This window comes from Bufo gargarizans, chromosome 2 (genome assembly GCF_014858855.1).
Source record: "Bufo gargarizans isolate SCDJY-AF-19 chromosome 2, ASM1485885v1, whole genome shotgun sequence".
Classification (NCBI taxonomy): Eukaryota; Metazoa; Chordata; class Amphibia; order Anura; family Bufonidae; genus Bufo; species Bufo gargarizans.
In genome coordinates this window covers 596538293-596607859 of record NC_058081.1, presented here as the reverse complement: position 1 = coordinate 596607859, position 69567 = coordinate 596538293, and the positions used below count along the sequence as shown (strand labels likewise).

The 69567-nt window shown below is 44.4% G+C and overlaps 1 protein-coding gene across 1 annotated transcript; it reads left to right on the top strand.

Annotated features, from left to right (window-relative positions):
* Positions 1–15642: 15642 nt before the first annotated feature.
* On the top strand, positions 15643–56974 carry MPP1 (MAGUK p55 scaffold protein 1). Its single transcript, XM_044281893.1, has 12 exons — positions 15643–16069; positions 18539–18667; positions 23743–23821; positions 26533–26618; positions 28242–28310; positions 28638–28828; positions 29225–29328; positions 29408–29488; positions 36059–36139; positions 40647–40849; positions 50305–50376; positions 55988–56974. Exons 1-12 carry the CDS (start codon positions 15959–15961, stop codon positions 56162–56164), a joined length of 1383 nt encoding a protein of 460 aa, XP_044137828.1. The 5' UTR covers positions 15643–15958; the 3' UTR covers positions 56165–56974.
* The last annotated feature ends 12593 nt before the right edge of the window (positions 56975–69567 follow it).

The window sequence follows — 69567 nt, the reverse complement described above, 5'->3', positions numbered from 1 at the left end:
GGTTAAGTGTCAGATGGGCAGGGATACAACAACTAGGGCCGTGTCGGTCCTTTGAATGGAGCACGGAGAGCATAGGTCCCTGTTTTCATGATCGGCGGAGCACCTGTGGATAGGAAATAAGTTGTCATAATGGGACAACCCCTTTAACCCCGTAAAGGGTTACTCCCATCTCAGACTTTCATGGTCGAGAGTGAAAAAAATCCTGTGAGCGGAGGCCAGGGGTGGCTGAAGTTATGGAAACGGCGTAGCACAGCCTGCTCAGCTGTTTATATAACTTTGCCCACTCCTGGCCTCTGCTTACAAGGTTTATTCCAATCTCGGCCATGAAAGGCTGAGATGAGAGGAGTAACCCTTTAAAGACCAAGCTTTTTTCTTTTTTCACGTAGCTGTATGAGGTTTTGCTCTTTTTGCAGGACATGTCGTACTTTTGCGCACATTACCCTTCAGTTTATACTTTTTTATTTTAGAAAAAATAATTCTGCCCCCCTCCCCCCGGAATAATCCTTAAATTCATAATACTGTATTTATATATTTATGTATTATATTTTTCAATGTTTTGGGACTTAGGTTTAATAATTTATTCTAAAAAAAAAAGTTTCTGTATTTTTTTTTTATCAGAAAGTATATTTTTAAACCTCAATAAGAACACTTTTTTACTATACCGTTGAAATTTTAATACAAAACACTGTCCTTCTGTCAGCGCAAATGATAAGATCTCCTTTGTAGATACATCATCTAGTGTCAGTTTACTGCTGCTGTGAGGGGAAATGTTATCTGCAAAGTAAGGCCCCTTTCACACGGGTGAGAATTCCATGCGGGTGCAATGCGTGAGGTGAACGCATTGCACCCGCACTGAATCCGGACCCATTCATTTCTATGGGGCTGTTCAGATGAGCGTTGATTTTCACACATCACTTGTGCGCTGTGTGAAAATCGCAGCATGTTCTATATTCTGCGTTTTTCACGCAAAGCAGGCCCCATAGAAATGAATGGGGATGCGTGAAAATCGCAAGCATCCACGAGCAAGTGCGGATGCGGTGCAATTTTCACGCATGGTTGCTAGGAGATGATCGGGATGAGCAACCCCATTAAAGTTAATTTACTGTATTATTTTCCCTTATAACATGGTTATAAGGGAAAATAATAGTATTCTTAATACAGAATGCATACTAAAATGTGGCATGAGGTGTTAAAAAAATAAAATAAAAATTAACTCGCCTCATACGCTTGTTTGCGCAACTGGCATGTCTTCTTTCTTCTTCTTTGAGGACCTGCCAAAGGACCTTTGATGACATAATTGCGCTCACCGCGCGGTGACGTCAGCGCAGGTCCTGCTGAATGACTATAGAAGATCTTTATTCAGCAGGACCTGCGCTGACGTCACCGCGCTCACCACGTGGTGAGCGCAATTATGTAATCGCAGGTCCTCAAAGAAGATAATGCCAGCTGCGCGAACAAGTGGATGAGGCGAGTTAATTTTTAATTTTTGTTTTTAACCCCTCATGCCAGATTTTAGTAAGCATTCTGTATTAAGAATGCTATTATTTTCCCTTATAACCATGTTATTAGAGAAAATAATAAAATCTACAGAACACCGAACCCAAACCCGAACTTCAGTGAAGAAGTCCGGGTTCGGGTCTGGGTACCACAATCAGTGTTACGCCCTTGCGTGGAAAAAACTGAGCAACACAATCAAAACTGACTAAAATTGTGTATGCACTCGCAAGATGTTCCCTGATCGCAGATGCAGCGCATCCGGACATGCTCGCAGAATATAAAATCAGTGATACAGTCCTAACCTCAGTATCTGAGGAAAGGGATTTAGGGGTCATTATTTCAGAAGACTTAAAGGTAGGCAGACAATGTCATAGAGCAGCAGGAAATGCTAGCAGAATGCTGGGGTGTATAGGGAGAGGAATTACCAGTAGAAAGAGGGAGGTGCTCATGCCGCTCTACAGAGCACTAGTGAGACCTCATTTGGAGTATTGTGCTCAGTACTGGAGACCATATCTCCAGAAGGATATTGATACTTTGGAGAGTGTTCAGAGAAGAGCTACTAAACTGGTACATGGATTGCAGGATAAAACTTACCAGGAAAGATTAAAGGACCTTAACATGTATAGCTTGGAAGAAAGACGAGACAGAGGGGATATGATGGAAACTTTTAAATACATAAAGGGAATCAACAAGGTAAAAGAGGAGAAAATAGAAACATAGAATGTGTCGGCAGATAAGAACCATTTGGCCCATCTAGTCAGCCCAATATATCTGAATCCTATGAATAGTCCCTGGCCCTATCTTATATGAAGGATAGCCTTATGCCTATCCCATGCATGCTTAAACTCCTTCACTGTATTTGCCACTACCACTTCTGCAGGAAGGATATTCCATGCATCCACTACTCTCTCAGTAAAGTAATACTTCCTGATATTACTTTTAAACCTTTGCCCCTCTAATTTAAAACTGTGTCCTCTTGTGGTAGTTTTTCTTCTTTTAAAGATGCTCTCCTCCTTTACCGAGTTGATTCCCTTTATGTATTTAAAAGTTTCTATCATATCCCCTCGGTCTCTTCTTTCTTCCAAGCTATACATATTAAGGTCTTTTAACCTTTCCTGGTAAGTTTTATCCTGCAATCCATGGACCAGTTTAGTAGCTCTTCTCTGAACTCTCTCTAGAGTATCTATATCCTTCTGGAGATATGGCCTCCAGTACTGCGCACAATACTCCAAATGAGGTCTCACCAGTGTTCTGTACAGCGGCATAAGCACTTCACTCTTTCTACTGCTTATACCTCTCCCTATACATCCAAGCATTCTGCTTGCATTTCGTGCTGCTTTAATACATTGTCTTCCCACCTTTAAGTCTTCTGAAATAATTACTCCTAAATCCCTTTCCTCAGATACTGAGGTCAGGACTGTGTCAAATATTCTATATTCTGCCCTTGGGTTTTTACGCCCCAGGTGCATTATCTTGCACTTATCCACATTAAATTTCAGTTGCCAGAGTTCTGACCATTCTTCTAGTTTTCCTAAATCCTTTTCCATTTGGCGTTTCCCTCCAGGAACATCAACCCTGTTACATACAGTCATGTGAAAAAATTAGGACACCCTTTGAAAGCATGTGGTTTTTTGTAACATTTTTAATACAAGGTTATTTCATCTCCGTTTCAACAATACAGAGAGATTAAAGTAATCCAACTAAACAAAGAAAACTGAAGAAAAGTCTTTTCAAGATCTTCTGTAAATGTCATTCTACAAAAATGCCTATTCTAACTGAGGAAAAAGATAGGACACCCTCACATGTATTCCCTCTTAAATTGGCTCAGATCTCACACAGGTATATCACACCAGGTGCACATAATTAGTAGATCGTTACTCTGCATGTTGAATGAGGCTTGCCCTATTTAAACCTCAGACATTTAGTTTGGTGTGCTCCTGACTGTTGAAGTGAGAGTGAGCACCATGGTGAGAGCAAAAGAGCTGTCAGAGGACTTCAGAAAAAAGATTGTAGCAGCCTATGAGTCTGGGAAGGGATTTAAAAAGATCTCAAAAGATTTTGAAATCAGCCATTCCACTGTCCGGAAGATAGTCTACAAGTGGAGGGCTTTCAAAACAACTGCCAACATGCCCAGGACTGGTCGCCCCAGCAAGTTCACCCCAAGAGCAGACCGCAAGATGCTAAAAGAGGTCTCCAAAAACCCTAAAGTGTCATCTCGAGAACTACAGCAGGCTCTGGCTACTGTTGATGTAGAAGTACATGCCTCTACAATCAGAAAGAGACTGTACAAGTTTAACTTGCATGGGAGGTGTGCAAGGAGGAAACCTTTGCTTTCCAAGAGAAACATCGAGGCCAGACTGACATTTGCCAGAGATAAAGTTGACAAAGACCAGGACTTCTGGAATAATGTTCTTTGGACAGATGAGTCCAAAATTGAATTATTTGGACACAACAGCAGAGGACATGTTTGGCGTAAACCAAACACAGCATTCCAAGAAAAGAACCTCATACCAACTGTGAAGCATGGAGGTGGAAGTGTCATGGTTTGGGGCTGCTTTGCTGCAGCAGGACCTGGTCAGCTCACCATCATAGAATCCACGATGAATTCTACTGTGTATCAGAAGGTGCTTGAAGAACATGTGAGACCATCAGTTAGAAAATTAAAGCTGAAGCGGAACTGGACCATGCAACATGACAATGACCCAAAACATACTAGTAAATCAACCAAAGATTGGCTGAAAAAGAAGAAATGGAGAGTCCTGGAATGGCCAAGTCAAAGTCCAGATTTGAATCCCATTGAGATGCTGTGGGGTGACTTGAAAAGGGCTGTACGTGCAAGAAACCCCTCAAACATCTCACAGCTGAAAAAGTTCTGCATTGAGGAGTGGGGTAAAATTTCCTCAGACCGATGTCGAAGACTGGTAGATGGCTACAAGAACCGTCTCACTGCAGTTATTTCAGCCAAAGGAGGTAACACTCGCTATTAGGGGCAAGGGTGTCCTATCTTTTTCCTCAGTTAGAATAGGCATTTTTGTAGAATGACATTTACAGAAGATCTTGAAAAGACTTTTCTTCAGTTTTCTTTGTTTAGTTGGATTACTTTAATCTCTCTGTATTGTTGAAACGGAGATGAAATAACCTTTTATTAAAAATATTACAAAAAACCACATGCTTTCAAAGGGTGTCCTAATTTTTTCACATGACGACTGTATCTTTGTGTCATCAGCAAAAAGACAAACCTTACCATCGAGGCCTTTTGCAATATCACTTATGAAGATATTAAACAAAATTGGTCCCAGTACAGATCCCTGTGGAATCCCACTGGTAACATGACCTTGTTTTGAATGTTCTCCATTGACTACAACCCTCTGTTGTCTGTCACTCAGCCACTGCCTAATCCACTCAACAATATGGGAGTCCATGCTCAATGACTGCAGTTTATTGATAAGTCTTCTATGTGGGACAGTGTCAAAAGCCTTACTAAAATCTAGATATGCGATGTCTACTGCACCTCCTCCATCTATTATTTTAGTCACCCAGTCAAAAAAATCTATAAGATTTGTTTGACATGATCTCCCTGAAGTAAACCCATGCTGTTTTTCATCTTGCAATCCATGGGATTTTAGATGTTCCACAATCCTATCCTTTAATAGGGTTTCCATTAATTTGCCTACTATTGATGTCAGACTCACTGGTCTATAGTTGCTCGATTCCTCCTTACTACCTTTCTTGTGAATGGGCACGACATTTGCCAATTTCCAATCTTCCGGGACGACTCCTGTTACTAATGATTGGTTAAATAAATCTGTTAACGGTTTTGCCAGCTCACCACTAAGCTCTTTTAATAATTTTGGGTGTATCTCATCAGGCCCCTGTGACTTATTTGTCTTCACTTTAGACAGCAAACTTAGAACATCTTCCTCTGTAAAGACACATGCATCAAACGATTTAATAGTCATCCATTCTAGTGGAGGTCCTTCTTCTTTTTCTTTTGTAAAAACTGAACAGAAGTATTCATTAAGGCAGTCGGCTAGCCCTTTATTCTCTTCTACATACCTTCCGTCCTTTATTTTTAATTTAGTTATTCCTTGTTTTAATTTCCTTTTTTCATTTATATATCTGAAGAATGTCTTATCCCCTTTTTTCATAGACTGAGCTAGTTTTTCTTCTGCCTGAGCTTTAGAAGTTCTTATAACTTGCTTGGCCTCTTTCTGCCTAATCTTGTAGATTTCCTTATCTTCATTGCTCTGGTTTTTTTTATAATTACAAAATGCTAGCTTTTTATTTTTAATGATTTGGGCCACTTCTGCTGAGTACCACAGTGGTCTCTTCCTTTTTTTGCTTTTACTGACAAGTCTAATGCAATTTTCTGTTGCCTTCAATAATGCACCTTTTAAGTAGTCCCATTTCTCCTGGACTCCATGTAATCCGTTCCAGTCTGATAAGGACTCATTTATGACTAATTTCATTTTTGAAAAGTCTGTTTTTCTAAAATCTAAAACTTTTGTTTTTGTGTGGTGGGACTCTTTCACAGTTCTTATATTAAACCACACTGACTGGTGATCACTAGATCCCAAGGTTTCGCCTACAATGACATCATATACCGAATCCCCATTTGTGAATATCAAATACAAAATGGCCTCCCTCCGGGTTGGCTCCTCAACCATTTGTTGTAGGGATAACCCCAGTAGGGAATTTAGAATATCTGTATTCCTGGTAGAACTTGCTATTTTGGTTTTCCAGTTTATATCTGGAAGATTGAAATCTCCCATAATGATAACTTCTCCTTTCATTGTCATTTTAGCTATTTCTTCAACTAGTAGATCATCTAGTTCTTTAACTTGACCAGGTGGTCTATATATCACACCTACACGAGTTACTGCATGATTAGCAAACTGCAACGTAACCCAAACTGACTCTATGTTGGCCTCACCAACTTGTATTAGGTTAGATTTAATGCTATCTTTCACATACAGGGCCACTCCTCCTCCTTTCTTGCCTTCTCTGTCTCTTCTGTATAAAGAGTACCCTGGTATGGTTATGTCCCAGTCATTTCTTTCATTAAACCATGTCTCCGTAACAGCCACTAAATCTACATTCTCAGATGCCATTATTGACCCAAGTTCATTGATTTTTTTACCTAAACTGCGAGCATTTGTAGAGAGGACTCGGAGCTTATTTCTTACCCTCTGTGCTTCTGACCTGTTCTGGCATTGTTTCGGGGGGCAATTGGACTCTTTTATTTTCACTCTTTTGCCCCCCCCTTCCTAGTTTAAATACTCTTTCGCAAATTCTTGGAGTTGTTCACTAAGTACATTTGTTCCTTTGAGAGAAAGATGCAAACCATCTTTTTTGTACAGTTCCTTTCTATTCCAAGTAGAGCTATTATGAGAAACAAAGCCAAATCCTTGCTCTTGACACCATTTACCAAGCCATGTGTTGAACTCCTTTATGCGCCTCTGCCTATCATTCTGAACATTATGCACAGGCAGAACTTCAGAAAATGAAATGGTGGATGCAAAATCCTGTACGTCATTACCAAGTGTGATAAAAAGATTTTTTCACCTCTGACACTTCATTGCAAGCCAGGTCATTTGTCCCTAGATGGACAAGAACATCCACGTCCCCTTCCTGCTTTGCTTGCTTAACAATATTAATAATACGTCTTCTATCTCTTCTAGCAGTAGCCCCAGGGAGACATCTCACAAAACCATTTTCTTTAAGCTCCACACTTCTTATGATTGAATCACCCAGCAACAGCTGCTTCCTTTGAGACTTCACTTTATCTTTTTTGTCCTTGGCTGCAGTATTGCATACATTAGACATAGGAGTCGATGGTTTCTCACCCTCTGTGCTTGAGTCCATATCCATGTTGTCCTTACATTCTGAGAGTGCTGCAAATGAATTTTGGAGAATCACCGACTGTGGGACATGTCTTCTATCCACCACTCTAAGTCTTCCAGAACCTACAGTAACCCATCTGCCATTTCTGGGGGTCTTCTGTGGCAGTGGCATTGCAGCAGTCCTAGCTGGAGTTTGTTTAACAGATAATTTAAATATCTCAGATTTCAAAAATGCAATTTCCTGCTGCAGTAAGGAGAACTGTCTACAGATCTGACAGCATATGAATCTCCAAAGAGTGGAACATGAAATAAATGCACCACAATTCCTGCACTGAACCAAGCCTGCCATTTTAAAGAGGAGAAAAAAAAAGAAAAAAAAATTTGTCAATTTAAATCAAACAAATCTTACCTTTTTTTTTTGTATTGTTTCCACCTTCCAGCCTACCTCCTGCAATATCTCTTCACTGTACTTAATGTAGTACTTGAAGGTAGAACTTGCAGCTAATGAATTAGGCCAGCTAATGAGTCTGTCTCTATATATACACACACTCCTTCACAAGCTCCTCCCCCAGCAACAAATGTAACACCTCAATGAGCTAGGCTCATTAGCAAACGCACAATAGCAAACACCAGAGCAAATTCCTTACCTCTTCTCAAGCAATGGTATATTTAAAAGAAGAAAAACGGCTACAAGAGGACATAGTTTAAAATTAGAGGGGCAAAGGTTTAAAAGTAGTATCAGGAAGTATTACTTTACTGAGAGAGTAGTGGATGCATGGAATAGCCTTCCTGCAGAAGTGGTAGCTGCAAATACAGTGAAGGAGTTTAAGCATGCATGGGATAGGCATAAGGCCATCCTTCATATAAGATAGGGCCAGGGGCTATCCATAGTATTCAGTATATTGGGCAGACTAGATGGGCCAAATGGTTCTTATCTGCCGACACATTCTATGTTTCTATGTCTGCAAGGGGCCTAATTCTCCTTTCATCTCTCCATCAAGATGCCCACATAGGAGCATTGATTAATATAATGTGAGATGCCGTAACCAGCGACATTTCTGGGATAAGGGAGCTGTTCTCGTAAGTTGCTGCCCCCACACCTCCCTGGTCTCACTGCTGGTCTGGCAGAGTGTTTAGACTACAAATTCAGACAAAGAGGGAGTTAGACTCAACTAGTGACTTTCAGATAAAAAGTGACCGAATATTCACGTATAAGTTATTCACACAGTATGTTATAAAATTGTGCAATTTTTTATTCCACAGTACATTCGATTTTGTTCTGATGGAGCATATTGAAGAATGATTGCATGTATACTAACCGAGAATATGGTCAGACAGCCCTGATGGTCTCCAGTGAACCCTGGCCCATGCTAGGTAGAAATTCTCTGTGATTTAATAGAAGTAGCTCTTCCTCAGTCTCTCCCTTTGAATCCTGGATCAGTGTTGATCATGGCATTCAAAGGGTTACACAGCAGAGATCAGAGGTTATTCAGATCCCTGTGACTTTGTATTACAGGTATTGCACCTGCTAGCAAAACTTACGTTAGTTTTTTTTAGGAACATTTTAATAAAATAAAAAAAGTCATGGTTTTGCCCACTTTACCTAACTATTATGTCTGGAACAAGTGGGCATTATAAACACAGTGCTGACAAATACATCTGTGTTTAGTCGGCAGCTTTCCACGAGGTACACCCATCTGGTCCTAAGGAGATGCTTCCATGGCCACCAGGTGTAGAGCTTCTTCCATTTGCTTGCACACAGGGACCTCTGGATCTGCTACGACTGTCTCCTGCAGAAGGATCGGTCCGGGGGAGCTGCCATCCTGTATAATCAAGTGCACACAATTTACACGGCAAATGCTGCCAAACATCTTGCTAGGTTCTTAAAGGGGTTGTATAGGATTTAAATATGGAGGACCTATCTTCAGGTATATATCAGACATGCCAGTCGTGGGTGCACTGATGGGTTGACAGAATGCATATTCCCTCTTACATGCTGTGGTCCCTATTGTATAGGTGCCAACAGTCCTGAATTGGCCACAGTTGTCTTGAATTTTCATAGACACTCCTTGTAAATTTGGCTTGTCCCAGACCAAAAATTGGTGGGGCTGCCCAGAAGACACTAAATGCTGTGGTGCATTTATAACCAGGGGAGCAAATCCTGCACATCCTATACAGGATAGCCAAATGTGCGGATGAGCACATGGGCCATTTCTTATAGGGGCATAAGGTCCGACACACAGACAGCAGCTCCCAGTTACCTCCAGTGTGAAATCGCACATACAATGGGAGGAGGCTGTGAGTCCCACCTATAACTGGCTCATGGGACGCAGGCTACCCAGGTGCACATTTGACACACGATACTTCATCCGCACATTTGGTTATCCTGTGTAGGATGTGCAGGATTTGCTCCCCCGGTAATAAATGCGCCACAGCATGTAGTACAGTATATTGTTAATGAAAACCTGGTCCAGTGCTTTGGATCTCAGACTTGGCCAAAGTGTCACCTTCCAACAAAACAAGGACCCTAAGCACACAGCACAGGAGTGGCTTGGGGTCAACTCTGTGAATGTTTTTGAGTGGCTCAGCCAGAGCCCTGACTTAAACCCAATCGAACATTCGGGCTGCATATACAATGAGACAAGATGAGTATCTTGACCCAGGCGGCGGCCAACCTGCCTCTATGGGGGTGGCAGTTTGCGACAGTGCATGGGAGCCTATGGCTCCTGTCCCTGCTGTTTAGCCTTGTGACCTGCGGCCTACTAAGCCTGAAGCCAATGTGGTAGTAGAACAGTGCAATAGATAGCGGTGACATAATCGCAACCTTCTCCACTGGGTTTTAGGCGGCACCATCACATACTGTCAGGTCCATAAATATTGGGACATCAAATAAATTCTAACATTTTTGGCTCTATACACCACCACAATGGATTAGACATGAAACAAACAAGATGTGCTTTAACTGCAGACTGTCAGCTTTAATTTGAGGGTATTTACATCCAAATCAGGTGAACGGTGTAGGAATTACAGCAGTTTGCATATGTGCCTCCCACTTGTTAAGGAACCAAAATGGGACAATTGGCTTCTCAGCTGCTCCATGGCCAGGTGTGTGTTATTCCCTCATTATCCCAATTACAATGATCAGATAAAAGGTCCAGAGTTCATTTCAAGTGTGCTATTTGCATTTGGAATCTGTTGCTGTCAACTCTCAAGATGAGATCCAAAGAGCTGTCACTATCAGTGAAGCAAGCCATCATTAGGCTGAAAAAAACAAAACAAACCCATCAGAGAGATAGCAAAAACATTAGGCGTGGCCAAAACAACAGTTTGGAACATTCTTAAAAAGAAGGAATGCACTGGTGAGCTCAGCAACACCAAAAGACCTGGAAGACCTGGAAGACCACGGAAAACCACTGACCGAAGAATTCTTTCCCTGGTGAAGAAAACACTCTTCACAACAGTTGGTCAGATCAAGAACACTCTCCAGGAGGTAGGTGTATGTGTGTCAAAGTCAACAATCAAGAGAAGACTTCACCAGAGTGAATACAGAGGGTTCACCGCAAGATGTAAACCATTGGTGAGCCTCAAAAACAGGAAGGCCAGATTGGAGTTTGCCAAACGACATCTAAAAAAGCCTTCACAGTTCTGGAACAACATCCTATGGACAGATGAGACCAAGATCGACTTGTACCAGAGTGATGGGAAGAGAAGAGTATGGAGAAGGAAAGGAACTGCTCATGATCCTAAGCATACCACCTCATCAGTGAAGCATGGTGGTGGTAGTGTCATGGCGTGGGCATGTATGGCTGCCAATGGAACTGGTTCTCTTGTATTTATTGATGATGAATTCTGAAGTGTTTCGGGCAATATTATCTGCTCATATTCAGCCAAATGCTTAAGAATTAATTGGACGGTGCTTCACAGTGCAGATGGACAATCACCCAAAGCATACTGCAAAAGCAACCAAAGAGTTTTTTTAAGGGAAAGAAGTGGAATGTTATTCAATGGCCAAGTCAATCCTCTGACCTGAATCCGATTGATCATGCATTTCACTTGCTGAAGACAAAACTGAAGGGAAAATGGCCCAAGAACAAGCAGGAACTGAAGACAGTTGCAGTAGAGGCCTGGCAGAGCATCACCAGGGATGAAACCCAGCGTCTGGTGATGTCTATGCGTTCCAGACTTCAGGCTGTAATTGACTGCAAAGGATTTGCAACCAAGTATTAAAAAGTGAAAGTTTGATTTATGATTATTATTCTGTCCGATTACTTTTGGTCCCTTAACAAGTGGGAGGCACATATGCAAACTGTTGTAATTCCTACACCGTTCACTGATTTGGATGTAAATACCCTCAAATTAAAGCTGACAGTCTGCAGGTAAAGCACATCTTGTTTGTTTCATTTCAAATACATTGTGGTGGTGTATAGAGCCAAAAATGTTAGAATTGTGTCAATTTCCTAATATTTATGGACCTGACTGTATATGGGCTCTACAAAGTGGAGAACTACAGGGGAGGCATAAGAGGTTGGTGCACTACAGGGACCATTAGATGTCGGGGGCATTATAATACAGGGGGCAGGGAAGGGTGATGGAAAAGTGAGAAACCTAAGGTGTCTGCCAAATTCTACAGAGACGAGATGTGGCTGAAAGAAGACGTCAAGTTGCCATTTCAATTTTCACATCAGGCAGCAGACAGGTGAATGGCAGAAAATCCCCAAATCCAGGTGTGCAAACCTTGTGCCATCATACCCAAGAAGACTGGAGGCAGTAATCGCTGCCAAAGGTGCTTCAACTAAGCCCTGAGTAAAGGGTCTGAATACTTATGTCAATACAATATTTTTGGTTTTCCTTTTAATAAATTAACAAAGATTTCTAACATTCTGTTTTCATTTTTCCATTTATGAGTGCAGAATAATGGGGAAAACTGTTCACATTTTGTTATGCTGTGGTCTTGTGCTGAAAAATAAATAAAAAATCCAAAGTGAAAGGGTCTGACTTTAAGAATGCATTTTCTGTATATTACTGTGTACTTTGGTTCTGCTTTACTACTGCAGTTCTGGCATTGGGCTACAGTGAACTGGCATTTAAACCAGCACCCAGATCTGAATATTTTTGTAATTGTATGTAATTAAAAATTTAGTATAAGCCGCTGAACTATTCAATAAAATGTCTGCATTGCGCCACTTGCTGTTTGTGCTTTTCCTTATTTCTCTATCCACCTTGCTGAGGTGGTTGCACATGCTCATTTCCATCCTTCAGCTGCCACCAGCCAAATCTACTGCCGTGACAGTTTCAGGGAGAGGGCTGCAGCAGAAAGGACTCACCCCTTGAGAAAGTACACACCCCTGAGCTGTGACAGGGGGAGAGCTGTCGTAGAAAGGACATGCCCTGTTCAGTGGATGGTAGATAAAGCTCAAATGCTCTTTTCATTATTGTTGGTGTGGGTTGTACAATGACACCTCATTAGGGGCTTGCAGGTTACCCTCCATTATTATTGCAGTCCTTTGGTTAAAAAAGATCTTTTTATGCCACTTGTTATTGTTTGTAGGCGATCCCTTTTGTTGTGGCTTTCATTGGCCCAATTTTGGGATACAGACAACATATTGATTAAATGGTCACTAACATTTCACAAATCAATAGTACAAGTGACCACAAGAAACTTTGTAATGTGTTTTTATCAGTGAGAAATGTCTAGTTCGCCTTCCTCCTCTTTCACTTTGTAAAATCCCCTTTTTACAATCCAGGACAGAGGACAGCTTACCTCTGCTTATTACACATGTCAATGCAAGTCTATGGTCACGGGAGGGAGAGGACTGTGCAGGAGCTGAGGAGACAAGGATATACAGGGCTCCAGACAAAAAAAAATATCATTCATTGGCTCCTAACCTGAAAAATGTAGGAGCCAAATTAAAATTTTTAGTCACCAAATTTAAAGGACAGCTTAATGTGCCCTGATCTGCCAGTTTGAAATACATATAGGAGAGTAAATGGAGCAATAAATGAGGAGATCTCTGGACCCATGCGAGTCATGGCATAACCCCTTTTAGAGGGATTTTTAGCCTTTGAATAGAAATAAACCCGTAGACTGCCTGGAATGGCTCCTAGGTGTCATCCCCTCACCTGGCTGCCGGATCCTTGTACTGAGCCGGGTCTAACTCTCCTGCCAAGCGACTGGTGAGCGGGTGGTCAACTCTGTCCTTAGTAACAATGAGATGAGACAACCAGTTTAAGAGTGTTTACAGGGTAGATTGACATGTCTGGGGCCCAAGCAAAGTCATGTGCTTGGGTCCCCATCCCACTGCTAAGCCCCACCCCATTGCTAAGCTCCACCCATCACACAGCTAAGCTCCACCCCTACCTTCCCCCTAGGCCCCACTCTCAGCTTAGCAGTGCACCCTGGCCACTTCTACTATGCTATAGCTGTGAAGACCCCCCATCCTATCCCGGTGGTGTCCACCCCCTATAGTCAGCCATGTGTGGGGGTAAAGTCTGCCCTCGGGTGTGTACCATCAAAACACAAACAGGGGACTCTATGTCCTCGTTGCTGAAATGCAACTAGCGTCACGACAAACATTTATTCCATCTTAAAGGGACCCCTGGCCACGTGTTGGGACGCTGCATTTGCAGCTCTGCTACATCTGTCTTCTCTTGTTCTCCACCAGCAATGTGACTGAACGGCTTCATATACTGCACTACTACATTGGTCTATTCTCCTCCCCCACCAGCAATGTGGCGGTCTAGCTATAGCGGCAAATACTGCCCTGCTGTATATAGTAGACAGAAACACAAAAAATACTCCAATAACTAAAGTAAGGTGCTACGTCGGCATACCCAGCTCTGCTGTATGGAAATGCGGCAGTACTGTGTATTGTGATGTAGCACCTTACTTTACTAGTAGGAGTTAGTTTCTGTCTATGACATACAGCAGGGCAGTAGTTGTAGCTATAGCTACAAAGCCATAGTGCTGGTGGGGGAGGGGAATAGACAGATGTAGCAGAGCTGTATATGAAACGGTTCAGCCACAGTGCTAGTGAGGGAGGGGAAGACAGATGTAGCAGAGCTGTGTATCTATAGCGGTTCAGGGAAGACAGGTGTAGCAGAGCTATGTATATATAGCGGTTCAGGGAAGACAGCTGTAGTAGAGCTGTATATGAAGTGATTTAAACACTGCTCGTAGTGGAGAGGAAGACAGATGTAGCAGTGCTGTGTATATATAGCGGTTCAGGGAAGACAGATGTAGCAGAGCTGTATATGAAGTGATTCAAACACTGTGCTGGTAGTGGAGAGGAAGAGAGGTGTAGCAGAGCTGTATATATAGCGGTTCAGGGAAGACAGGTGTAGCAGAGCTGTATATATAGAGGTTCAGGGAAGACAGGTGTAGCAGAGCTGTATATATAGCGGTTCAGGGAAGACAGGTGTAGCAGAGCTGTATATATAGCGGTTCAGGGAAGACAGGTGTAGCAGAGCTGTATATATAGCGGTTCAGGGAAGACAGGTGTAGCAGAGCTGTATATATAGCGGTTCAGGGAAGACAGGTGTAGCAGAGCTGTATATATAGCGGTTCAGGGAAGACAGGTGTAGCAGAGCTGTGTATATATAGTGGTTCAGGGAAGACAGGTGTAGCAGAGCTGTATATATAGCGGTTCAGGGAAGACAGGTGTAGCAGTGCTGTGTATATATAGTGGTTCAGGGAAGACAGGTGTAGCAGGGCTGTATATATAGCGGTTCAGGGAAGACAGGTGTAGCAGAGCTGTGTATATATAGTGGTACAGGGAAGACAGGTGTAGCAGAGCTGTGTATATATAGTGGTACAGGGAAGACAGGTGTAGCAGAGCTGTATATATAGCAGTTCAGGGAAGACAGGTGTAGCAGAGCTGTAAATGAAGTGATTCAAACCCTGCAGCTGACGCTCTGGCAGCACAGTGCTGCTTGCATGAGCTGTTATAGCCATCCCTGCGCCAGAGGACAAGGGGTCAGAAAACCGGACCTCTGACCGCCCTGCCATAAAGACGCACTCAGGATTCTTGCTGCAGATTTGGAAGCCATTTATCCTTGATAATGTTTCCCTTTGCTGAGCACAGACACAGGAAGCCGCACAGTCTGCACAGGCCGGACACTGCAAGTCCTCACCAACCACCTTGTTTATCTCCCCTGACTGACTCCCCCGCTGCAGTCACTGCCAACAACCCCCCGGTCACATGACCATGACGACGCTGATCTCTCAGTGCTCCTACCAAGGACTCTTATCACATGACCGTTTCTGAGAGCGATCACGTGACTTAGGCTATACCATCTCAGAAGCCGGTGGGAGCGTAGTTATTTTTCTATTTTGTGACTGCGACTTTTGTGAACATGAAGCGGCCCGGGCGGCAGGCCGGACCCGGCGGTGCGTCATGTGGGGTTCTACGGACCCTGGTACTGAAATAAGCCGCGCCGGGCTGTTTTCGCCGGTAATTCCGGCTTGGGACACCCTGAGGGAAACATTGTGCAGGTCTTGCAGATTTATTATCGCTATTGCCCCTTCTTTCCTGAGTCAGCCTGTTCTGTGGAGATAAATAGGCTAGAGAGGAAGAGGAGCAGGAGACCCGGGCAGAAGGAAGGCGCAGCACAACATCAAGATGTCCCTGAAGTTCGAGCGATCAGAGATCGGCCGTGACAGCCCGAGCATGAGGTCCACGCTGTCCGATCTCTACCTGGAGACCCTTCTCCAGAACCGGACCACCAGCCAGGTAACCAGAAAAGCGGAGAAGATGCTCTGCTGCTGCTGGGTGCAATGCTCTGCAGGGTGACCTTTGCCCAGCTTATCTCAGCATTCAAAAGAACCATCCGGAAGGTTTAAAGGGCACGGTTTCTGGGAGTGTGGACTTTTAATAATCAACAGCCCTGGGGATTAACCCTTACTTGTCCCTTTTTGTGCTTACTGAAGAGACAAAATGGCTGTTCACAGAGATCATAGAGGGGGTGAGATTAGGCATGGAAGACATATTCATGTAAACCAGCTGTAGTCGGGCATGACAGATGTCAGGATCCCTGGAGGAAGATGGCCGCCCACGCTGATGGTCCTTGTGTGTGGATGGTTTTATAGACCCCCCCACACTGATGTGGTGTCAGAAGTGACGCATCTCTGGATTATGGGATCATGAAGCAGAAAGGGTCTGATGGGGCAGATTTCCAGCAGTCAGGACCAGTCGTCTACTATACATATAACAATCACTACAGACAATCTGATCAATTTTGCAATCGTCGACGGCAAAATCCCGTGGCTTGTTATAGTGTATGGGCGCCGCAACGATGATGCCGTTTTTGAAGCCAAAAGTGGATTAAAAAAAAGAGAATTAGTCTATGTCCGTAATATTTCTCCTCCTTTTTAGGATCCATACCTGATTTTGGTTTCAAAAACGGAATGTGTGACGGCACCCTTCAGTTGCCTGTGCACGGTATAGTAACGGCATGCAGATTGCTGGGCTGCGCCTGTACAGTAGTATCCAGCATGTACAGGTGCACGCTGTGCACTTTTGTAATCTGCAGCGGTTAAGGTGCTGCATTTTTTTGGAGTGGCAAACTGAAAACATACTGCAAACTTAATTACATTAAAGGGGCTTTCCGAGACTTGTATACTGATGATCTATCCTCTGGATAGGTCATCAGTATCTGATCGGAGGGGATCCGACACCCGGGACCCTCGCCGATCAGCTGTTTGAGAAGGTACTGGTGCTCGCAGTAGCGCCACAGCCTTCTTCACCTTTTCCTAGGCCAGTGATGGCGCGTTGATCGGTCACGTGACCTAGGTGCAGGTCAGCCCTATTGACGTGAATGGAGATGAGCTGCGATACCAACCACAACCGTTATACAATATATGGCGCTGTGCTTGGTGTACACGGAGAAGCCTGCAGCACTCACAGGAGCGCCGCTGCCTACTCAAACAGCTGATCCCGGGGGCTTCGGGTGTCGGACCCCAACGATCAGATACTGAGGATAGGTATATATTAAAGGTGTATAAGGCTAGGTCTACACGACGACATTTGTTGTGCGACATTTTGTTGCACCAATGTTGCGCGTCAATTTTTATAATGGTAGTATATGGTGTTGCCTTGCGACATGCTGCTACATGACAGTCGCAAAAACCCATTCAAGATGGCTTTTTCAGCGACTGTCGCGTCGCAGCATGTCGCAGTGCGACACCATAGACTGCTATTATATTATAAAAATTGTCGCGCGACATGTGTTGCAGTGTAGCTGTGCCCCTATGTGTCACGTCACAAATGTCGTTGTGTAGACCTAGCCTTAGATGCCCCAATCAGGCAGACAATTGTCGGGAGGTAAGTGTTCCTTCCCGGCAATCTCCTGCTCTCTAGTGGGGGAGACTGCTGCTATGACCTGCAGCGATCTCCACAACATGGGGAGGAGCGATCGCTGTGCCATTGCTCATCCCCATGCTGTACAGTGGTTTGCCGGCGTCAGATCGTAATTAGACAGCGCGATCTGCTGCCGACCAATTCTGGTCTTTCAGCAGTCGGCGGCAGTATTACACTGCTCATAAGCGAAGATTGGGTGGAAAATCTGCCCATGTAATACACCCTTTAGTCTCGCAATACCCTTTTAATTAAAAAAGGGCTCATGCACACGGCCGTTCCGTGCCTTGGGGACCGCAATTTGCAGTCCCCGGGCAATCTGCACGGGCAGATTCTACAGACGGATGCAGACCCATGCAACTTGAATGGGTCCATGGTCCGTCCGAACCGCCAAAAAATAGTGCCTGCACTACTTTTTTTGCGGTACGGAGGCATGGACAGAAACCCTACGGAAGCACTCCAGACCTTCCGGATTTCGGACCCATTCAAGTGACTATGTCCGCATCCGTCATGTGGGGTGCACAAGCCCGGTACCAGCATATTGCGGACACGCTGTTTGCGGGCCGCAATACGGCACGGCCGTGTGCATGAGCCCTTACATCTAATGTCATTTAAGTCTGCTGTGTGTTTCACTTTGCTGGAAGAAAACGCACCATAAATGCAGGTATTTTTTATTTATTTTTCCCCCGCACCAAAACTGCAGCATACCCGCCACGTGTGGCAGCACCCGCACTTGTCAGAGAGCTGCACTGATAAGGACTTAGGAGGAAGTCGGCCAGATTAGAAATGGCTTTAAGTCACTTTCTTCCTTCACAACTATACATTTTCATTCATTTATTTTTTTAGGGATTTTCCTCCCCGTCTAATGTTTTAACGGAAGAGTTTTACACCAATGGATCTGCGGCTCCCGGATGTCCTGAGGAAAAGAAAAAAGTTCGACTAGTGCAATTTGAAAGGGAGACGGAGGAGCCCATGGTGAGTTGGGTGCACGTAGAAATGGGAACAAACCCTGTAAAAGCAGAAGTAAAATCTGCAAGCAGTGCATCTGGTCTGTACTGAATGAGGTTATAGGGCTCCGCAGAGACTTCACGGTCTACACATGGGGAAGACAGCTGTACCACAGGCTCAAGAATGGTTGTTTTTGGCTTCTTCCACTATAGGGAAATCCTGATAATGCACCACTATATGCCCATAACCATAGTCGTGACGCGGAAAAACTAGCAGTGGCAGGACATGATAAATATATTGTATTATGGCTGACGTCCCTGCCAACAACCCCCCCCCCCCCGGTCACATGACCACGACGACGCTGATCTCTCAGTGCTCCTACCAAGGACACTTATCACATGACCGTTTCTGAGAGCGAGGGATTGTCTCACAGATGCCTTCTCTTTTTAAATAGAATCTGACCCATCACCCAGCCATGCCCTTCCTCGCAGTGGTGGTGACTATGCCGTACGTCAGGGATCAGCAAGATCGGGCGCTCCAGCTGTTCTGAAACTCCCAGAAACTCTTCCTTTCACATCCATGGGAGTTAAAAAAAAACAGCCAAGCAACTGTGCATGCTGGGAGTTGTGGTTTCACAGCAGCTGGAGTACCGAAGGTTGCTGACCACTGCCATACATACAGGCGGACAACTGGTCGTACATAGGGGCCTTCTCTTCTTACTTAGGCTGCATTCACGTGACTTTCCGTGTGCTTCCGGGTCCGTGCCTCGGTGCTGCAAAAGACAGGTCATGTCCATCTCTTGCCTCATCTTGCGGATCACAGACCCATTGAAGTCAAGGTGCACACGGCCTGTGTCCGTGGCTTGTAGAGCTGTCAATCAGTCATGTGAATGCAGCCTTACAGAGGAGTTTCCTGAGGCATCAATAGACCCTAATAGGGCCTATAGACAAGGGGTGTTATAATACCTTTTAAAGGGAATGTGCCTCAGGTCACAGAGCAGGCCTCGAAAGCTCTCCCCTAGGAGTCGCTGAGGTCCCCTCCTGTCCATGGTGTCTACAGCCCATGTAGCTGCTCTCAAAATACAGGTAGTCTTAACATATTTTAGGCCTAGCAGTCAGTGTGAAAGATCAGGAGTGATGATATCACCTGAATGGTGGATCCTGTGTTACCTATACAGAGGTGTTACTTCTGCCTGTGGTGATAATAGCTACTGAAGTTACCTGTACAGAACATGTAACCGTGACCTAATATCAGACCTAGTGGCCAGTGTGAAAGTTACAGGATTATAACACGTACCCATTATATACCGTATTTTTCGCTTTATAAGATGCACTTTTTTCCCACAAAAGTGGGGGGAAATTGTCAGTGCATCTTATAAAGCAAAAACTAGTGAGTGATTCCATTATGGAAGCGCTCTCTAGTATGCAGTCGGTGTGCGGAACCTTGAGTGAAGCGCTGCGAGCACTCCCTGTGGCGCACTTAACTGTCCTGACTGCGTACAGCGTCAGGATGTGGTGCGCGTGTATGACCTGGCGCTGCTTACAATCAGGTGACAGAACAGGACGGCCGGAGAACACAAGGCAGGGAGACTGCTGCAGAGACCACCAGACCTGGAGAAGAGCCGCGGAGCAGGAGAGCTAACGGAGTTTATTTATTTTAGCTGAGGTCTGATTTGGGGGAATTCTGTCATGGGGGTCTGATGAAAAATACAATTTTCCTATTTTCTTCCTCTAAAACCTGGGATACCTCTTATCGGTCTAAAAAACATGTTTAACATAAAAATGAGAGTTAGGGTCAATTCACACGTTCGCAAATGGGTCCGGATCTGTTCCGCAATTATGCGGAACGGGTGCAGACCCATTCATTTTAAGTGGGGACAGAATGGATGTGGAGAGCACACTATGTGCTCTCCGCATTTCCAGGGTGCGCCCCCGAACTTCCGGTCCGCGGCTCTGGAAAGAAATAGAACATGTCCTATTCTTGTCCGCAGTTGCGGACAAGAATAGGCAGTTCTATGGGGGGTGCCGGCCGGGTGTATTACGGATCCGCAATACACTACGGATGTCTGAATGGAGCCTTAAAGGAGTTGTCTCACTTCAGTAAGGCTCAATTCACACGTCTGTGGTGTGTTGCGGATCCGCAACACACCGCCTGGCACCCCTATAGAAAAGCCTAGGGGTGCGGACAAGAATAGGACATGTTCTATCTTTTGCGGAGCTGCGGACCCGAAGATCGGGGCCGCGCTCCACAAATGCGGACAGCACACTGTATGCTGTCCGCATCCATTCCGCCCCTATAGAAAATTAATGGGTCCGCACCCATTCCGCAAAATTGCGGAGTGGGTGCGGACCCATTTGTGGACGTGTGAATGGAGCCTTAGTGGCATTTATGATGTAGAGAAAGTTAATACAAGCCACTTCCTAATATGTTATTATCCATATTGCTTCCTTCGCTGGCTGGATATATTTTTGTATCACATTTTACGCTGCTTGTTTCCATGGTTACAGACCACGCTGCAATCCATCAGTGGTGGCCGTGCTTGCACAATATAGGAAAAAGCACTAGTCTATGTGCTTCCATGGTCCAGCTACCAGAGAGGCTGGCACTTTTTCCTATAGTGTGCAAGCATGACCACCACTGCTGGATTGCAGGGTGGTCTGTAAACATGGAAACGAGCAGCATATAATGTGATAGAAAAATGAATCCAGCCAGCAAAGGAGGCAATATGGACAATCACAATACATTAGTAAGTGCCTTGTATTAACTTTCTCTACATGATAAATGCCACTTACTGAAATGAGACAACCACTTTAAACAATAGGTAATTCTCTGACACATTCTCTTTAAGCAGTAAATTTCATTTAGTATTTTCCAGCGTGTTACAGAGCCAGAGGAGCGGAGTGGAGCTTTGAGGGAAAAGAGTTAGTAAAACTTGTCACTTTTACATCTCTGCTGTTTTCCAAAGGCCCCTTTACACAGGCCGAGAATCTGCCAGATAATCTGTAACGAGCATTCATAGGAACACTCGTCAGTAATTATCTGGCAGTGTAAAGGTGCCGCCGATTACCTGATGAACGAGCATTTCTCTTGTTCGTAGGCTAATTAGATAATTTGTGTAGGCACCTAAATCGTCGTTTGACGGCAAATAACGCGTCGGTATGGGGACAGGCATTAAGCCTCATGCACACGTCCGTGGAACACTGACCGTGAGATCCCGGCCTGGATTCCTGCTGAGTGCAGAAGCTCACGGCGTCATTGGCGTGCGCTCCTGCACTCAGCAGGAATCCAGGCCGGTGTTCCACGGACGTGTGCATGAGGCTTCAGCATTAGCAATCACTCCTCACCATACTGAGGAGGAGATTGCAGCTTTGCCTAGGCCGTGTGATGTCACATTCATCAGTCACATGGCTAAGGCACAGCTCAGGCCCATAGAAGTGAATACCAAGCACATGCGCTGTACAATGTATGGCGCTGTGCTTGGTGAGCTGAGAGAAGGCCGCAGCGCTACTGCGAGCATCGATGCCTTCTCAAACAGCTGATTGGCGGAGGATAGGTCATCAGTTAAAAAAAAAAAATTCGGGGGGAAAAAGCAGAGATAAGAATTTAAACAGTCATAAGCTGTGTTTTTTTTTTTTTTTTAGATTTTTCCACAAAACTTATATATCAGTCTGCTGTTTTGCAACATGCCGTCTGCAGATTGCTTAATATGAAGTCAATCCACGGCACTCCAAAAGATTTTTGTGCAAAAATAAATTTCCACATTTAAGGGCTGTTTCACACGAGCGGATGCCGTGCGTGGCATCCGCTCCGTGAAAGAGTGCCAAGACCCGATGCGGACTAAGAGGCACGGAGCATTAACAGTCATGTTAATGCTCCGTGCCTCTGCAGTCCGCATCGGGTCTTGGCACTCTTTCACGGAGCGGATGCCACGCACGGCATCCGCTCGTGTGAAACAGCCCTAATTCTTTTTTGCAGATTATCATTTGTATACATCCAGAGTAGATAATTTATACATCATAAGTATATAGCCACATGAGACAAAATTCCCGGACGTTTCGGTCAATTACGACCTTCTTCAGCAGGGTAGAGAGGCAGGTGCTGGATGACTACCCTGCCACCGGACCCCGCTGAAGTAGGTCGTAATTGACCGAAACGTCCGGGAATTTTGTCTCCTGTGGCTACATACTTATAGAGGACCTTTCATCGGTCCAAACATTGTGAACTAAGTATCATGACATATACAGCGGCGCCCAGGGATCTCACTGCACTTACTATTATCCCTGGGCGCCGCTCTGTTCTCCCGTTATGCCCTCCGGTATGTTCGGGGACTTGGTTATAGTAGGCGAAGTCTGCCCTTGTTCTGCTGGGCGTCCCCTTCTCCCAGGCTGTAGCGCTGGCCAATCGCAGCGCACAGCTCACAGCCTGGGAGAAGGAGACGCCCAGCAGAACAAGGGCAGTCTCCTCCTACTATAACCAAGTCCCCGAACATACCGGAGGACATAGCGGCAGAACGGAGCGGCGCCCAGGGATAATAGTAAGTGCAGTGAGATCCCCGGGCGCCGCTGTATATGTCATGATACTTAGTTCACAATGTCAGGATCGGTGAAAGGTCCTCTTTATGATGTATAAATGATCTACTCTGGATGTATTCAAATGATAATCTGCAAAAAAGAATTCAATGTGGAAATTTCTTTTGCACAAAAATCTTTTGGAGTGCCGTGGATTAACTTCATATTGTTCAAACCACGCTCACAGGCGCCCACACTGGATCCAAGGTGTGCAGAGTACATATCTATTTATTAGCCTGCTGATTGCTTGACATTTTGTGGTGACAGGTCCTATATAAATAATCTTTGAGCACAAGGGCATGTTCAGATGCTGTATTTTTCAGTCTGAAAATCCATCTGATTTTCAGTTATATCCCCATTCAATGGTGGTAAATCTGCAAGCGGCAACAGTGAGCGTGGCATTTGTTTGTCTTGCTGCATATACATATGACACAGTACGAATTACAGTGCGGAATGGAAAGTACCTCACAGTGGTGCGGTTGGTTTTAAATCTTGTAGATGTATTCATGTATTTTTCATCTTTACCTGTTACAGGGTATCACCCTTAAGCTGAATTCAAAGCAGAAGTGTGTCGTTGCACGCATTTTACATGGCGGACTTATCCACCGGCAAGGTAATCCTTTTTTATTTTTATCATTGGCCATTTTTATCTATATGCTTCTTTTATCTTTCTCATATATTTGTTTAACTTTTAAAGGGGTTCTACAGTTTGTTTTAACTGATGATTTATCCTCTGGATAGATCATCGGCATATGATCGGCAGGGGTCCGACACCAGGGACCCCCGCCGATCAGCTGTTTGAGAAGGCAGCGGCGCTCCAGCAGCACAGCGGCCTTCTCACTGTTTACCGCAGGCCCAGTGACGTCATGACTAGTATCAACTGGCCTGGGCGGGGCTAAGCTCTGTTCACTTGAATGGAGCTTAGCCCCGCCCAGTTGATACAAGTCGTGACGTCACTGGGCCAGCAGTAAACAGTGAGAAGGCTGCTGATCGGCAGGGGTCCCTGGTGTCGGACCTCCGCCAATCAGAAGCTGATGATCTATCCAGAGGATAGATCATCAGTTTAAACAAAGTGCAGAACCCCTTTAATGTAACCCAGAGATACTATCTTAAAGGGGTCTTCTGGTCCTATAAAGATTTTATTTTATCTCTCCAGTGTACCACAAACACTGCATATTTTACCCCATATACCTGTTTTTCTTCTCAGCGCTTTCTTTTCCTTCTACTCTCTCCACCTGCCACACTGTTCCCTCTGCAGTAGTCACACCATTAGGGTCCATTCACACGTACGCAAATTGGGTCCGCATCCATTCCGCAATTTTGTGGAACAGGTGTAGACCCATTCATTTTCAATGGGGCCGGGATGTGCTGTCCACATCCGCACTTCCGTTCCGCAAAAAATACGGATGCCGTCCGTGTGCATTCCGTTTTTTTGCGGAAAGGAACAGCTTGTCCCTGATACAACATGTCCTATTATTGTCCGCATAACGGACAAGGATAGTACTGTTCTATCTTTGAATGGAACAACGGAATACATACGGAGCACGTTCCGCTTTTTGCGTCCCGTATACGGAACCATTCATTTCAATGGGTCTGGGGGAAAAAAAACGGAAGAGGCCTTAGGCTACAAGCACCACTGGCGGTTTTTCGTGGCCATTCTGCATTCATGTGTCCATCCATTTTCTGTCCGTTTGACGGCTTTGAAAAACAGAATTACATTTATTTTTTATTTGGCATACCAACCCCTGCAGTGCCCAGTTCACCCCACAGTGCCACCAGTACCTATAATGTCCCCTGTAATACTTCCAGGGTGTAGAATTGCCACAGTGGTCCCAGTATATATAAAGTCCCCCACAGTGCCACCCTGTATGTAAAATTCCCCCCAATAGTGCCACTTTATGGATGAACCCCCTCCCTTCCCCTAGCAATGCTCCCGCTGTATAATATATGCCCCAGTGTAAACTAGTCACTAATTTTATTGGGTGCAAAAAAAAATAGAAATGCTATCATCCACTTGAACTTGTTGACAAGCGCTCTGCACTGGAAGGACATGATTCTTCCAGCGTTGTGACATCATGACGCTGGGAGCATGAGGTCTTTCCAGTGCAACCCGTTTGTCAGTGTGTTTTAGGTGGATGAGGTGTGTGTGTGTGTATATATGTGGCCGTGAAAATTGCCAAAAATACGACATGTCCTAAATTTTGACGCCGGTATTCATTGGCTGTTAAAAAACAAACAGCCATGTGACTAGCCCCATAGACTGCAGTGGTTCTGAAAACATTTTTCACTGTCCTGTGCATGTAGCCGTCCACATAGAGCGAGCCCTGTGAAACCTTCCAGAGCATCTCATGCTGTTCTTGGTAAAGCCTGATAGAAGCTGATGACCACCAGATGTTCTTCATGTTAAGATCCTGCCATGAGAAACAAGTATATGAGCTCAACAATGCATCGTTGGTGCAGAATTTATTAGTCTGGAAAACGTCCAAATAAGTATTTATTCCCATCACATATGCAAAAAAACATGTTTTAGTATAGTGGGCAGAAATCCATCTACTAAGCTGTATAGATACTGCGGTCACACGCCATTGCGTACATCCTCTTCTTCCTATCATAAATGATGTAGATTAACCAGAGGGCAGACGGCACATGATTTGGGTTTAAGGCTACTCTCACACTCGCGTTTGGTGCGGATACGTCTTGTATCTGCACAGACGGATCCGCACCAATAATGCAAACGCTTGTATCCGTTAATAATGGGCCCATTTACATTATTCATTCAAAAAAAAGTCTGAGTCAAAACGTATCCGTCTTGACTTACATTGAAAGTCAATGGGGGACGGATCCATTTTCAATTGCACCATATTGTGTCAGTGAAAAACGGATTCGTCCCCATTGACTTACATTGTAAGTCTAGACTGATCCGTTAGGCTCTGCATAGTCAGACGGTCCCCAAAACGCTGCAAGCTGTGTTTTAGTGACTGTCTAAAAAATGTAACGGAGACCGAACGCAGCCAAATTGATGCATTCTGAACGGATTCAGAATGCAATGGGGCTGAACTGATCCGTTTTGGGCTGCTTGTGAGAGCCCTTAACGGATCTCAGAAGCGGACCCAGAAACGGCAGTGTGAAAGTAGCCTCACCAGGGAGATTGGCAGATCTACATGGCAGCTGTAGGCACAAAACAATAGCGAGTTTCTAAGGAAAATGACCTGCAAACCTTTTCATTCTGGATACGTTGGAGCAGGCAGTAAAATGATTGTGACATAGAAATCTACATGCTGTGTTGTAGCATTTGAAAGTATATATTTTTTTCTCTGACTTGAGGTTCTCTTCATGTTGGTGATGAAATTCTTGAAATCAATGGGAAAGGTGTCCAAAACCAAAGTGTGGATCATCTGCAGAGCATTTTGGTGAGAAACTGTGAAATACTTTTTTTATTTTATTTTTTATTTTTATTTTTTTGTATTTTTTACAAGCTGCTGCAGCCAGTCAGTGGCCTCAGCGGTTAACTGTCGTATTTGCTGGCATCATGGAACTGTGATGTCAGTTAATATTGCATTTGACTGTTGAGGCCTCTGAAAGACCTGCGCAGTCATGTGCAGGCAGCCTATAAACATAAAGCAGTGGTGACCACTGTACTGTAGCATCTGTGCTGGATCGGCAGAGGATTATGTGATCACATCTGTTGTTAGATGAAATGTTGAATTCTATGGTCAGAAAAATGAGGACGTAAGCAAACTAACAGACTTCTTGTTGTCTTAAAGGGGTTTTATATTGATGACCTATCCTCGGGTTTGGTAATCAATATCAGATTGGCAGGGGTCCACCACCCGGCACCCCTGCTGACCAGCTGTTTGAAGAGGAGGTGGCAAGTGCTGCTTCCTGTTCATTACACTGCCCGTCGTCTCGGAAGTACTTGCTCTATTCACATGAATGAAGCGAGTACTTGTAATTATACTGCGCCAGCACTGCAAGGGAGACAACGCATAGTGTAATGAATAGGAAGCAGCGCTCGCATGGAGCGCAGCATCCTCGTCAAACGGCTGATCGTCGGGGATGTTGGGTGTAGGACCGCCACTGACTAGATAACAATGACCGATTCACAACCCCTTTAATCGGGCTACACGTTAGATGTATGTCAGTAGAAGCTTTAGATTTCAATCCTTCTGGGATATAAACTGATGCTAAAATAGTTTTGGCCACGGCTTTCTCCTCATTGAGAAAACCTGCAAGCTTAAAGGGAACCTGTCACTGGGATTTTGTGTATAGAGCTGAGGACATGGGTTACTAGATGGCCGCTAGCACATCCGCAATACCCAGTCCCCATAGCTCTGTGTGCTTTTATTGTGTAAAAAAAAAACGATTTGATACATAGCAAATTAACATGAGAGGAGTCCAGCATGAAGGAGCCCAGCACTGCCCTGCATCCTCAGAATCTCCTCCTTGCTCTCCGACGTCACAAAGCTAGAGCTCCTGTAATCTTGCGATGCGCGAGCTAGCTCATGCTCAATTCCTTCCCTGAGGCTAATGCCAGCACAGGGAGGGAACACTATGCCGACACTGCGCATGCGCTAGCTCGCGCATCGCAAGATTACAGCGCTCTGACTTTCTGACATCGGGGAGCAAGGAGGAGATTCTGAGGATGCGGGGCGGTGCTGGACTCATCTCACGTACAAGACTCATCTCAGGGTAATTTGCATATGTATCAAATCTTTCTTTTTTTTTTTTTTTTACACAATAAAAGCACACAGAGCTATGGGGACTGGGTATTGCGGATGTGCTAGCGGCTATCTAGCAACCCATGTCCTCAGCTCTATACATCAAATCCCGGTGACAGGTTCCCTTTAACCAACCATGGGGTTTATGGGTGAGCTGGGGAGAGTCGGCTGTCAGCCATCTATGGTGTATGGCCAGCTTTAGACATTGGTGGCAGTAAAAGAACAATTAGTTTTATTGTGTTATTTGCCTTTCAAACAGGATGATCCTGATATCCCATGTCAAAGAAATATAAAATGTTCTGTTTCCTTCTCTAGAAAGAAAGCAAAGGAACTGTCACTCTAAAAGTGTCACCAACTCAAAGCAACCGCAAGCCCCCACTGCAGGTACATTTAGTTCATGGCATAATGGGTAAATGATCTGTGAGCATTAGATACTAGTGGATGTGTGAGGCTCTGCTAAGTGCTGCCACCCTGCAGATCTAGCACTCGCCGCTCTTCTTCCGGCCCGTGCTGCACTGTGGCCTGATGCCACACATCGTCAGGTCATAGTGCGCGCCTGCATGCACTCCATTCTGATGCTGTATGGTTGTAACTGGTGCAGAAAAAATACTGAAATATTTTCATAGTTTGTATACTCTAATGGTTTGTGTGTAATTATATCTATATATTTATATACACGCATGTGTCTTTTTTTTTTTTTTTTTCCCCTAGATGTTTATGCGAGCGCTGTTTGATTATGACCCGCTCTCCGACCCACTTATTCCATGCCGGGAAGCAGGATTGCGCTTCTACACTGGAGATATTCTGCAAATCATAAACAAGGATGACTCCAACTGGTGGCAGGGAAAGAAACAAGGGGAAGAAAAAGCTGGTCTTATACCTTCACCTGAACTACAAGAGTGGTAAGGCTTGTCCAGAAAGAATTTATTTTTTTTTTTTTTAAATCTACGCTACCGCCTAGTCTGACATTGGACATGGAGAAACGCAACTGTATAGTGTGAGGCAGCCATCCCATTCCAAGCAAATATTGCGCACGTGTTCTACTTTATTCGGATGCTTGCACAACGCTCGGTGATCGTCCTATGGTTGCTTTACGTTGTTGAAGGGTTATTCCCATTCATGGCTGAGATCTGAATACCCATTGTATGTGGCAGGCTTGAGCTACGGAAAAAGCTGAGCACAGGCTGTTGGAATTTATCTATTTATGTGTAGAGGATACATTTCCAGGAATGTACGTTCCCAAGTAATGGCGCAAAAACCCTAAATGAACAATTTTTTCGACCCTGTATTCCTTTTAGGCGTGTAGCAAGCACTAATACAAGCAATCATGTACCTCAAAGCTGTAGTCCCTTCGGCAAAAAGAAAAAATGCAAGGATAAATACTTGGCAAAACATAGCTCTAGTGAGTATACGTTGTAATAAATGGTGTCCTGTGTACTAGCATCCGCATTCGCGCGTACTGAACTGCCTTCTCTTTACAGTCTTTGATCAGCTGGATGTGGTGTCCTATGAAGAAGTGGTGTCTCTTCCTGCCTTTACAAGAAAAACCCTTGTGCTCATTGGTTAGTAATAAATAAAAGCGAGCTGCAGGATAGCTAAGGCTACTTTCACGCTGGCGTTTCTGGGCCCGCTTGGGAGATCCGTTTCAGGGCTCTCACAAGCGGCCCAAAATGGATCCGTTCAGCCCCAATGCATTCTGAATGGATAAGGATCCGTTCAGAATGCATCAATTTGTCTGCGTTTGGTCTCCATTGCGCTTTTTAGACGGTCACTAAAACGCAGCTTGTAGCGTCTTGGTGACCGTCTGACTATGCAGAGCCTAACGGATCTAGACTTACAATGTGAGTCAATGGGGACGGATCCGTTTTTCATTGACACAATATGGTGCAATTGAAAACTGATCCGCCTACCATTGACTTTCAATGTAAGTCAAGACAGATCCGTTTTGACTTAGACTTTTTTTGAATGAACAATGCAAACGGATCCGTTATTAACGGATACAAGCGTTTGCATTATTGGCGCGAATCCGTCTGTGCAGATACAAGACGGATCCGCACAAAACGCGAGTGTGAAATTAGCCTAAGCCACAGTTGGGCTCTATTCACACATGTAATATATATCCGTGTGTATACCTGGTGCCAACAAATGGCATAGAAAGCATTATTGAACGGTGATGTACCAGTACCCTCTTAGGTGCTAATTTTCCATCTTGTGCATACAGTATGCAGCCATAAAACATACGTGTGAATAAGAACTTATTTAGCATGCGCTGTATATTATTGTAATTAGTCCATGTGGAAATGCCCATACTTCATAGGTATATGACGTTTTGTTGCAGCAGAGGGATCTCATTTTAATACAATGGTTAGTTATAGGACCTGTTGGGGGAATGGATTGAAGTAACATGCAGGATTGTAGTTTGAGATGTATGTGCTATGACACACTCATGTAAGGGCATACGTTATTTCAGGATCTTGTGTTGATTGCTGAAATCCCAAAACCCATCTGTATTGTATGTATTTATCATATGCTGCTTGAATGCACCTTCTTTAAAGGGGTTGTCTCACTTCAGTAAATAGCATTTATTATGTAGAGGAAGTTAATACAAGGCAGTTACTAATGTATTGTGATTGTCCATATTGCCTCCTTCTCTGGTTGGATTCATTTTTCCATCACATTATACACTGCTCGTTTCCATGGTTACGATCACCCTGCAATCCATCAGTGATGGTTGTGCTTGCACGCTATAATAAAAAGCACCAACCTATGTGCGCTCCCACGGTCCCGAACACCTAAGAGGCACTTTTTCCTATAGTGTGCACGCAAGGCCACCGCTGCTGGATTGCAGGGTGGTCGTAACCATCGAAAGGAGCAGCGTAAAATGTGATGGAAAAATGAATCCAGCCAGCAAATGGGGCAATATGGGCAATCACAATACATTTGTAAGTGCCTTGTATTAACTTTCTCTACATGATGAATACTATTTGCTGAAGTGACACAACCCCTTTAACCCTTTCAGGACCAAGCCATTTTTTACCTTAAGGACCAGGCTATTTTTTGCAAATCTGACCAGTGTCAGTTTATGTGTGAATAACTTTAAAACACTTTTACTTATCCATTAGTAAATTTCAAAGTTTCAGTTTCTCTACTCCTGTAATACATAGTAATACCCCTAAAAATTGTGATGACTTTACATTCCCCATATGTCTACTTCATGTTTGGATCATTTTGGGAATTACATTTTATTTTTTGGGGACGTTACAAGGCTTAGAAGTTTAGAAGCATTTTTCGGAAAATTTCCAAAACCCAATTATTAGGGACCACTACAGCTCTGAAGTCACTTTGTGAGGCTTACATAATTGAAACCACCCAAAAATGAGCCCATTCTATAAACTACACCCCTCAAGGTATTCAAAACTGATTTTTACAAACTTGGTTAACCCTTTAGGTGTTGCACAAGAGTTATTGGCAAATGGGGATGAAATTTGAGAATTTCATTTTTTTGCTTAATTTTCCATTTTAACCCATTTTTTCCACTAACAAAGCAAGGGTTAACAGCCAAACAAGACTGTATCTTTATTGCCCTGACTCTGCCGTTTACAGAAACACCCCATATGTGGCCGTAAACTACTGTACGGCCACACAGCGGGGCGTAGAGTGATAGGTGCGCCGTATGGTTTTTGGAAGCCAGATTTTGCTGGACAGTTTTTTTGACACCATGTCCCATTTGAAGCCCCCCTGATGCACTCCTAGAGTAGAAACTCAATAAAAGTGACCCCATCTAAGAAACTACACCCCTCAAGGTATTCAAAACTGATTTTAAAAACGTTGTTAACCCTTTAGGTGTTCCACAAGAGTTATTGGCAAATAGAGATGAAATTTCAGAATTTCAATTTTTGGGCAAATTTTCCATTTTACTATTTTTTTTTTCCAGTTACAAAGCAAAGTTTAACAGCCAAACAAAACTCATTATTTATGGCCCTGATTCTGTAGTTTACAGAAACACCCCATATGTGGTCGCAAACCGCTGTACGGGCACACGGCAGGGCGCAGAAGGAAAGGGATGCCATATGGTTTTTGGAAGGCAGATTTTGCTAGACAGTTTTTTTGGGCACTATGTCCCATTTGAAGCCCCCCTGATGCGCCCCTAGGTTAGAAACTCCAAAAGAGTGACCCCATTTTGGAAACTATGGGATAAGGTGGCAGTTTTGTTGGTACTATTTTAGGGTATATATGATTTTTGGTTGCTCTATATTACACTTTTTGTGAGGCAAAGTAACAAAAAATAGAAATTCTGAAATTTCATCTCCATTTGCCACTAACTCTTGTGGAACACTTAAAGGGTTAACACAGTTTGTAAAATCAGTTTTGAATATCTTGAGGGGTGTAGTTTCCAAAATGGGGTCACTTTTTGGAGTTTCTACTCTAGGGGTGCATCAGGGGGCTTCAAATGGGACATGGTGTCAAAAATACCAGTCCAGCAAAAACTGCCTTCCAAAAACCATATGGCATTCCTTTCCTTCTGTGCCCTGCCGTGTGGCCATACAGCAGTTTACGACCACATATGGGGCATTTATATAAACTACAGAATCAGGCCAATAAATATTGAGTTTTATTTGGCTGTTAACCCTTGCTTTGTTACGGGAAAAAAATGGATTAAAATGGAAAATTTCCCAAAAAATAGGTGTTTTGGCACTGTTTTTTTTTTATTTTTTTTTTTATTTGCAACGTTTATCTGACAGGTACGATTATGTGCTATTGTTATAGAGCAAGTTCCTAATATGTCTACCTATTTTTTTAATTTATATAGGTTTTACACAATAAAATCATTTTTGAAACAAAAAAAATCATGTTTTAGTGTCTCTATAGTCTGAGAGCCATAGTTTTTTCAGTTTTTAGTCGATTGTCTCAGGTTGGGTATCATTTTTGCGGGATGAGATGACGGTTAGATTGGTACTATTTTGGGGTGCATATGACTTTTTGATCGCTTGCTATTACACTTTTTGTGATGTAAGGTAACAAAAAAATTGCTTTTTTGACACCGTTTTTTTTTTTTTTTTTACAGTGTTCACCTGAGGGGTTAGGTCATGTAGTATTTTTATAGAGCAGGTTCTTACGGACGTGGCAATACCTAATATGTCTACCTTTTTTTTTAATTTATCTAGGTTTTACACAATAATATCATTTTTGAAACAAAAAAAAATCATGTTTTAGTGTCTCCATAGTCTGAGAGCCATAGTTTTTTCAGTTTTTAGGCGATTGTCTCATGTAGGGGCTCATTTTTTGCGGGATGAGGTGACTGTTTTATTGGCACTATTTTGGCGTACATGCGACTTTTTTGATCACTTTTATTATCTTTTTTGGGAAGTAAGGTGGGCAAAATTTCTATTTCCTCATAGTTTTTATTTTTATGGCGTTCACCGTGCGGGGAAAGTAACATGATTGTTTTATAGATCAGGTCGTTACGGACGCGGCGATACCTAATATGTGTAGCGTTTTTTATTTATTTTATTTTTATTCAGTGATAAATGGTTTTTTTTTACTTTTTTTTGGACCCAGACCCACTTGGTTCTTGAAGATCCAGTGGGTCTGATGTCTGTATAATACAGTACAGTACAATATACTATACAGTACTGCACTGTATTTTACTTACAGTTTGCCTGAACAGACCTATGCTTTCAGCATAGATCTGTTCAGTACCATGGACAGCAGGATGCCTGAGAAGGCATCCTGTTGCCATGGGAACCTTCCCCGTCTGTCACAACTGCGCAGACGGGGAAGGGTGAGGACGGGGCTGGCTGGGGGCTCTCTCCCTCTCCCATCGGGGGCTGCAAAGGCACAGCAGCCCCCCGATCGGAGAGGGAGGGAGCTCCCTCTTACTGTTAACCTTTTCCATACAGCGGTCCGTACGGACCGCTGTATGGAAAGGGTTAAACGGCTGACATCGCATCAACGATGTCAGCCGTTTATACCAGGGTGCCAGCAATGTGCTGGCACCCTGGTATACCCACTAGAAACTAACGATTATTGAAGGGGAGGCGGGCGGGGGATCGCCTCCCGCACGGCCCGCAACCCTCCCCCTGCACCACCCGCCCACATAATACCATTCAGGGGTGCAGGGGGGGGGGGGGTAAAAAAACGTTATTTGGGGAATTTTAAAGTTTCTGATCCCTGCGGTCAGGGACCGCAGGGATCAGAAACGGCATAAAGCGCTAAAAAACAGCAGGTCTGAATTGACCTGCGGTTTGAAGCAATCGCCGATACGGGGGGGTCACAGGACCCCCCTCGGCATTGACACTGGGTGCCTAGCTGTGTGTAACAGCCGGCACTCAGCGCTGTCACCATGTCTGCAGACATGGTGACAGTTTAATGCCATGACGTTTATACTCGTCATGGAGCACTAACTAGCAGTGCTTTATGACTAGTATACACGTCATAGGTCGGGAAGGGGTTAAAGAAGGGGCATTATTAAGCAGCATGTGATATATATGTAACGGATCACCTGGCACCCCGACTGAGTACCTCCGTTGACGGATGCTCCTAGCGTTTTCCTGAGGTTTCCAAGCACTCTGGCAGACACCACAATCACCGAACTGAAGCAGCATATAAATACTCTTCAAGCATATGAATGCTGTAGACAGTTGAATAGGAAACCATACGAATAGGTTTACACTCCTAGCAGTCAAACTGGGACAGCATGCAATAAATCCTCCCCCAAGAATGAGACGACACTTCACCTTGAGGGTAAAAACAAGCATTGATTTATACACATCTTCCAACAAGGTACCACCCACAGGCTCTGCAAAAACAGCCAATCATATGTATCTACAGTATTTAAACCTTCCCAGCAATTGTACACAAAATCCCCTTCCCTCTATCTGTAACGCAATAAACAAAACACAATGAGCATTGTCTGAGATGTAATTAACCAACACAATAAGCATTGTCTCAGACGCAATCCACAAAATACAATTACCAAACGTAATGGACTAACTTGAACCCTGGCATGCACATATACAATTTAACCGAACACATAATAACATACATAGTATTTAAGACAGCCTGAATGCAATCTGCTACAGTCTTAAAGGGGCATTGTTCCTAAAAGTCATAACATGGCCATTAAAGGGCCAGTAGCAGCAATATAAAATACCACATGCCCAAATATTGCATTCAAACGTACCAAATCACCAGGGGCCATAGTCAGCAGGTAGGAGGCGGGCAGCCAGGCCTCTCCAATGCCCAGTGGCGAGGCGGGTTCCGCCACAATATACATCTAGTATTACAATACAGAGGGGGTTTTGGATTTTAGCAATTAGTTGCACCCAAAACAAAATACTGAAATAACTGTTCTGTTTAAAAACCTGTGTCCTGAGCCAAATCTTGCACAACTGTCATAGCACATGCATGTTACTTCAACCAATTCCTTAATTAAATCCTGTAGCTAACCGTTGTATTACAATGGGATCAAGTTACGGCATTGTAACTTATAATGCTTCAAAGGATTATCCAGGAATCGGACAGACCTCCCCGCTGCCGGGTTCGGTGTCTAATGCTCTCGGGCGGACTCTTCCTCTCCGGGCCGTGCTGAGACCAACATCCATCAATGGAGGGACACATGACCGCTGCAGCCAATCACAGGACCTTCATGATAACTGGCCACGTGACGCAAGGGACGAAGGTCACCGCTGCTGGATGTTGATCTCGGCGTAGTAGGGAGAGCAAGAGCCAGCCTGGCAGCATTGGGCACCGAGCACAGCAGTGAGGACCAATAATGATCTCCACCGCAGGTCAGCCACTCCATAGGAGGTCTGTCCGACTCATGGATAAACTCTTAGTACATCACCTATAGCAGGGATGCCCAACCTGCGGCCCTCCAGCTGTTGCAAAACTACAACTCCCAGCATGCCCAGACATCCTACAGCAGGGCATGGTGGGAATTGTAGTTTTACAACAGCTGGAGGGCCGCAGGTTGGGCATCCTTGATCTAAAGCCTTGCTGAACCTGTCAGCCCGTCCCCGCTGCAGTGCAGGAAGAGTTAAATGTTTCATCTTATAGCTCCAAGTCCAGTTCCAAATCTGAATTGTCTCTGTAGTGCTGGTCTATCTGTAACCATTGCCTATCTTTCACAGGTGTCAGCGGGGTTGGGCGCAGTCACATAAAAAACGTTTTGCTTACAAAATATCCGGAGAGGTTCAGCTACCCTTTACCACGTGAGTGCCGGATACCTTCACATACGTAGCGATTTCTAAGTTTATTCTGTCATAATACCCTTCCAACTTTGCAGGTAAAAGCAAGTGCAGTGGATAGGTTCACGGTAGGGCCACATGTGAAGCCAAAGGGTTACTGCACGTGCTGCAGATTTATGTGAATGAAATCCTCGCCAAAAGTGCACAGTAATCCGCACCATGGGGGAGATTTATCATGTGCCATGCTTTCTGCACTGGACTGGTCTTGATAACAAAGGGGGTCATTTATCAAACTGTATGTAAAAGGTAGACCAGGCACTCAAAATATGCAGTCAAAATAGAGCTTAATTAAATGTCATTTATTGAGCTTCCTAAATTATCATTAAAGGGGTTATCCCACTTTGCGTTTTTATACTTACCTGCTGCCACCGCGCGTTCACTTCCTGGATTCTGGCTGCGGACGGGCTTCATCTTGATTGAAGTCTTCTCCCGGCCGGGCCGCGCGCTGGACTGAACGTGCACGCCGCCGCGCATGTGCCATGGTGACTTATTTCTGGCCAGTATAGTACAGAGCCGGCGTGCACGTTCGCAGCTCTGTACTATTCGGCACCGTGCGCGTTCAGGACAGCGAGCGGCCCGGCCGGGAGAAAAGAAGGAGTCTTCTGGGCAAGCGCGACCATCGGGATTTTGGAGAAGAGCGGTGGTCGTAACCAGGGGAGACCGAGTCACAACAATAAGGTAAGTGGGGATGAATTTTATCCTAATCGGTGGGAATTTGTTAATAAAGTATATTTACAAAAATGATCACTGTCAAATCATTAACAGATTTAACAGTGATCATTATGATGGGAATACCCCTTTAATTCATATAGATAGCAGTGTTAAAAACATATACAACATAAATGTCAGCAATAATTCATAGATATAAACAATTCATAGATATAGCAGCATAAACATTTATCTGAGTAACAGCGATGGATACTAAAACAAAATCCAATAGTGCAATAGCAGCAATAGTTGTCAAAGTCCAAATTATTGGGCAATCGTTCCCAAAGTCTGGACAGCCAGAAACCATGCACTAAGCAGAGTGCGACAATGCGATTAATAACAGCAGATCATCAAAGTCCAACCTAGCTGTAGTGATCCACAGATACTTTGCTTGTTACATTTATCAAACTGGTGTAAAGTGGAACTGGCTTAGTTGCCCAGAGTAACCAATCAGATTCCACCTTTTATTTTTGACAGCTCCTTTGGAAAATGAAAGGTGGAATCTGATTGGTTGCTATGGGCAACTAAGCCAGCTCTACTTTACACCAGTTTGATAGATGACCCCTAAAGTGTACATGAGATTTGTCTAATCTCATACACGAAAGTCTGTATGGAAAAATCTGTGTGCAGGCTCCATTCACACATCCGCAATTCTGTTCCTCATTTTGCGGAACAGAATTGCGGACCCATTCATCTCTATGGGACCCGATCCAGAAATGCAGACCACTTCCGGGTCCACATTTTCATTCCCCAAAAAAATTGAACATTTTGCGGACAAAAATAAGCATATTCTATTAGTGCCCGCAACGCGCAGTCCGCAAAATGTGGAACGCACATTGCCAGTGTCCAAGTTTTGCGGATCCACAAAACGCACACGGATGTGTGAATGGACCCTAAAAGGTATTTGATAGTTCAGAGAAACTGGATTACATTGAGTATTTATAGAAATAGATTAACTGTTCACCATTGTCCATGTCCAATTGGAACCAGCCTGTAATCCAGGTTAAGGCCTCTTTCACACGAATGTGGCCGTATTGCGGACCGCATTTGCGGATCCGAAATACACGGGCACCGTTCCGTGTGCATTCTGCATCAACGGATGCTGACCCATTCACTTCAATGGGGCCGCAAAGAATGGTATGGAACGGAAGCACTACAGAGTGCTTCCGTGGGGTTTCGTCCCGTACTTCCGTTCCGCAAAAAGGATAGAACATGTCCTATCTTTTTTGGGAGCGGCCGGATCGCTGCAGCGGCCCCGCGGTGGGTGTTCGTGTATTGCGGCCCGCAGCACGGCCATGTGAAAGAGGCCTAACAGGGATACCTTGCAACTGATAGCAGAGGAAAATCCTCTCTGATCCACCTGCCAGCAGTGGTTTTTAGATGCTGTGTAGCCTCTGTTTCTCCTGAGAAGGAGATGAATAAATTGAAATCCTTAAGGAGGGCACTAGTTAAACTCCTGTAGATCCTCAGCATCTGCCAAGATCTAAATTGTAACGTAATCTCAGCCCCTGTAAAAGGGGAAAATATATACAAAGAGAAATCTCTTCCAGATACAGATTCTTGAAGGAAGGAATTTTAGGTCTAGGTCGCTATTATTACACACAGCTTACAGTTCTAGTTCTTTTGATTTATTTGCCACAAAAACCACAACTTAAAGGGGTTTTCTGGAAATAATGCCATTTTACCAAGTGCTAGCAGCCTGTGCCACTAAGCTAAGGATTCATACTTCCCTGCTCCCCGCTTCTCCAGTGCCTCCGGTGTTGTTTTCTTCTGGCGCTGAATAGGTTTGGTCAAATCATTAGCTTCAGTCGCAATGTGACCACAAGAAGTAGGTCAGCGCTGAAGCCAGTCATTGGCTACAGCAGAGCATGTGACCATGCTTTTGCAGCGCTGGGACAAGAAGATGAAGACATCGGAGGCAGCGCGGAGGACAGGAGTGGTGAGGAGCGGGTCAGTTTGAATCAACTACCAGAGTTTTCTTTCGTTTTTGAGTTTTCATTTTTCGTCCCTATTTTCCTTGAGCCATAATTTTTTATATTTCCGGTTACACAGCTGTATGAGAGCTTAATTTTTGTGGGACAAATTGTACTTTCTAATGCTACCATTAATTATGGCACAAAATGTAGTGGGAAGCGGTAGAAAAATTCCAAATGGGGTGGAATTCCTCCACCGTTTTACGGGTTTTGTTCCCACGGCCTTTCGTTTACGACAAAACTGACCCATGCCCTTCATTCTCTGGGTCAGTACGATTACGATACCCCATATGTATAGTTTTTCTATGTCTAAATAGTATAAAAATAAATTTAAACTTAGATTTTTTTTTGATTTTTTTTCATCATTATATTCTGACCCCCATAACTTTTTTATACTTGTGTCTACTGAGCTGTTTGGGGGCTAATTTTTTGCAGCACAATCTGTAGTTTTTATTGATACAATTTTGGGGTGTGCATATCTTTTTGATCAAATCTTATTTCTTTTTTTGTAAGAGAAGCAATGAAAAATGGCAAAATGGCCATTTTCAACCTTTTTTCCATTACGCCATTCGCCGTATTGGAATTGTATTTTTTCTATTTTAACAGTATGGGCATTTTCGGTCGGGGTGATACTCATGATGTTTATTTATTGTTATTTTATGTATTTTTTTATTTATACGGAAAGGGGGGTGATTTAAAACTTATCTTTTTTAACTTTTTTTGTGATTTATTTTGTGGCTCATATATGAGCCTATACATTATCTTTTAAAATGTTTCCATTTTGGTCTCTAAGGGACTTAAATGCCATTTAAAGTCGATTTTGCTCATTTCTTATCCTGCAAAGAAAAAATCTGGAAGATACAGCCCGCACAACACCTAGCAGGTGCAGATTGCTATGGCGAAATAAGATGCAAACGTAAAAACACAAAATGCAATCGCACACTGCAACCAGCACTCTGCCCTGCCTTTATGCTGGATGTTGAATAAGGCATTGGTGTACATTTTGGCCAAAGCGTAATAAGCCACTCACCACGTCAAGGTCGCCTTCATGAATGGTCTTTACGTTTGCATCTCATTTCTTATCCTGGCCTGCCATCTGGTGGCCAAAATAAGAATTACACATCGCTCCAGCGCCGTACATGTACGGTGCTGGTAGTGAAAGGGTTAATGGGGAAGGCTGTTGGCAGTAGATAAAATGGCATTCTTACTATTATGGGACAACTCGTTTAAAAGAGGTTATCCGAGATTATAAAAAAATCTCGGAAAATAAAAAACATGTTCTACTCGCTCCTTTCCACGGTGCCGCTCTGCAGCACTGGTCTGGTTCTCCCTGCACTGTTTGTTTATAAGCAGCAGAGGTGACAGCTTGTCACAGTTTTTTGGCACGTGAGCCAGTTGTGAACCACCACATGGGGACACATAATTGCTGAAACCTGCCATTGGCTCCAGCTACGCAAATGAACCCTTCTATGCAGAATTTGAGAGACGTGGACCAGAAGTCCAGTGAAGATAGCCCAGGACGAGCGGCCGGAACAGGTAAGTATAGATTTCTTCACAGGAAGTGCTGGGTGGGGGAGGGATAACAATAAATCCTGGACAACCCCTTTAATACATTGAGCTGTTGGTTTTACTGTAAATAAGTAAAAAAACTGTTGGGGTAAAATGAGCGCATTTAGTAGAACTTCACCTCATGTATATACAGACCATGTGTAACCTGCTTAGTCCAAATGATCAGCAATCGATGTCTTCTGTACATCACTAATATTTTATTATCTGTTTCTCTCTTTAAGACACATCTCGCCCCCCAAAACGTGGAGAAGAAAATGGAGCGTCATATCATTTTGTGTCTGTGGAAGAAATGAGCCAAGGAATCTCAGAAAATCAGTTTTTGGAGTTCGGAAGCTTTAGTGGATATATGTTTGGGACAAAGATCCAGACTATAAAGGATATCCATACTGAAGGAAAGGTGGCCGTACTTGATATAGAGCCACAGGTCAGAATTTAATCATAAAGTTTTTTAGAGAAGTTAGGCTACTTTCACACTAGCGTTCGATCGGATCCGTTCTGAACGGATCCGATCATAATAATGCAGACGGAGGCTCCGTTCAGAACGGATCCGTCTGCATTATTTTGGCATATAAAAGCTAAGTGTGAAAATAGCCTCGTACGGATCCGTCCAGACTTTCAATGTAAAGTCAATGGGGGACGGATCCGCCTGAAGATTGAGCCATATTGTGGCATCTTCAAACGGATCCGTCCCCATTGACTTACATTGTAAGTCTGGACGGATCCGCACGCCTCCGCACGGCCAGGCGGACACCCGAACGCTGCAAGCAGCGTTCAGCTGTCCGCCTGTCCGTGCGGAGGCGAGCGGAGCGGAGGCTGAACGCCGCCAGACTGATGCAGTCTGAGCGGATCCGCATCCATTCAGACTGCATCAGGGCTGGACGGAAGCGTTCGGGTCCGCTCGTGAGCCCCTTCAAACGGAGCTCACGAGCGGACCGACGAACGCTAGTGTGAAAGTAGCCTTACCGTTCTACATATTATGGGGACTGAATACTTAAAGAGGACCTTTCACTCGTATACAAACTAAGAACTAACTCTATCTGTGGGCAGAGTGGCGCCCAGGGGTCCCCCTGCACTTACTAGTATGCCTGGGCACCGCTCCGTTGTCTCAGCGCCGTCTGTTGTACTGGACTGATTTTTTTGTAGGAGGCGTGTCCCTTGCTGCAGCGCTGGCCAATCGCAGCGCACCGCTGAAAGCCAGTCTATGAGCTGTGTGCTGCGATTGGCCAGCACTGCAGCAAGGGACACGCCTCCTACAAAAAATCAGTCCAGTACAACAGACGGAGCTGAGACACCGGAGCCTATACCGGGCGAACGGAGCGGCGCCCAGGCATACTAGTAAGTGCAGGGGGACCCCTGGGCGCCACTCTGCCCACAGATAGAGTTAGTTCTTAGTTTGTATACGAGTGAAAGGTCCTCTTTAAGCAAATGTTATGTGTAATTGCACTTAAAGAGGTTGTCTCATCTCGCCGCGATATGAGACACCGTCCTGACCACTAGCCAGCCGGGAAACGGCAGATTGCTGTGGTGCTCGCTCTTTCAGTAGTAACATAGTTTATAAGGCTGAAAAAAGACATCTGCTCATCCAGTTCAGCCTGTTATCCTGCAAGTTGATCTAGAAGAAGGCAAAAAAAAACAAAAACTGTGAGGTAGAAGCCAAACAGGACGGAGGAAAGTTATTGATCGCTCATGCATGAAAATGCGCAAGCCCGTGAGTCAGGTCGGGCTGTGTAGAATAAAAAAAACAGGAGGATAGCACGCAAGTGCGGCCACCGCGCCAGTATCGCTGGTGTGGCCGTAACTAACTACCAGATGTAAATAAGGCTGCAAAAGAAGGTCATTTATAGAGGAAAGGAGGAGGAATCGCTAATAACATGTATTGGGTAAGTTGCTGGTGGTGGCATAAACAACAGAGTTAAACATACTTGAAAACATGGGATAACCCCTTTTAAGGGAAAAAAAATATATTCCTTTCCGACTCTAATCAGGCAATCAGAATAACTCCCTGGATCTCTAGTAGCTATAGCCTGTAATATTATTACGCTCCAGAAATACATCCAGGCCCCTCTTGAACTCCTTTATTGTACTCACCATCACCACCTCCTCAGGCAGAGAGCTCCATAGTCTCACTGCTCTTACTGTAAAGAATCCTTTTCTATGTTTGTGTACAAACCTTCTTTCCTCCAGACGCAGAGGATGTCCCCTCGTCACTGTCACAGTCCTGGGGATAAACAGATGATGGGATAGATCTCAATACTGACCCCTGATAAATTTATATATAGAAATTAGATCTCCCCTCAGTCGTCTTTTTTTTCTAAAGTGAATAACCCTAATTTTGATATTCTTTCACGGTACTGTAGTTGCCCCATTCCAGTTATTACTTTAGTTGCCCTCCTCTGGACCTTCTCCAGCTCTGCTATGTTTGCCTTGTTCACAGGAGCCCAGAACTGTACACAGTACTCCATGTGTGGTCTGACTAGCGATTTGTAAAGTGGTAGGACTATGTTCTCATCACGGGCATCTATTCCCCTTTTGATGCAACCCATTATCTTATTGGCCTTGGCAGCAGCTGCCTGACACAGATTTTTACTGCTTAGTTTGCTGTCCACAAAAATTCTTAGGTCCTTTTCAATGTCAGTGTTACCCAGTGTTTTACCATTTTAGTATGTACGAGTGACTTGCATTATTCCTTCCCATGTGCATAACCTTACATTTGTCAGTATTAAACCTTATCTGCCCAAGCCTCCAATCTATCCAGATCGCTCTGTAGTAGTATACTGTCCTCTTCAGTGTTAATTACTTTATACAGTTTAGTGTCTTTTATCTGAAACAATTTAATATTTTTCTGTGCAAGCCTTCTACAAGGCCGGATGGTTGCCTCTTTCGAGGCGCTCCCCTTTGCACAATTCCACTCCTGGCCTCTTCAGCTGGCGATCCTGTCCAGCTGGGACACGTCCCAGTCGGGCCTCGACCGCCTGGTTCGACTTTCCCCTCTTGTCCGCAAGGAGTGCTGGTGGCTCCGATTTCTTTCTTGATTTCTTTCTTGATTTCTTTCTTGATTTCTTTCTTGATTTCTTTCTTGATTTCTTTCTTGATTTCTTTCTTGATTTCTTTCTTGATTTCTTTCTTGATTTCTTTCTTGATTTCTTTCTTGATTTCTTTCTTGATTTCTTTCTTGATTTCTTTCTTGATTTCTTTCTTGATTTCTTTCTTGATTTCTTTCTTGATCTCTTTCTTGATCTCTCCCTCTCGATCTCTCTCTCCCTCTCCCTCTCCACATTGGCCAGAGACGCCAGCCTGACTGGTTGGGGAGCTGTCATCGGGTCCCTCACTGCTCAGGGCCTGTGGTCAGTGGTGGAATCTTCCCTGCACATCAACCTCCTGGGGCTCAGGGCAATTTATTTTTTTACTTTTTCTGGCTCTCTCTCCCACTGGACGCACCTTCTCATCGGTCTCCCGGTCTGGATCCAGACGGACAACTCCACTGTGGTGGCTTATCTGAACCACCAGGGGGGCACCAGAAGCGTGAGGCTCATGGAAGAGGCCTCACGCATACTACGGTGGGCGGAGGACTTTGTTCCGGTCCTCTCCGCAGTTCATATCCCCGGGGTCGACAATTGGGCAGCAGACTCCCTCAGTCGCCAACGCCCTGACCTGGGCGAGTGGTCCCTTCACCCAGAGGTGTTCCTATAACTGTCAGCATGGGGGCTCACCGGACGCGGACCTCTTCGCCTCCCGTCTGAACCAAATGCTCCCGCGTTACATCACAAGGTCCCGGGACCCTCTGGCGCTGGCCTCAGATGCTCTGATCCTTTCTTGGTCCCAGTTCAGCCTCTTTCCTCCCATTCCGCTCCTTCCCTGAAGGCGGCCCGGGTCCCGGCGATTCTGGTGACTCCGGACCTTCTGTTTCTGCTCGCTGATGCTCCATGGCGTCTTCTTCTACGCCCCGCTCTCCTTTCCCAAGGTCTGCTACTCCACCCACGTTTACCTCGGCTGAGTTTAACGGCGTGGTTGTTGAAGCCGCGGTCCTGAGCTTCCACGGTCTCTCTGAGACTGTTATCCAGACTATGCTCCACGCACACAAGCCCTAATCATCCAAAATTTATCACCGTACCTGGGGGGCTTATTTTTCCTGGTGTAAGGCTAGTCAGTCTCACCCTTTCTACCCCTCTATTCCCAGAATCTTATCTTTTCTGCAGGCTGGTTTTGACAAGGGTCTTCATCTGGCCCGTCTCCTCGCCGCCAAGTGAGAACCTTCCTCCAGGGGGTTGCTCACTGTGTTCCGCCTTTTTGTTCTACTGTGGAACCGTGGGACTTGAACCTTGTTCTTGATGCTCTTCAGGCCTCTCCCTTTGATCCCTTGCAGGATTATCTCCTCTTTCATGTGTTTCTTTTAAGGTCGCTTTTCTTGTGGCGATTACTTCCATCCGCAGAGTCTCTGAACTTGCTGCGCTCTCTTGCAGGTCCCCTTTCCTGGTGTTCCATCAGGACAAGATGGTTCTGTGTCCGGTCCCTTCCTTTTCTCCCTAAGGTGGTATCCTCATTCCACATTAATGAGGAGATTGTCCTTCGATCCTTCTGCCCTAACCCCTCTCATCCTAGAGAGCGTTCTCTTCACCGTTTGGATGTTGGGGCACTTCGCCTCTACCTTCGGTTGACTTGAGTCCTTCCGCTGGTCGGACTCCCTGTTCGTAGTCCCTGAGGGCTTGCAAGGCCACCATATCCCCTCGGATTCGGTCGGCTGTCAAGGAGGCCTATGTTGCAAAGGGTAGTGTTCCTCCCTTTAGGTTGACCACTCGCTCCACTAGGGCGGTCGGGGCTTTTTGGGCGGTTTGACATCAGGCCTCAGCTTCCCAGGTCTGCAAGGCTGCCACCTGGGCCTCTATCCATACGTTTTCCAAATTTTACCACGTCTTCTGGTGATGCCAGTTTGGGTCGCAGAGTTCTGAAAGTTAGTTGCGTTGCATGGCTGTTTTCTGCCTTCCCTCGTGGACTGCTTTAGGACTGTGCTGGTGCTGTGTCCCCCAATGCCATTTATGAGAAAATTGGATTTTTGTATTCACCGTAAAATCCTTTTCTCGTAGGATGCTTGGGGGGGGGGGGGGGGGGGGTAGGGTAGTAAACACAGATCCCACCCCCTTTGGATCGTTTTTTTTTTTTTTTTTTTTTTGTCCTCTTTGGTTTAGGATTTGTTGGCTTCTCATTGTTGTGCTCCTACTGCTTTTCAACATACTGGTTTGCTCCTGCATATGCAGTGGTTATAGCCCAGATAGGAGCCAACACTTATTACTTCTAGTGGTAGCTAGGTATATACCCATGGTGCTGTGTAACCCAATGCATCCTACGGTGAGTGTGACATATACCACACCTCGTGCCCGCTTGACGTCGAGCTCATGAGACACGGTATCGTCACGGGTTACCAAAAACGTGATGTTACGCCCTCCATAAGAGCAGGTACGGTCAGCTTGGTACAGTTTTACACATACACCTCCTGTCCACGCTGGCACAGAGAGGCAACAAGCTGAGAGAGCCTTTTCACGGCCGCAGTGAAAACGGCACAGTCTCAGCTTGGATAATCTGCCACAAGCTTCTTGTTCGATATAAGCCCGGTCCGTTAACAGGATTATATAGGGTGAGAAACCAACCTGTGGTAGCTTACTAGATATAACACAATACTAGATATAACACAATATACACAGAAAATATATACAGTGGTCTGAGGTTACAAATACAGGTTTTATGGGTACAACAGGGTTAAGCAGAGCAAAAGTCAGTTACCGGGTAGTTCAAAGTTCTATGATGGTGGAATAGTCCTTAGCTTCAGTCATGTGGGGGGGCGGTGACGTCAGTGGTTTCCAGGTCTCTCCAAACACATTTGCACGATGTGACCCCCTTTCAGAGAAAGACACCGCCCTCTGGCTTACATGGGCTTATGACCTGTAGCTGGCTGCTCCCCTCCCCGCCTATGGGTAGGGTCCACCCCTCCTTCTCTGGTGCTGGGAGCAAATGACCCATAGGGCTCATAGCCCCAGACCAGAATTCGCAGGAAGATGGTTCCGGGCCCAATTGATCCGCCTGGGTTACGGCTTCAACTAGAGTCCAAACATGGTACCGGTATTTGGTTTCTGTGGGGAGATATGGATATCTCCTTTTCCCTGGCATGCCCCCATCAAACAAAGCCCATGGGCACGTACATCATGGCCACCGGGACACAAATATGTATCCGGTTTGCGCCTGCGATGGCCGGGCGATTCATAATTCCTTATGAAATGTAGGTGCCAACATGTCTGGAAGGTATCCTTGATTCTGACAAGGGCTGATACCTCCTGCTGGGGGGTTTTCCTGCAGGATTTAGCTTGCCTACAAACTGGTTGATTAAGGTGTGACCTTCTCCACCTCCTTGAAGCCTGGACCCCTGGGGCTTTCTTCCTTGCCAGCTGACAATCGGATGGCTGGGGGGTGGGAACTTATTTTGCATGTACACTGATGAACATGCCAAAAGGTGAATCAAATGACAATCAGGGCACTCCTGTGGAGTTCACTACCTCTGCTATCTGTCAGCAAATGGGGGTGTGAGGACCTGCTGACCAATAAATATTATTCCATATTCCTCACAGTGAGTACAAAAACCTTTTATGCGGTACAGTGTCAAATGCTTTGGAGAAGTCCAGATATACGACATCCATTGATTCGCCGCTGTGAAGTCTAGAACTTACCTCCTCATAGAAACTGATTAAATTAGTTTGACATGACCTATCCCTCATGAAGCCATGCTGATATGGCGTTATTTGCTTATTTTTATTTAGGTACTCCAAGATAGCATCTCTTAGAAAACCTTTAAACAGTTTACCCACAACAGAGGTTAAACTTACCGGCCTATAGTTTCCAGGCTCTGTTTCTGGACCCTTTTTGAATATTGGCACCACATTTGCTATGCGCCAATCCTGTGGAACACTCCCTGTCAGTATAGAGTCCTTAAATATATGCCATCTGGTCCTGGCAATTTGTCTATTTTAAACTTTTTAAGACGCCGCTGTACTTCTTCCTGGATCAGACAGGGCACTTTTAATAGGGAATTTACTTTTACATTCTGCATTTTATCGGACAGTTTATTTTCCTCAGTGAATACAGTGGAGAAAAAAATATTTAAAGGGGTATTCTCACCTCATTGATCATATTTCAATTTGTTATTGAAGTGCCTGTGATCATTTTTCTAGTTATGTTCCTTTATCAAATCCCTACCTATCTTGGCAAAATTTCTTCACTCCTACCCCACTGTTGTCTTCTGGTATCCACTAGATGCGGCCACCGCTTGTGTGCCACATTAGAGGGCCGCGCCTGTGCAGAGCACATTGTCTTACCCCAACTGAGCCGCACATCGCTGTCTTGAACGCGCACTCCGCCGCGCATGCGCACTGGTGACTTCTTCCTGGCCGAGTATAGTACAGAGCATGCGCGGCTCTGTACTATACTTTGCAAGGAAGAAATCAACATTGCGCGTGAGCAGCAGCGCGGACATCATCGAGGGACGTGCAGGAGAAGTATCGGAGGACTGGGACACTTCAAAATATGGGAGTATCCTTTTTAGATAAATAAATTCACCACCTAATCCACCAACGATATTATCCTAATAGACAATAAAAGGAGTTTAGTCAGGAGGAACTCCAATGGATGAGATTATGGAGTGGAGGGACGCAGATGGAGGGTATATTGTGTGGCAGATGGCAGATGTTATGGAATTGAGGGACACTGGGGAGGACATTATGGAGTGGAGGGACACGTTTGCATAAATCTCTAAAGCCAATACTCTCTCAAATTCTTGATTTTGCCAAAGGAAAAAATAGTCAACATGGCAATCGGCCATGCCTGGTTTACCCAAAAATACAGCCCCAATTGAAAGGCCATCAAAAGACGACTTGGTTCGAAGACATTTGTTTAAAAAAATAAAAATGATGTAAAGCTATAATAAACATAACCGTTGACTATTGTTTCATTGTTCGTAGAATAAAAATGTATTTTTTACATGTACATGTTAATAACGTTCAAATTTTTTACATTTATTTAAAAAATGGTTTAAAAAAAAAAAGATTCATTGAAATGTTTTTTATTTTTATAGATGTCCCAGGTGGTTCCTACTGTATCTGTGTGAAGGGCTGTGTTGATAGAGGGATTCATATATGCCTGTTATCGGTATTGATACCCACTTTTGTGCTGCCGTTACCAGACATATCTGTAGGAAAATTCCCCACGGAATAATAGTTGTGTGGGTCTAGCAGCTATGGGAACAATCGGCCATCTGTTAAAAGAAACCAATAAAGCCCTGGACGGGCGGACAGTGCTTGCCGAGCAGTACTACATTGGTTCAGATATTGACATTGAAATTTGCTTCTAATGAAAAAGTCTAAACAAAGAATTCACTTTTAAATTATTTATTTATAATAATAATAATAATAATAATAAAAAATAACATATATATATATACACACACAAAAAATAAAAATTAGGTATAATATATACTATTTTAGCAGCATAACGAAATGTTTCAACCAGAACAGAATAACAACTCCGAAATGAAAACAAGGTAAATAAAATTGGAAATTTAAATCAAAATAAGCAGGAGCAAGGGGAACATACTGATAGTATCTAAAACCAGTGTATTGCCCTTCATGGTCCGGAAATCTCTCCCTTATTGTTCTTGTTACTCAGGAAGGAATCTGTATCCGTACATGTTTTCCTAGGTATCCATAAATCCAGGTGGTACATTTCCGATAAGCTGTAAGTCTAAGACACAAAAAAAAAGAGGCTAAATTGTTACACTCTCACATCAGCAGTGTAATTGACTTGCTGTAAATACAACTTTTAGAAATGTCAGCCACCCCTCCTCCCCCACAAGCACTGTGGATGTCACTACTACATGTGTGTCTTGCCCTTCCCCACCAGCTCTGTGGCTGAATCATCTGATATACAGCTCTGCTACATCTGTCTTCTCTTGTTCTCCACCAGCAATGCCCTGCTGTGTATATAGTAGACAGAAACACAAAAATACTCCAATAACTAAAGTAAGGTGCTACGTCGGCATACCCAACTCTGCTGTATGAAAATGCGGCAGTACTGTGTATTGTGATGTAGCACCTTACTTTACTAGTATGAGTTAGTTGGTTTCTGTCTGACATACAGCAGGGCAGTAGTTGTAGCTATAGCTACAAAGCCATAGTGCTGGTGGGGGAGGGGAATAGACAGATGTAGCAGAGCTGTATATGAAACGGTTCAGCCTCAGTGTTAGTGGGGGAGGGGAAGACAGATGTAGCAGAGCTGTGTGTGTATATATAGCTGTTCAGGGAAGACAGGTGTAGCTATAGCTACAAAGCCATAGTGATGGTGGGGGAGGGGAATGGACAGATGTAGCAGAGCTGTATATGAAGTTACTCAAACACAGTGATGGTAGTGGAGAGAAAGACAGATGTAGCAGAGCTGTATATATATCGCGGTTCTGTTAAAACAGGTGTAATAGAGCTGTATATATCTGTTTCCTTTATGAGATATACAGGTTTCAGTTCCCCAGTTGAAGTCCCCCATAATAACTACCTCATTATGATCTGCTGCCTTGTTTAGTAGCAGATTTTGCATGAGAGCTACAAGAATGATGTAGCTCAGCAAGCTGCTGCTGTTTCGGAGTTAGTGCTGTACTACGCTGTTTCTGTAGCTCTCATGCACCGCTTTAGTAACAGTGAGCTGAGACAACCCCTTTAAGATATGTAAGTATTGATGCACTGATATTGTGATAGAGCACATGGTAATTGATTTGTTTTAGTAAAAGCAAAAATGTAATTCAAAGTTTGATTATCGAAAGTAGATCATCACATGATATGTTTTATTTCCTAGACCTTGAAGATGGTTCGTACAGCAGAGCTGGCTACATTCATTGTGTTTATATCCCCTACTGATACTGATAAGGTGAATCTTTATGTTTGTTTTGGGTGGAGCATGGTGGTATTTGAATGGTTTTGAGAGTTGTCCTTGGGAAGACGTGTGAGATAAAAAAAAGACTACTTTATCCCATTTTTAATAAGGAATCGGGCAACTGAAATGCCAGGGTGGGGATGAAGTCTGTTACCAAACTACATAGAAAACTGTATAGCTAATCTGGAAATCTAAATCTTAACCTCTTAAGGACACAGGGCGTACCTGCACCTGGATCTCATAGGCACGAAGCTGTATGAGTAATACACACTGTATTACTCATATAGCCAATGCATTCCAATACAGAAGTATTGGAATGCATTGTAAAGGATTAGACCCCCCAAAGTGGGACAAAAAAAAAAAAGTTTAAAAAAAGTTTAAAAAAAAAAAATTCCCCCCCCCCCCAAAAAAAACAAAATGTAATTTTCCCCAAATAAAGAAAAAAAATATATGGGGGTTTCTGTAAACTACAGAATCGGGGCCATAAATATTAAGTTTTGTTTGGTTCTTAACCCTTTCTTTGTAACTGGAAAAAAAATATTAAAATGGAAAATCTGCCCAAAAAGTGAAATTTAGAATTTTTTTTCTCTATTTTCCATTAATTCTTGTGGAACACCTAAAGGGTTAACAAAGTTTGTAAAATCAGTTTTGAATACCTTGAGGGTGACCTGAACTGGTCCTTAAAAAGTGGGCTTTTGAAAATTTCTGAAAAATTTCAAGATTTGCTTCTAAGCCTTGTAACATTCCCAAAATGATCCAAACATGAAGTAGACATATGGGGAATGTAAATTAATAACTATTTTTGTAGGTATTACTATGTATTATAGAAGTAGAGAAATTGAAACTTGGAAATTTGCTAATTTTTCAACATTTTGGGAAAATTTGGTATTTTTTTTAAATAAAGAAATAATTTTTTATTTTATTTTTTACCACTGTCATGAAGTACAATATGTGATGAAAAAATAACTTCAGAAAGGCCTGGATAAGTAAAAGCGTTTTAAAGTTTTCACACATAAAGTGACACTGGTCAGATTTGCAAAAATGGCCTGGTGCTTAAGGTGTTAAAGAGGACCTGTCGCCACTCCTGACATGCCCGTTTAATAGCTGCATTCCTCACGTAATAACTACTCTGGAACATCTGTTCTTATAGATCTATGTCGTGCCATTCCTTTCTTATTTCTACTAGAAGGTATAAATGAATTGCTAGCAGTCCTCTGGCAACCCCGAAGCATAATGCTGCCTCCATCACGCTTCACTGTGCGTATGGTCTTTTTTGGCGATGCGCAGTGTTGGCTTTGGCCAAACATACTTTTTCAAAATCTGGCCAAAAAGTTTAATTTCGGTCTCATCAGACCATAACATGCTTCTGGCAGACATTTGATGTAGGTTTTGTCAAAACCTAGCCGGAATTATGGCGTAAAATGTGCCAAAAAGAATGAAGTTTTGATTTGCGCCAAATATATATATATATATACTGTTTTTCACCATAAAGAATGCATCAAGCCAGAAATTAGTTATAGATGTCAGTGAGCGGGGCTAAAAAATTGGCGAATATTACACCTCTTTTATCATCCTCTTATCAGTAGAAATGGCTCAAATTGTTGCAGACAATTAAGCCAGCTTATGTGGTGGTGTTTTGAGTAAAAAGTCGCATTTCTGAAAAGAAAATCAACTCGTCGTGGGAACAAGTGATGGGTAAGTATTAACCCTTTTCCCCGGCGCCTCCACAACGGCACTCCAGGGTGTCCCCGCCTCCCCAGGACAGAAAACAATGTAGAAGCTCATACTTAAAAGGCACCCTCCCCTTACCTGCTTCGGTTTGTTGTTTCCTGTCCTCGGGATCGCGTGGAAGCCACTCCTGCTATGTCAGGGGTTCATCGCGCACGGCCTGGATAACTTGCCCCATCCGGGAGGGCTGTGCAGAGGTCGGGGGTTGACAAGTCCTGTACCAGCTCCTTAGCGGATTATCTCAGCAGAGAGGTTCTAAGAGTGGGAGAATAGTCATTGGATCCCAAAATGTTCAAGCAAATATCTCTTAGATGGGGGTTACCAAAAGTGGATCTCTTTGCAAATAAAAAGAACAAACAACTCTAGTTATTCGGTTCCCTCTCCAGGAGGGATCACCCACTAATGGTGGATGCTCTGTCCTGTCCATGGCCGAAAGACCTCCTGTATGCCTTTCCCCCTTACAGTATAATTCTGAAGGTGCTAGTAAAGGTAATAGAAGAAGAGACACAATTAATATTGATTGCTCCATTCTGGCCAAAAAGGTCCTGGTTTCCCCTCCTCTACAATCTGTCGGCAGGTCAATTCTGGTCTACTACGCCAGGGTCCAGTGCTCCATACAGATGTAGCAAGACTTCATTTAACAGCGTGGAAAGTGAACGGGTCCATTTACAACAAAGAGGCCTATCAGAATCTGTAATATCCACCCTACTTTATAGTAAAAAGGACTCTACCTCACGGATCTACAGAAGAACATGGAAAACATTCCTGGAGTTTGCAGGAGACAGACTATACACCACAGTCAAGAAGCTAATAATCCACTCATACTGGATTTCTTGCAGGCAGGCCTTGAGAAAGGTCTCAGACCTAAGACCATAAAGGTGCAAGTCTCAGCATTAAGTAGTTTTATTGAAGTAAAGCTGGCAGACTTAGCATAAATAAAGCGATTCATAAAAGGAGCATTCAGAAAATGCCCATTTATTCATTCTACCATTCCTCCTTGGGACCTGAATTTAGTATTAGAGGTTTTAAAAGAAGCACCCTTTGAGCCCTTGCAGGAGATCCCACTTCAGTTTCTGACCCTAAAGACCACCTTTCTACTGGCAATAACATTGGCCAGAAGGGTAGGCGAGATTCAGGCCTTTTCCTGCAAAGCACCCTATCTCACAGTGTTAGAGGACCGTATTATCCTTAGACACACCGCGATGTTCCTACCCAAGGTGGCCTCAAAATTCCATCGCCAACAGGAGGTGTCTCTTCCATCCTTTAGTGAAAATCCACCCTCTGACTTAGAGAGAAAATACCATAATCTGGATGTCCGAAGATGTCTGCTAACTTACCTGGAAGTCTCAGGAGTATTCAGAAAATCGGACCATCTCCTCCTTCAGTATCAGGGCCAGCATAAGGGATCAGCGGCAAGCAAGAGTACCATATCCAGATGGATCCGAAACACCATAGAGTTCTGTTACCTGCAGAGAAGCTTGACCCCCTCCCAAAGGGATCAAAGCGCACTCTACCAGAGCCGTGTCGGGTTCATGGGCAGAAAATACCTCTGCCTCAGTAGAGCAAATATGCAGAGCAGCTACGTGGAAGATCCAAATACTTTCTTTAAACATTATAAATTAGATGTACTCCAAAAGTCTTATCTGCAGTAGTCCCACCCTAGAGTTTGTTTCTCTATTAATCCTCCTGGAGTGTTGTTGTGGAGGCGCCGGGGAAAAGAGACGATTACTCTTATCGGTAATTGGATTTTCCAATAGCCTCCACAACGGCACTGGATTCCCTACCCAAGTTGTGTAATTATGTGGGAGTGTTATGTTATAATTAAATCAATACAGTTCTTGAACTAACTAACCGAGTCCTATATCATTAACTGAAGCAGGTAAGGGGAGGGGGCCTTTTAAGTCTGAGCTTCTACGTTGTTTCCTGTCCTGGGGAGGCGGGGACACCCTGAAGTGCCGTTGTGGAGGCTATTGGAAAATCCAATTACCGGTAAGAGTAATCGTCTCTTTCCTGACCAGCACCGTAATAGTATGGCGCTGGCCAGGTCTTTAAAGATGGCGCCTGCTTCTTATAGTAGACACCCGCGGCTCATGTCCGCAACTGGCAGTAGTGCCGATCGTGGACACTTAACCCCTCAGATTCCATGGTCAATCCTGACCAAGGCATCTGAGCGTGCTGAAAACCGAAAGCTAACGTGCTTGTGTGCAGCAACCCCTGGTTTTGTAAATGACAGGAGGCTGCTGCATAGTATTTCCTATGGAGCCCTTGCCTGTAATAGGGCTCAATAGGAAACCAGCAATTTTCTCATAGACTCCATTGGAGTCTATAAGACTAGCAATCTAATGATTGCATGTTATAGTTCCCTATGGGAACTATAAAAAAGTGTAAAAAATAAATAAAAAGTTTAAAAAAAAAAAAAAAAATACACATCATGGGTGTCGCAATGTGCGAAAACGCCCCCCATTGTATAAAAATATATTCGCCATATGGCAAACAGCAAAACGGAAAAAAGCATACAAATGACCGATTCGCCGTTTTTGGTCTTCATTTTCTATAAAAAATTAAATAAAAAGTGATTAAAAAGTCATACACACCCCAGAATGGTATGAATGGTAATGAAAAGTTAAGATTGCCCCGCAAAAAATGAGCCCCCATACAGCTCCATACACATAATTACAAGAAGGTTATAGGGGTCAAAATATGGTGACAAAAAAATTAAAACAGTTTTTTTTTAATCACTATCACCGGATTCGTACTGACCTCTAGGATAAAAGTTTTATCGTACATCGAACGTTGTAAATAAAAAAAATTCCACCACAGTTTTACAGGTTTTTTATTTTTATTTTACCCTATTTTTTTTGGAATTTTTTTCCCACTTTCCAGTACAACTCATATGGCTATGTGAACAGACAAATAAAAAAAAATTATGTCTCTGCGAGGGCAGGGAGCGCAAAAAAACAAAACAAAAAAAACTCCGGGGGTGAAAGGGTTAAAAGCAGGATGCATTTATTATCTAATGTAAATGACCGAAACAGGGTTTTGTCAGTAAATTTACATTCAACAAAACAATAACAAAAACGTCCCGTGTCTGAGACAAAATTCGCAATTTACCAGTGGAAATGCCGCAAATATGCTTCAAAAGTCACAAGTGCGGTCTGGCAGGGTCCGAAGCTACCGAATACAGAAAGTAAGGGCTACACTACACCAACTGATTATAGTTGGTGTGTGTAATTGGCCAATGAATGGTCAGATAATCTGTTGGTGTCATACAGGCATAATTTACAACCTAAAGAGCTATTTAGATGTGAGGACTTGCTTTATCTGCATTGGTTATCCGCTTGTTATTGCTCCATTTTTATTTCTAAGGGCTCTTGCACATGACTGTGTACCGACCGTAGGGCCGCTGTATGCGGAAGCATTGACAGATAACCCACGGAAGCACTCTGTAGTTCTTCCGATCCGTGCCTCTGTTCCACACTCAAGTAAATGGGTCCGCATCCGTGATCTAGTGTGCACACGGCCGGTGCCCGTATATTGCGGGCTGCAATACGGGCACGGCCAGGCAACAGCTGTGTGCACCAGCCCTTATTCAGAGTTTACGGAGTAATGGTCTCCAAATACAATAGATTCAACTTATACTAGCCATCATGAAACCAATTAATATTGTAACTTAAGGGACCACTGTAAGTGATGTAGAATAGATGTTGCCATGTCAAATCCAGTACGATTCCCCACATTAGCCCTCTATTAAAAACAAACAAACCTTTGTGCAGGAACACTCTAGAAAAAAATCCAGACTATAGTTGTTTGTATTACTTTTTTTATCATTAAAACTAAATTTTTCTTTTCTTCCATTCTGTCTTCATTTTCTTTACAGTCGGATGCGCTCCAAAAGCTTCGTGCAGATTCAGAGGTTCTCCGAGCTCGCTATGCACAATACTTCGACCTGACCCTAGTTAACAATGATGTGGAACAAACCGTTAAAGATCTACTAGGGGCTCTTGATGCAGCATGTGTCTCTTCCCAGTGGGTCCCAGTGACCTGGGTATATTGACACCGTTACTATACCATACAAGCCAACAACCACTCCAGTATAGGGTATTGCACAAAATATAACAAATGCTCCTTGAACAGATTTCCGTGCAGTCCTTCAAGATTTATTATCATTTGCCTCAGGTCAGGATCCCATTGTCTGCTATGGTTGCACAGTTCTGACAGTTCAAATATCCCATCAACAAAATATAGACCTGTCCCTGTAAAGTACAGTGACTTTAGTATTGTCCGTTTTATTTCAAGTAATAGAAATTAAGCATCAAGTAAGTGTTCATCTGTGTTGGGAAGTTAGGACGGATGTTTAAATTTCTATAAAAGAGGAATGTATTGGACTGACTGGTATTGCTGTTTGCACACAGTAAAAGCGTAGCGTGGGTCAGTACTTGTTCTTTCCATATTTGTAATTTGGTGAACTATATCTAAAGAACGTAGGTCAGTCCACAAAATGATACCAATCATGAATGGCCATAAATACCACTGTGCTTATCCCATAATAACATGAATATATGTTTGCTAAAGTGTAATAACCATTACCTTCCATGTCTACTCTGTGAGGCTTTGTGAACATTGCAGTTTTTTTCCAAATATTCTAGAGCAGGTGGTTTTTAAAAGTATATATATATATGTTTGAAGGTGCCAACAACCTCCTCCAGAACCTCCTTTTATCAGTTAAATATATTTGTACTGCTTTTTAAAGCTCAGAATCATGTTCATTGTTGCAGGAAGACATCTATTTAATCTCAAGGAAGATCCTAAGACGTTATTGCATTGACATGGATGTAAACCAGTAAAGTAAAGTATATTGAATAAACTCATGCCTTTTGTCATTATTCCATCCTAATTTCACCCATTTTTGTTCCTTTTTAAAGAAACTTTTTTTTTTTTGTTAAAGCTTCATTGGGGGGGGACACAGGACCGTGGGTATAGCTGCTGCTGCCACTAGGAGGCGACACTAGGCTGAAAAGTGTTAGCTCCTCCTCTGCCGGCTATATTCCCTCCCATCCAGCCTGGAGAGAGCATATCAGTTTTTAGCTTAGTATAAATGCAAACGGCAGCTCTCACCTGCTCCTCTGCTGGATGAGCGTGCATGCCGCACCTGGAAGCGGTAATCTCGTAACAAAAAAAAGAGGAAAATCCAGCTCCAATCACAGCAGGAAAAATTCTTTATTCACGGTTAAAATCTTCGAGTACAGGACAATTTGTCAACGTGTTTCAGACCATACAATTGCGGTCCTTCCTCATGACATGTAAAACCTTCAAATGACTAACTTATAGGTTCCCCACTCAGCCGCACGCACCGCCCGTAAAAACATACAAAGTGCAATCAGCAACAGCTGTCACCATCTGAAAAGTTACAAATTGTGCAAAACTATCATAAAACAGTGAAGAAAAAAAAACTGAAAATGAGAAACATAAATGATCTCAATAAAATGCACATAAAAATAGCAAGTCATAAATCCCCTTAGTATTGTAGTATAAAATCCAGAAAGCTTCCCTATTTAATAATTTTCTTCGATTGGTCCCCCCCCCCCCTCTAACAGTTGTCCTAACTCTCTCAATGCCCTGTGTTACTAAGCTGGATGTATCTCCTCCATGAACTATTGCAACTATTTGGGGTGATTTGGAGCTGGGTTTTCCTCTTTTTTTTTTTTTATTTTTTAATTTTTTTTTCGGGCTCATCCAGCAGAGGAGCAGGTCAGAGCTGCCCTTTGCATTTATACTTGACTGTTTGTATACCTGGTTTTGGCGAGCACTCCCTGCTACGGGGAATTTTACACCCACGGTTTTCTTCGATCTGGTCTAAACATGGCTCAGATTTCACTGCGTTCCATTGATGAAGATGGTGACAGAATGCAAAAAAAGTATGCAATTTTTAACATTTCAGAACAAACACTGCAGGACGACCTGAAATTTAAAAGTACTTATGTCTAGGCTTGAAAAGTTGCTTCTGAAGGAGCTACGGATCTGGTGCGATTCTACCTCACTTCAAAAATATATTGACAAACAAATGATACCAAGAGGTTTAAGAATAAAAAAGAAACCTACCATTGAATATTCCGAGTCCTTCATCACTCAGTGGCAAGCAATCCTCTCTGATTGTGCTGCAAGAGCACCAAGTCTTATCCGAACTGAGGGAACAGATCAAGTCTACGCAGGATCAGCTATTAGCCCATATTAATACACCGGCTTTTATGGAGCTAGATAATAAGCTGAAAGAAAACCTAAACAAAATGGAGGATGATTTGATCCAGTTTAAACAAAGCAAGTACAATAGGGACTTACTGGATTATAACACCAACACATTATATACCTGGGTTGATGCACGGGCTAAAATGTCACGCTCTATCCTCAGAAACTCTCGTTCTAGGAGAAGGTCATCCTCCAGAGTATCATCTAGTTCAACTGAACCTGACTGTATTGATTCTGTGACTCACTCTGACATTAGGATGGCGCGTCACTTTGGATCACAAGGGTTTCAACAACCGGAGAGCAGGCAGGAGGCACAGAAAAGGCCCGGCGGTATCCCTCCCGACACTCAAGTTATTAACATGTCCGCATCGTTAATTACAGGAGCTCAAATCGGCGTGTTAAAAAAAGGACTATCATTTTCCCCCTACGCATCACTTTGATTTGTATCGAATGATTCTTGATGTAAACAGATTTGCGCACAATCTTGCGCTGAAAAGGCACTTTTGTGATGTCTCTCTGGAGTTTATTTCTCCGGGTGAGACGCACAATTCTGTCACCTCTGATATGGACAAATGTTCCTCAGAGGATTTTTCATTTGGTGATGAAGTTGTACCGGCTTGTAATGACATGTCCTTTTTAGAAATGGCTCATTCTAACTCCTTGCAAGGGATGCGAACGAGGCAAGATGACCAATGATCTATTAGTATCTCACATACATTTAAGACTTTTATAACAGGGATTTTTACCCTATACAATCCAGGGCTCTCGCCTTAGACCGCTACCAAGAGCTTGTCGAAAGGGATTTATGCTCATTGTATAATAAAACCAAGTCTGATAGATATGATACCAGTGGTTCCAGGCTTATGAATTTAACCTATAATGAGAGTAAAGCTTTACAAAGTCTTAAAACAAGGGAGGAGCGGAGGTCATATTGAATGGCGGTGCTTATAAGGCCCAGATTTTGGAGAGCTGAATGACACCAATATGTACAAGCTTCTTAATGGCAACCCCTTCCTCCCTTTTTTCAAGCTGAAATGTTTAAACTATTGACCATGGGCCTGGAGTCGGGTTTTTTTTAAATCAGAAAGAGTTGGAATATATTTATTTTCAGCATCCAGTCATACCCATTTTCCACGCACTTCCGAAAGTTCACAAAGGTATATTTCCTCCACCCCTTAGGCCGATTGTAGCAGGGATAGGCTCTTTTTCTGAGCGATTGTTGGAGTGGATTGATACAGTCCTCCAACCATTAATTCTACTTATCCCAGGCTTTCTTTAGGAGACTAGGTCTGTTTTACAAACCTTTTCTGCCTTTCATTGGAGAAACAATTATACATGGGTTACTGCGGACGTGGTGGCATTGTACACCAATATTCCCTATCATCTGTCGTTACAGTGGTTCTTAAACACATATAGTGATTACTCGGATGAATTGCAGGAATATATGGGGATTGTGGTTGGTTTCCTTCTCAGGCACAATTATTTCACGTTTGATCACAATTTTTTTTCTGCAGGTGTCGATGCGGGTTAAGTTCTCTCCCTCCGTTGCAAATATTTTTATGGCATGGTGGGAGGGACACTTTCTCCTCATCGACACCCACCCCTTTTGTGATCAATTACAGTGGTATGGTCGCTACATCGATGACCTGCTATTTGTATGGTCTGGTGATGTGTTCGACCATACCATTATTCTCTAACTATTTTTTCATTTAGCCTACAGTATGATGTTCATGAGGTCTTTTTTCTTGATTTGTGCCTGAGGGGGGATGTTGCCACTTCCCGGGTTCTGACAGCTACCTGCAGAAAGGAGTCGGCTGGCAATACCATCTTACATGCATCTTCTTGCCACCGGCCTCATACAATACATAACATTCCAAAGGGGAGAGTTAATCGGGGCTCGTCGCAACTGTTCAGACTTAGCGTAATTTACTCCCGAAGCTACCAGTATAACAGACTCCTGTGTAGATCCTATTCACATAAGCATGTATCCAGTAAAAAAAAAAACTCAGTGCTAGCTATGGATAGAAAATCTTTTTTTTTTCCCCCCCGCCCCCAGTAAAATCTTCAGGCTATCATACCTATTCCTCCCATCGCAAACAAGCGGTGATCCCCTTTGTGACCTAGTAGAGTGAGGAGTTTTCAGATATTTGTAGAATTATTAAAAAAATATTTACCCTTACTGGCCTGTGACAGACAGTGGATGGACATAGTTTCCAGTGGAATAACACGTGCAGCACGGAGAGCTCCTACCATAGGAAACATAGTAAGCCCTGGCTTGTTTCAGGATAAAAATAGTCCTAAACAAACTTGACTTGCTAAAAAGGGCAGTTACACATGTGGACACAGCAAATGCATATGCTGTGAACACACCATGGTCAGCAAACATTTTAAATCCACTGCAAACAATAATGAGTATAGCATTCAGTCTTATTTAAACTGTAATAACAAATTTGATAACCTGTGAGGCTTGCAACCTACAATATGTTGGGTGTACCACTAATGAGATCAAGTCTAGAATCCGCAAGCACATTTCTGACGTTCCTCACTGTAAAAGCTGCAATGTACCTACATTTTGCCATAGTTCATGGAAGAGATACATCCAGCTTCGTGGCACAGGGCATTGAGAGAGTTAGGATACCTGATAGAGGAGGGAGGGGGGGACCATCGAAGAAAATGATTAAATAGGGAAGCTTTCAGGATTTTTCAGTTAGATGCCCGTCAACCCATTGGCTTAAACAAAAGGCACGATCTTATACTACAAAACTAAGGGGATTTATGATTTGCTTTTTATGTGCATTTTATTGAGATCATTTGTATGTTTTTCTCATTATCAGGGTTTTTTCACTGTTTTATGATAGTTAGTTTTGCACTATTTGTAACTTTTCAGATGGTGACAGCTGTTACTGATTGCACTTTGTATGTTCTTCCGGGCGGTGCGTGCGGCTGATTGCACGGCCAGCTAAGTGGGGAACCTATAAGTTGTTGCAGTCATTTGAAGGTTTTACGTTGTATGGTCTGAAACGCGTTGACAAATTGTCCTGTACATGAAGATTTTAACCGTGAATAAAGAATTTTTCCTGCTGTGGTTTGGAGCTGGATTTTCCTTATTTTCAGTTTTTAGCTGTGTCGTAGGAGGCAGACCTCCCTGCTTGCAGAGTGGCTTCCTTTTGTTATTTTTTTGTTTGTTTTGTCTTTTATCTTTTTAGGTAGGGGAAACAGAGTCGCCTAGCCTCTATGTCTACCCCAGGAGCAAGGCTGTTGTCGGGTTCCCTCACCGCTCGACCTCCCCCCAAGAAGCAAAGGTGGACCAGGGCAGCCCAACTCCCCTTCTTCCCGCCAGCCAAAGGGTCACCTGGATCCGGCAAGACCCCCCCCCCCATTCCAGTCTCCTGCCACTTCTGGTGCTAGCTGCTGAAGAGGTGACCCTGCTGGTCCTCTGAGGGGAGGTGACGAGAAGAGGATGAAGATGGGGTGAGTAATCGGGATTGGGCGAGTATTCTCCTGCACCCCAACCCCCCTCGGCCCCTGCATTCGGGACGCGTACTTCTCCACTTCAGGGCACTTTAGTTCCTGACTAGGGCCACAGGGATGCCATTTCTTGGGGATGCCACACTTTTACAGTTCCTCCCGGCCGGCCACTCTTTACTTTAGGCCCCAGCTTCATTTTGGACCTACCCAAATTTCGGGTTCCGGCCCGCTCTGGATTCTTCCTGGGCTGCGGGGTGGGCACCCGTGGCCGGTATGCCCAAGCGGACACCTCCTGCACACCGCTCCCTCCGTTCTCCAGCCAAACGAAAGTGACCTCCTGGTCGGCCACGCGCCGCAAGTTTAGGCCCCGGCTTCAGAGGAGTGTAGGCTGCAACTCAGCGCCTCCCACAGTGACGCAAGGGGGTGGAGCTAGGCTTCCCGCCGCGGCTCAGAAGACTCAGCACTACCCGCGCGGACTCAGCTTCACCCTGCAGCGCGATTCTTCAGGGACCACAGGGCCTGGGATCCCCTGCATACTGGTAGGACTGTTAACTTCCCTCTCCAGCCTTGAGACCAGTAGTGGGCAGCCATGTCCGAACCCATGCCAACAGCCGCCACTTATTATGCATGTGTTAAATGCTAAATTAAGTTCTCTCGCGGGCAGCGGACACTCCGTAAAAGCGTTCCCTTACCAGCCTTCCTTTTGCCGGCTCCCGATTATTCGGGGCCCGGCTAGATGAAATTATCTCCGAGGCTATAGGCGTCAATAGTATCCACCTCCCACAGGGCAAATCCAGGCGCACGTTTCACACTATTCAGACAAATGCCCGGGCCCAGTCCTTTCGCTGCTTCTCTGGCACGCATCCGGCAGCAGAAGCCCCTCCCAGATCCTCCACGCAGGACCAACGGAACAAGCCATTTTTCAGGCCTCAGCCTGCCCATCTCTCGATCGGCAAGCAGTCCTCCACATGAAGACGCGGGTGGGGGGTCGCCTACTCCTTTTTCAGGAAGTGTGGCAGGCCCACATCTCAGACGTGTGGGCACTCAAAATTGTAACCTCGGGTTATAAGATCAAGTTTGCATCCCCTCCTTCACAACATTTCTTTCTCTCCCAACCACCCAGGGATCCAGCTCGGGCTGTCGCCTTTTTCCAGACAATTCAATCTCTCCTCGGGCAGTGGATGATCTCCCGGGTTCCTTTGACGGAACAATTCACAGGTTTTTATTCAAACCTGTTTGTCGTCCCCAAGAAAGAAGGATCAGTTCGGCCGGTGCTGGACCTCAAGTTGCTGAACCGGTTCCTTCGGGTTCAACACTTCAGAATGGAATCTCTTCGCTACATGATTGCTTCAATTGACCAAAGTAAATTCCTCTCTTCAATAGACATTCGGGACGCGTACTTACACGTCCCTATTGCCCCGGAGCATCAGCGCTTCCTCCGCTTTGCAGTGGGGCCCCATCACTACCATTCGTAGCCCTTCCCTTTTGGCTTGGTGCCGCAAGTCTTCACGAAAGTACTCGCTCCTCTCCTGACACTTCTTCGTACCAGGGGCATCACCCTGCTTCCCTATCTGGACGACATCCTGGTCAAAGCAGCGACCTTCGATCAGAACGAGAACAGTCTGCGTATCACTCTGGGTATCCTGGCGCGGTTCGGCTGGCTGGTGAACTTCCAGAAGTCTTCCCTACGCCCCACCAGACGGATCACTTTTCTAGGCATGAGCCTCGACACGGCCGTGGCGTTGGTGCGCCTTCCTCTGGACAAGCGGCTAGCCCTTCGTCGGTCAGTCCACCTTCTCCTCCAGCGCAGGTACCCTTCAATTAAGTTTTGCATGAAGGTCTTGGGTGCAATGGTTGCTTCCTTCAAGTAGGTTCCGTTTGCATAATTTCACACTTGTTCACTTCAGCAGACAATTTTGTCGTCGTGGGACAAGTCACTGGTTTCCCTGGATCGTCACATCGTCCTGCCCCCAGGGGTGTTTTTCGACCCCCAACCTTGGAGTCGGGGAAATCCTTTCTGTCGGTTTCATGGACTGTCATCACCACCGACTCCAGGGTTGGGGTGGAGTCTTCCTGCCCCAGACAGTCCAAGGCGTATGGTCTCAGTCAGAGTCCAAACTGCCCATTAACATTCTGGAACTCCGGGCCATTCATCTGTCCCTTCTACATTGGGCCCTTCTCTTAAAGGGGCGGACGATCCGGGTACAGTCAGACAACCCCACGGCAGTGGCCTATATCGATCACCAAGGAGGAACCCGCAGTCAAGTGGTGATGGTGGAGTCGGTCAAAATCCTGCAGTGGGCAGAGAACCATGTTCCAGCTCTTTTGGCAGTCTACATTCCGGGAGTGGAGAATTGGATGGCAGATTTCCTCAGTCGGACAACGGTGGACCCGGGGGAGTGGTCTCTTCACCCGGAGGTGTTCCAAGCGATCTGTCTCCGGTGGGGTCAACCAGAGGTGGACCTGATGGCGTCCCGGCTCAACCACAAACTCCCCGCCTTCTTCTCTCGAACAATAAAACCCAGGGCATGCGCTGTAGAAGTGCTGGTAGCACCATGGGACGGGTACTCCCTGGTGGACGTGTTCCCTCTCCTGCCTCGAGTCTTACTCAGAATCAGTATAGAGGGCATCCAGATGCCACCTGGAGGTCCATGAACCAAACATGCATAACGGTAGCGGCTAAACTCCAGACACAAAATGGACCTTCTGATATCACACTATCACGTGACATGGGATTATAGATCATACACCACCCTGCATACAGCAAATCCCCTTACCAATAGCCCAAACCGGAACAAAATAAATAAGACGTGGACACATTATATGGTAAAAGATTTTGGCCACGACCAGCTTTATAACAGCTTAAACCAAATAAACATTAAAACCATGTACCAATATAACTCAATAACCACATAACGGCCCAGCCATAAGCTCGGACCATCTAGCTTAATACCACAGATTAGACCAGCCATAAACTCGGCCTAAATACCCAAATAACTTGTCCGCTCACCAATTCAGTGAGCGACTTTACCCCTCCTTCTAATAAAGCAGTCGTGACAATATCGCAAAATTGGGCGGGCAGGCGCAGCTCCACACTTGCGGCTTGGCTGACAGCTAAATCACTGACAGCCACCGCAATATATATACAAACAAACCCCCTCCCCACAATTCAATATCCAATGCCCTAACTGTTGCTGGGCATCAACAATTAATCTGCCCAGCAACCATCCTTCATAGGTGCCCTAACTAGCCAATCCCAGACATCTACTGCCAAAACCTCACATATTGACCTGTAATGATCAAAATCCCATGCAGATCCCTCCATATTAAATTCCAGGATCCTAACATGGGGTTATAGATCATAAACCACCCTGCATACAGCAAATCCCCTTACCAATAGCCCAAACCGGAACAAAATAAATAAGACACGTGGACACATTATATGGTGGAAGATTTCGGCCACGACCAGCTTTATTAAAGAACAGCTTAAACCAAATAAACATTAAAACCATGTACCAATATAACTCAATAACCACATAACAGCCCAGCCATAAACTCGGACCATCTAGCTTAATACCACAGATTAGACCAGCCATAAGCTCGGCCTAAATACCCGGACCAGGCCGACTAAACAGGAGGCATGGACCCCACCCCACCCATAGCTGCTTTGATCATAGCCTGAAAGCCCAAATTAAAAATATTGAGTCCGAATGGACGACAGATGAACACCATCAGAAAAATACAGGCCGGGCAAACCTCCCTCCAAGTCCACGTGTCGATATGAGAAACCCCAAACCAAGGGCATAAATTTTGCCATGACTCTGTTGATGCGAATCCTAATCCTATCCAGATATTTCAGATTCGCACAAGACAGCCACACTAGACGCGGAACCATCTCTGAAAAGACAAATTGTGACACTGGAAACAATCGCCGCATCCGAACCAAAGTACGCTTCATGCTGAAAGCTAACTCCATGGTACCAAGCTTCCCCACGTCATTGCCACCAGCATGAAGAATAATAATATCAGGGTCCGTATACAGCAAACACATCTCCAAAATCACATCGATAACACCCTCCCAGCGCAGTCCTTTGACCCCATTCCAATGGACTCTGACATCATCTGTAGACCATGACAAGTTATCACCGTACGATCTTCTTGAAGCTCTTCGCTGGGCCCAATGAACGAAAGAATGGCTGACGATCCATACGGTGATGCCTTGGAAACCTGAGAAAACAAACAACATTAGAGGGCATCAGGAAACGGACAAACATACATCTTAAAGCGATTGGAGGACCATCTTCCAATCCTCTTAATCAATGATGCACCCAAACCGAATTGAGCTGCTGTAGATGCGGCCCCGATCCTAAAGGAATGTGAAGTAAACCAGAAATCCTCCAAACCCAATTCACCAAGACATTTACACAGCACCCTCAGAAACTGATACTGGGTTAGCGGAGAAAAATCCTGATGAACAAAGAGCCACCGACTGGTCTGAACTTCCAAAAATGCGATAACATACTCACCGGGCAGAGATCACCTGACCTGACCTTGCCCACCCGAATCCAAGAACCTTGACCAGCCTGATCTGTCTTAGCAGTAGGAAGGAAAAATAAAACATAGTTAGCATGAACGTGCATATTTGCTAGCAATAACCCTAGGCCAGACCTGCTGCTCTTCTGCAACAGCTCACTTATCCTGAAAGCCCCCAAAAACATGCACAAAAAGACAGTAGAAAAAAAGCAGAGCCTCATAATCACTGATGCAAACCACCGCTGTAGCTTCACACAAAGCTGCCAATAACTCAGGGGAGATAGGACATCTGCTGTCAGGAGAACAATTACCTCTCTCATAACCCTGCTTCACCATGAAATATTCCAGAAAAGGAACCCCCAAAATCCTGAGAAAAAAATGAAACACCCGACAAGATCCTAACCACAGTGGCATGAGCTAGCCTAACCTTAAAGAGAGACAGACAAAATGCTAACGCTGAAACCTCATTACTCACAAAGGGGGACCCACCTCTACCTTCCACAAAACGACACCAACGACTCCACGAACGGACATAGTCTGACCACGTCGCTGGGGCTACTGACAATAGAAGATATGACATTCCCAGGACCAGATCAGACTCCACAGATGTGGAGGGCACACTTCCCCTTCTAAATCGGCCCCAGCTGCCAACGAACAAAATCTCTGAAACTGAAAGAGCATCAGCAATTGAATTATCTATGCCTGGAATATGGCGCGCCTTTATCCAAATATTCAGTTGTAAACAAAGCAAAACTAAATGGCGTAATAGCTTCACCACCAATGGACACTTTGAGGACAAGCAATTAACCGCAAATAATACACCCTTATTATCTGTGTGCAGAAAGATCCTTTTATTAGCAAAAAACCTACCCCATAAATCCAGAGCCACTATAACAGGGAAAAATTCCAGAACCACTATATTCTTTGTCACACCATTCACCACCCAAGAAGAGTGCCAAGCAGCCGCGCACCAGTGCCCATTCCAATACGCCCCAAAACCAAAAGCCCCCGCTGCATCTGTGAACAACTCCAAAGAGGGGGCAAACACAAACTGATCCTGCCAAAAAGAACGACCATTATAATTCTTGAAAAACTCCATCCAAATCATCCTTACACAACCGAACATGAAATACTGGCCTACGAATGCCTGCAATTAAAGCCGCTAACCGACGACAAAAAACCCGACCCATTGGCATGACCCTAGATGCGAAAGCCAAAAGACCCAATAACGACTGAATCTCCTTAACCGTAGCTTTCCTCCTATCCAACAGATCTGAAATCACTGAACAAATTCTAGTGACCTTCTCCTGAGGAAGACGAAACTCACCCTACTGAATCAATAGTAATACCTAAATACTCCAAACAATTAACAGGATAAACGTTTTTTTCAACAGACAAAGGTACACCAAACTCAAAACAAACCTGAAAAAATGAATCTAACAACTCCGAACAAACTGGGGAATCAACCGCACCTATAAACAAAAAATCATCTAAATAATGCGTCACTGCGCCTTTCATGCACACGACAGTATTTTTTCACGGTCCGCAAAATGGGGTTCCGTTGGTCCGTGAACGTTTTTTCGTCCGTGGGTCTTCCTTGATTTTTGGAGGATCCACGGACATGAAAAAAAAGTCGTTTTGGTGTCCGCCTGGCCGTGCGGAGCCAAACGGATCCGTCCTGAATTACAATGCAAGTCAATGGGGAAGGATCCGTTTGATGTTGACACAATATGGTGCAATTGCAAACGGATCCGTCCCCATTGACTTTCAATGTAAAGTCAGGAGTCCCTTTTATACCATCGGATCGGAGTTTTCTCCAATCCGATGGTATATTTTAACTTGAAGTGTCCCCAGCACCATGGGAACGCCTCTATGTTAGAATATACTGTCGGATATGAGTTACATCGTGAAAACTCATATCCGACAGTATATTCTAACACAGAAGCGTTCCCATGGTGATGGGGACGCTTCTAGTTAGAATATACTACAAACTGTGTACATGACTGCCCCCTGCTGCCTGGCAGCGCCCGATCTCTTACAGGGGGCTGTGATCCGTACAATTAACCCCTCAGGTGCCGCACCTGAAGGGGTTAATTGTGTGTATCATATCCCCCTGTAAGAGATCAGGGGCTGCCAGGCAGCAGGGGGCAGACCCCCCCCCCCTCCCTCTATTCTATTATCATTAGTGGCACAGTGTGCGGCCCCCCCTCTCTCCCTCTATTGTATTTAACTCATTGGTGGCACAGTGTGCGCCCCCCCCCCCCGCTATTCTATTATCATTAGTGGCACAGTGTGCAGCTCCCCCTCCCTCCCTCTATTGTATTTAACTCATTGGTGGCACAGTGTGCGGCCCCACCACCGCCCTCTATTGTATTTAACTCATTGGTGGCACAGTGTGCGCCCCCCTCTATTGTATTTAACTCATTGGTGGCACAGTGTGCGCCCCCCTCTATTGTATCTAACTCATTGGTGGCACAGTGTGCGCCCCCCCCCCTCTATTGTATTTAACTCATTGGTGGCAGCGGAGAGTTCCGATCGGAGTCCCAGTTTAATCGCTGGGGCTCCGATCGGTAACCATGGCAACCAGGATGCTACTGCAGTCCTGGGTGCCATGGTTACTTAGCAATATTAGAAGCATCATACTTACCTGCTGGCTGCTGCGATGTCTGTGACCGGCCGGGAGATCCTCCTACTGGTAAGTAACAGGTCTGTGCGGCGCATTGCTTAATGATCTGTCACTTACCAGTAGGATGAGCTCCCGGCCGGTCACAGACAGCGCAGCAGCCAGCAGGTAAGTATGATGCTACTCCGCTGCCACCAATGATCGGGTAGGGGGGGAAGGGGGGGGGTCGCACACTGTGCCACCAATGAGTTAAATACAATAGAGGGAGGGAGGGGGGGCCGCACACTGTGCCACCAATGAATGAGTTAAATACAGTAGAGGGAGGGAGCCGCACTGGCCACCAGTGATATAAATACAATAGAGGGAGGGGGGGGGGGCTGCACTGGCCACCAATGAAATTTAAACTGACCGAATGAGCGAACCATATCCACTGCATCGTCAAAGGTTGCATACAACAGAACACAAGGCCTTATCGATCTCATCATTTAAAGATGCCCATAAGGGAAAGATAAATGATGAATCAAACGAAAAGGCATTTGGTTCCCTCTTAGGTACAATACCCAATGGTGAGAGACGGAAATTGACAAACG

Excerpts from the sequence above, each read along its gene's own strand:
- MPP1 (XM_044281893.1), top strand. The coding sequence starts at position 15,959 with ATGTCCCTGAAGTTCGAGCGATCAGAGATCGGCCGTGACAGCCCGAGC. Across the intron at positions 28,829-29,224 it reads TCACCTGAACTACAAGAGTG|GCGTGTAGCAAGCACTAATA; the intron begins GTAAGGCTTGTC and ends TATTCCTTTTAG. Across the intron at positions 40,850-50,304 it reads TACTTGATATAGAGCCACAG|ACCTTGAAGATGGTTCGTAC; the intron begins GTCAGAATTTAA and ends TTTATTTCCTAG.